At 35.6% G+C, this 62,908-nt stretch overlaps 3 protein-coding genes across 3 annotated transcripts; 2 read left to right on the plus strand and 1 right to left on the minus strand.

The window, feature by feature from the left end:
- Positions 1-26,508: 26,508 nt before the first annotated feature.
- On the minus strand, positions 26,509-29,271 carry LOC117328477 (TRAF3-interacting protein 1-like). Its single transcript, XM_033886011.1, has 3 exons — positions 29,224-29,271; positions 28,318-28,885; positions 26,509-26,591 (listed from the first exon to the last, which is right to left on the minus strand). Exons 1-3 carry the CDS (start codon positions 29,269-29,271, stop codon positions 26,509-26,511), a joined length of 699 nt encoding a protein of 232 aa, XP_033741902.1.
- Positions 29,272-32,488: 3,217 nt separating this feature from the next.
- On the plus strand, positions 32,489-47,861 carry LOC117328151. Its single transcript, XM_033885546.1, has 9 exons — positions 32,489-32,724; positions 33,251-33,372; positions 40,890-41,016; positions 41,403-41,524; positions 42,283-42,338; positions 43,646-43,759; positions 44,360-44,463; positions 44,954-45,193; positions 46,413-47,861. The coding sequence occupies exons 1-9, from the start codon at positions 32,683-32,685 to the stop codon at positions 46,659-46,661; spliced, it is 1,176 nt and encodes a 391-aa protein (XP_033741437.1). The 5' UTR covers positions 32,489-32,682; the 3' UTR covers positions 46,662-47,861.
- Positions 47,862-48,742: 881 nt separating this feature from the next.
- On the plus strand, positions 48,743-49,504 carry LOC117328478 (neurogenic differentiation factor 1-like). Its single transcript, XM_033886012.1, has one exon. It carries the CDS (start codon positions 48,743-48,745, stop codon positions 49,502-49,504), a length of 762 nt encoding a protein of 253 aa, XP_033741903.1.
- Positions 49,505-62,908: the final 13,404 nt, after the last annotated feature.

The following is a 62,908-nucleotide window of genomic DNA, read 5'->3' on the forward strand; positions in this document are numbered from 1 at the left end:
AATGTAATCCTGTATTTTATGAAAGACCAGATATGCTAAATACTTTTATTTTGACAAAGTAATACTGTTTTTCAATCGTAAAATAGCTGAATATTTTATTCGACCGACTAGACATGCACAATCCGGAACTCCTCGGGCTTTTCCGCATTTAGACTTGCACAAGCTACAAGATATTAATATCGAGACCGACTTTTTTATTCGAAAAAAAACCCAATTGAAATATAAGGATTGCATCTAGATTTGGTCGATTTCATGGGGTCATGAATTGAGTTGCTCTTGAGACAAATTCAATATGAACTGCTTCGCAGTTCATTAAATATGTCTAAAGAGCAACATGACCCCATGAAATCGACCAAATCAAGATTCAATCCTTAAATGTTACTATAACAGACAGCCAATATCTCATCTGTAATGTTACTATGACAGACAGACCAATATCCCCACACAGTATTGGGAAATATCATGTAAAATGACAGTTCATCTTTACGGCAAAGAAAGACAACATAGGACGGGGAAATATCAGTAAAATGACAGTTTATCATTATGGCCAAGGAAGACAACACAGTATTCAGGGAACATCAAGTAATATATCAAAAGTTCAGCATGAATCCCCGAGTAGACAACAAAGGCCACTGAAGCATAAAGTAACACAATAACAGTTCAACATGCTTACCCAAATAGACAACAAAATCCAGGATAATAAAAGTTCAGCAAGATGACATAGGGATACTTTAAAACGAGGATAAAGCAATACTGGATAACCAGAAAAAAATTCAAAATGAGATGATACGCGAAGAAAAAGGAACTACAGAATAGGGAACGAAATAAAAAGGTTGTAACCAGTAGTCTTTATTCACATCACAAGCGGCATCCCTCGTTATGTATCCTGTGAAAGAGGAAGGGGGGAGGCGAATGAAAAGTATAATACACAGGTACACTTAACAAATATCATATACAGACGAAGATAAAGGGTAACATTTCAGTTTATCTGGCATCAACACGTGCATGCTGGGCGTTTGTCATGGGGTTTTCACGAATGTAAATAGTTTCCATTGCATGGATTTCCCGTGAACATCTTTATGTTACCAAGCACAAAGCGTTGAAAATCAATACAGAGAAAATAAATTACACTTGCTGTATAGTTACGCCAGTCATCTTCCTTGATTCATGTGATCCTTTTAGGTACTAACTCAGTTGAAAATGTATGCATGTTTGCATTAAACTTGATGCAATAAAACTCTATATAACATTACAAAGGTTTATTATACATATAAATCTTTAAAACTATGAGATTCCTTTTACCGAGTCATTATATATGGAATTTGTAATTGGTTCTTTGGTTTTTTTCGATATATTTGAGGTAGAAATACTGAACATCACCAATCGTAATCGGTACCCAATGAGACGGTTCAGTAGTCAGAATCAGTACAGTAAGCTTTCATACAATATATTGCACTTAGTAACAGTACAGTAAGCTATCATACATTATAATGCACTTAGTATCTTAGTAACAGTACAGTAAGCTATCATACATTATAATACACTTAGTAACAGTACAGTAAGCTAGCATACATTATAATACACTTAGTATCTTAGTGTAAAAGGATCGGCTTTTCACCTCAAACCGACACCTTTAAAATATTTATACCCAGGTTCGGTGATCTTGGGTCCGTCAGGGTCTTACTTTCTGAGCCATAATTTGTATGTGAAGTCTGGCAAATAAACACAAACTCAAGATATATAAAGTTCAGGTAGTTTTATTAGGATACCACTAAACACTATGTAAAAATATACAGAGACACAGGGACAAATTATACAATTCTGTCACACACTCAACACACACATACTATAGGACAACATGACAGTAGTTTAGTAAACTAGCGGCTACATGGCCATACTATAACGATAGTACACAAAACTACTGACAGTGAGTGTTACCATAACAGTCTAACAAAGACTTTCATTCTGACTACGTGAGTCGGGGAGAGCTGAGCCAGGCAGTCCTACAAAGACTTTCCATCTGACTACGTGAGTCGGGGAGAGCTGACCCAGGCAGTCCTACAAAGACTTTCCATCTGACTGGCGAACTACACAGGTGTACCGGCTTATATAGACAGCCGCGGCAATCCGCACGTGCAATATTCGCGCCAAATTACCTGTACTCGGAACACTTCCGCTGTCAAATGACTAAGGAATTCCGAATAGTATAAACAGCCGGTATATCGAACAATACAGTCGTAACTTGTAAGTAGACAGTCACCATATAATCTATTCAATAAAGTTTATAAATTTTCTCAATTTTTACACTCCTCCCCCCTTAAGACAAAAGTTACAACTTTTTGTCAAAATGTACATAATTTGTAAACTTTGATGACAAAGAAATATATCTCAGCAGATCTTATAAAAACTACACAGGTCTGCACAACATCAGCTTTAACATACAATAGTAGTTTCAAAGTACAACGTCACTACAAACATACTTTCACAAAGTTTTGTACACAATTAATGCTACCTATAAACAATGAGCATACATATATGTTTGATTCAACACATGATACAATCTTCAAAAACATTTAACATAAATAGGAATACGTCCCTCTCACGAACTCTTCTAAAAACATGTAAACAAACATTATAGGTGCTACAAAAATAATCACATAATTTAGCATAGAATCCATTACTACCAAATAATTCATGAATTCATAGACACCATATCAACCAGAAATCAAACACCTACATTCCATACACTGCACATCACTCGTGTAAAGTACACACTAAACAATCACAAACATGACTTGAATCATTATATCCACTCCCCTAGAAACCTATATTGCAAAATGTAATGATAGTGTTACTACATGTATGTTACAACATCAATATAAAAATGGAACTTCAATCACAGAACTACACAGCACACTCCTCTCTGTGTTAATAGCTTCAAGAGCATAATTCAAAGTGCCCAGTAAACTTTTTTCCATGAATATGCTTACCATGCCAGGGTAACATGGCCAACCATTGCGTTTTACCAAAACTACCTACATGGTTGCTCACTCTTCAAAAGCATAAACACAATAAAAACAACTTCCTGTATAACAAAATAACAATACAATAAAATATAACACAAAATGCATAACAAAACAAGCACTTGATTATCTCGAGCTCTGCCACATCAGATTCATTTTGTACATAACCACAGACAATAATTACGGAATCACTACATAATGGCAAGATACACTAAGTATCCAGTTCCAGTAACTTTTAAGTATCCAAATCACAAAGTATTTTAAGCTGTACACACAATGAAAGCAACTCGCACAAAACAGTTTCCGGCAAAACACAAAGTCATTTACTACCCATTAGTTGCTACTCCAATAGTTGGTTCCACTATACCCACTGTACTTATGAGATAGACATACCTCTACAACCTCTAAGTGACGTTACTAGTCAGCTAGCACTGAGACAATCTCGCACACACATAGTTAGCTCTAGGTTGACCCGACTCCTTTCCTTCAGAGTCATATTCTAAAATGGATTCCTCTTCCATATTTAGACAGGAAATCTTATCACTCCAAGAATTCCACACTACTAACTACACAAGTAGTTCAACCAAGCAACAAAAGTATCCTTATCAAGTTTAATATAAACTAGAAACACTGCTAACCTGTCACCTGAGGCTGAGTACAGCATTATCACTTCTGCTTTTCAACTCTGGCCTCCTAGCCTTTGGTATAGATTTAAACTTAAACTAACACTCCACAAGATACCAGGAACCTTCACCATACCCTGTAGCATTAACAAAGGAAAACTCTGACTATATTATTCAACCAAGCCAATTATAACAACTTTTCCAACGACAGATTAAAGACGGGTCCCTGTGTTCGACATACTTCCGGTATACATCAGGATTTTTTCCGGAAATACCAAGTATATTTATAAAACTGCCACTCACTCCAAGTAAGCACACACAAATAAAGTCTATTTGCCATTACTTCACTTCAGTTTTACAAATCTTATCGCACCAACATTTCAAAAATGCCCAAAACGGGTTACCAAGATCCTGGTCACGGCACCAATGTAAAAGGATCGGCTTTTCACCTCAAACCGACACCTTTAAAATATTTATACCCAGGTTCGGTGATCTTGGGTCCGTCAGGGTCTTACTTTCTGAGCCATAATTTGTATGTGAAGTCTGGCAAATAAACACAAACTCAAGATATATAAAGTTCAGGTAGTTTTATTAGGATACCACTAAACACTATGTAAAAATATACAGAGACACAGGGACAAATTATACAATTCTGTCACACACTCAACACACACATACTATAGGACAACATGACAGTAGTTTAGTAAACTAGCGGCTACATGGCCATACTATAACGATAGTACACAAAACTACTGACAGTGAGTGTTACCATAACAGTCTAACAAAGACTTTCATTCTGACTACGTGAGTCGGGGAGAGCTGAGCCAGGCAGTCCTACAAAGACTTTCCATCTGACTACGTGAGTCGGGGAGAGCTGAGCCAGGCAGTCCTACAAAGACTTTCCATCTGACTGGCGAACTACACAGGTGTACCGGCTTATATAGACAACCGCGGCAATCCGCACGTGCAATATTCGCGCCAAATTACCTGTACTCGGAACACTTCCGCTGTCAAATGACTAAGGAATTCCGAATAGTATAAACAGCCGGTATATCGAACAATACAGTCGTAACTTGTAAGTAGACAGTCACCATATAATCTATTCAATAAAGTTTATAAATTTTCTCAACTTTTACATTAGTAACAGTACAGTAAGCTATCATACATTATAATGCACTTAGTATCTTAGTAACAGTACAGTAAGATATCATACATTATAATGCACTTAGTATCTTAGTAACAGTACAGTAAGCTATCATACATTATAATGCACTTAGTATCTTAGTAACAGTACAGTAAGCTATCATACATTATAATACACTTAGTATCTTAGTAACAGTACAGTAAGCTATCATACATTATAATACACTTAGTAACAGTACAGTAAGCTATCATACATTATAATACACTTAGTATCTTAGTAACAGTACAGTAAGCTTGCATACATTATAATACACTTAGTAACAGTACAGTAAGCTATCATACATTATAATACACTTAGTATCTTAGTAACAGTACAGTAAGCTATCATACATTATAATGCACTTAGTATCTTAGTAACAGTACAGTAAGCTATCATACATTATAATACACTTAGTAGCAGTACAGTAAGCTAGCATACGTTATAATACACTTAGTATCTTAGTAACAGTACAGTAAGCTATCATACAATATATTGCACTTAGTAACAGTACAGCAAGCTATCATACATTAAAATACACTTAGTAACAGTACAGTAAGCTATGATACAATATATTGCACTTAGTAACAGTACAGCAAGCTATCATACATTATAATACACTTAGTAACAGTACAGTAAGCTATCATACACTATATTGCACTTAGCAACAGTACAGTAAGCTATCATACATTATAATACACTACGTATCTTAGCAACAGTACATTAAGCTAACATACATCATAATGCACTTATTATCTTAGTAACAGTACAGTAAGTTATCATACATTATAATACACTTAGTATCTTAGTAACAGTACAGTAAGCTATCATACATTATAATACACTTAGTAACAGTACAGTAAGCTATCATACAATATATTGCACTTAGTAACAGTACTGTAAGCTATCATACATTATAATGCACTTAGTATCGTAGTAACAGTACAGTAAGCTATCATACATTATAATACACTTAGTATCTTAGTAACAGTACAGTAAGCTATCATACATTATAATGCACTTAGTATCTTAGTAACAGTACAGTAAGCTATCATACATTATAATGCACTTAGTATCTTAGTAACAGTACAGTAAGCTATCATACATTATAATACACTTAGTATCTTAGTAACAGTACAGTAAGCTATCATACATTATAATGCACTTAGATATTAATAGCAGAACAGTAAGCTATCATACAATATATTGTACTTAGTAACAGTACAGTAAGCTATCATACAATATATTGTACCTAGTAACAGTACAGTAAGCTATCATACAATATATTGTACTTAGTAACAGTACAGTAAGCTAGCATACAATAAATTGTACTTAGTAACAGTACAGTAAGCTAGCATACATTATAATACACTTAGTATCTTAGTAACAGTACAGTAAGCTATCATACATTATAATACACTTAGTATCTTAGTAACAGTACAGTAAGCTATCATACATTATAATGCACTTAATATCTTAATAACAGTACAGTAAGCTATCATACATTATAATACACTTAGTAACAGTACAGTAAGCTATCATACATTATAATACACTTAGTATCTTAGTAACAGTACAGTAAGCTATCATACATTATAATGCACTTAGTATCTTAGTAACAGTACAGTAAGCTATCATACATTATAATACACTTAGTAACAGTACAGTAAGCTATCATACATTATAATACACTAAGTATCTTAGTAACAGTACAGTAAGCTATCATACATTATAATACACTTAGTAACAGTACAGTAAGCTATCATACATTATAATACACTTAGTAACAGTACAGTAAGCTATCATACATTATAATACACTTAGTATCTTAGTAACAGTACATTAAGCTAGCATACATTATAATGCACTTAGTATCTTAGTAACAGTACAGTAAGCTATCATACATTATAATACACTTAGTAACAGTACTGTAAGCTATCATACATTATAATACACTTAGTATCTTAGTAACAGTACAGTAAGCTATCATACATTATAATACACTTAGTATCTTAGTAACAGTACATTAAGCTAGCATACATTATAATACACTTAATATCTTAGTAAGAGTACAGTAAGCTATCATACATTATAATACACTTAGTATCTTAGTTACAGTACAGTAAGTTAGCATACATTATAATGCACTTAGTATCTTAGTAACAGTACAGTAAGCTATCATACAATATATTGTACTTAGTAGCAGTACAGTAAGCTATCATACATTATAATACACTTAGTAACAGTACAGTAAGCTATCATACATTATAATACACTTAGTAACAGTACAGTAAGCTATCCTACATTATAATACACTTAGTAACAGTACAGTAAGCTATCATACATTATAATACACTTAGATATTAATAGCAGAACAGTAAGCTATCATACAATAAATTGTACTTAGTAACAGCACAGTAAGCTAGCATACATTATAATACACTTTATACTAAAATTTAATGACGGCGTGATTAATCTCTATACTAGAACGTTTACTGTATATGTCACAGGTAGGCAAACTTACAATATTGCTTTTATCTTAATATCATAAACGATATATATATATATTCTCTCGGTACAACTGCGACAGGAAATTCAAATCTATATCTTCGGATTACCAACACATAGTGTATATGATACATTGTGCTAATAAATAGATATATAGCTTAGAAACACAAATGACAAAGGAAGACAACTTTTTGACTCGTGCCCTGACCGGCGATTGGGTGCCGTAGATCGTGAGTTCGAGGCACGGTCAGGGCACGAGTCAAAAAGTTGTCTTCCTTCGTCATTTGTGTTTCTAAGCTATCTATATATATATAGAAACAAAATATACTAAAACTGTCAGATAAATCATTACGTATCACAAATTTAGTAGGATTTAGTACACTGCTCATTATGCCATTGCAATGATTTCCATATGGCTAAGTCAGGAGTGCTCGTTTCAATTATATCAGTTGGATTGCTCCCTGTTTCTCTGAGGATTTTGTAATAAATTACTTATCTTCATGTCTGATTTCGATATTTAGTCAGACTGAGCGATATTCGTATTGCTTATATTTTTTGCTTTCTTGAAAGACATGCTAGCAACGTTATCTAATACAGGTAGAACCTCAGCAGAACGTTTAATGTATACCCTCATTAGTCACCATAAAGGCCTCCTGGTGGATCGTGGGATATCACTGACTACAGTGTTATTTGAAAATATTTGCTTCTCAGTATGAAGATAGTATGGGAAGGAAGATTATGATCAATATATTTATCCTCGGACCACTGTTAAGTTGTCAGGGCTAGCTAATTGATATACCGATAAGTGTATCGTATATATCAACGTTATCTTCCAAAGGGGAAAATGGCGCTTACATCAGCATGGTATATTGCTAATGCCTTCATTATCGTAAGTAGAGACTTTGGGATAATATTTCATTTAATGTTCTATAGGTACTGTTTAAGAACATTTGACAAATACAAAATCGTCGTAATTTTGTTACATCATGAAAAGATGCTAGGATAATATTATTCACGTCTACTCTACAGTTGTGAATGCATGTTGTATTCATACGTCTGTACTGCTAACTTCTTAAGGAGTGCTTCAGTTGATGTTTTAACTATCTGTACTAAAGCCTATATTAATATTTGCTTTATTTCTATGAGCCTATTGAACACCCAAGCAGTGCTCTATTCTACTTGGCTAATGCTAATGATAAAATCATATACAGAAGATATATTTTCGTTTTGAAATGTATGTTTATGGGAAATGATAATATGGCAAACACCGACTCACGAAAATAGAAATTGGGATAAACATGTGTTCCGAAAAATAGAAATTGTTACAATCATATTGATTGATATATTTCCTCATAATAAAAATACCTTTTGCAATGATACATACACAATGTAAATAACTCTTATAATAATATGTTTACTTTTAATTGTATCATTACGAAGAAATGTTTCATTCAATATATATGTGGGATTAAATCAGTCGTATCGCTCACCAAATTAAGGATGTGTGACTTGATATACAGACATATCAATAGCTGACAGTATTCAACATGCATGCCACTGGTTACAGAATACAACTCATCTCATTTAATCATGAATAAAATATAGTGTTATTGATACCAGTGATCTAAGGGAGACAACCCTCTCAGAAATGTAATATATATGTAGTTCTAGGCCTATGCACTTTCTGTAAGGTATAATGTTTTGTTTACAAGTGTTTTTGACACATGGTTGTGTACAAGAAGTGTTAGAGAATTCCAGAACAGAGATGGTTGGATAATGTACTTTGAAGATTTGGAATTATAGTACAAATACCACGAGAGACAAATTGTTAATCTGAACTTGTTAAAATTGTCAAGGAGAGCTATATAAATTGTGTTGATTGCCTGGAATTGTGAAGTGTTGGATTTATAAACATTCTTAGCTAAAGAAACACATAGGAAAGGATTACTCAAGGACAGTTGTTTAAGAAATAATAAACGATGATTCGTGTATTATTGCAGGATATACAACGAGGACGAGGATATTTTGCAATTAAATTAATAACGAAGGCCGCAGGCCTGAGTTATTAATCAAAATTGCAAAATATCCGAGTCCGAGTTGTATATCCTGCAACAATACACGAGTCAAAGTTGATTATTTCAATTCTACCATGTACTGTTTAGCTCTGAGATCTACCTCTTCCTAATAGAAAAACGGCAACGGACCCCGGGAAATGTGTCGCTACATGGCCGTTACAATTCTCAAGAAACGATAAGACGCGGGTGCTAATTAATATTCAAAAGCTGACGACAATTCCAAGCCGTTTCGATAACTTTCGGGGAAGTCGGCAAGCAATTCATGTAGAAATGCTCTCCAAAGGTTACCTGTGGAAAAAGACCTTACAACATATTGTTAAGCAAAGTCTGCTCTGGGTGGATAGAAATTAACAATCTGCTGAATTTCTCCGTTGTTAAATACACGGTCTCCGACGTTCAAAATTTTTGGCGCCGCCATGTTTGTTTACACATGCACGATTTCGGTGGGGAAAGATTGTAACAGCCGTGACTCACGAGCATGTATTATTGACACGAGCGTGTATTATTGGAAAATAATACATGGTTTTAAACCAATCAAAACTGTCGTTGCATAGCAAACATGGTAGAATATAAAATAAGTAATTAACAGTGTTGATTTCATACACTACCTTCTACACCACTTTGGTTTTAATTCTGAATAATCTCTGTAACTTTTGTAAGTTTTATATATATATACATGCATAATTAAATTGTGTTTTGAACTTAGTTGCTGGGTTTCATCTTTCTGTACTTTCCCGTTACAATAGACACTAAACGAGCATAGATACAGTAGTTAAAACTCAGTTGTCATTCCAAATAAACTCGTATTGACGAAATATTACTGGATTTTTACTGATAAGTGTAGGTCCTTAAAAGCTCGGTATATAAAGATTTACGGTAAAAATGATTGTTCTTACAGATATATATACCAACTTATATAACCTAAGTAAATATGAACAAATCTGAAAAAAAAAGTTTTGTCTTTAAACATGATGAATAATTTTTTAAAAGCGGAAAAAACTAGCTTTCAGGCATTTACAAGACAAAAACAGCGTTATCTTACTTACTCAAAATATAGTGAAACAATTTAATAGCTTCTGCTCCTAAATTACCGTTTGCTAGCATTGAAGCCCATACCCCTACCGTCTAGCCCTAACACTGAAGGTAACATTACTTACTTAATGCAATATTGATAGCTCTCTGTAGTTAGTTTTATCTTTATTTTTTAACTGATGACTACTTCTATGGCTGCTTCACATGGAATGTCCGCAACCATTTCCAATGTAGACAACATATTGCCTTGAGTTTCTGCAATTTATTTTTTTATCTTTCTATTATCATGACATGAATGTCTTGCTGTTTATCTAATGACGTTACCAGTTTTATGTTACTATCGCTACAGCTGATGTCATCTTCGGTGGCTCTTTCACATCAAATGTCCGTAACCATATCCAATGTACAAAGCTCGGTACCTTGCCCTTTGATCGTTGTTGGCCACTTTACTTCCGGGTTTGTGTCGACATTCTACCAGATCTCGGGTAAGTTTTTCTCTCCTATCGTTGTCCATTTGAATTTAAGGATCAACCGAGCAGGTTTTTAGTTTACCCCTTAACGACCTAAACAATGCAGAATTTAAATATGATAGTACAGTTTTTAAAATACAAAATTTTCTTTGTCATTACAAAGTATCATTTTGATGTTTATGCTGGAAAAAATTTAGATAGCTGACCTAAAAACACTACCTTCTGCGCAACAGCCTATTTTTTCAAAATGTCTGTTACCATAACATAACAATCAAAATCGAATAATACGTTTTAGGCATATCTCTTATAAATATTAATGCCTTAACTCTTTACACATTTAAATATTTCATCAAATTAACCATCTATATTCTCAAAAAATATTTTCTAAATAGATGATAATACATGTATCTATATAACAGAGGTGTTTAAATCAAATCGCCTATTGAAGCCCAATAGGTAACCAGGTAGCCCTACTTCATTTATAAATCACTACGATATTTATTCGTATATTCGTATATTCGATGCTAAATAATTACGGGTGTTCGAAATTTTCGTGTTAAGACTTCTTGTGATAGTCAGGAACTTTTGCCGATTTATAGATACAGATAATTGATTAAACAAGTAACACGTTACATGTTAAGTGATATTTTGATACCTTAGAAATATTTCTTAAGAATGCAGGAAATTTGCAAAGATAGATACTTTGTCAAACAGGAAACGTAATCATAATGTCGTTTTTTTGGGGGGTTTTTTCAAACACGTTTATGCTGGACACCCTGAATGTACATCGGTATAATGTGTTACACCTTTAAAACAGCATACAATATTTAGTTACGAGGGCTGATTGATATGTTGTGAGCCTCGTATTGAAGGAGCAAGGATGTTCATTTTAAAGTCCTACTATTTTCTGACTACATAAGGCCGTGTACCCATGGACTGGTCTCATATAGTTAGTTTTTATCTACAAGGTACTACTTTAAAGTAGACAAGCTTTTGCAAAATAGACAAAATCGGTGAAAGATCAATGACCCAATATTAGCATAAAAAAGGTTTAACACCTAAAGATATCCATAACGATATGGTAGCAACACTAGGGAAAGATGCCCCTTCATATGCTTCAGTGAAAATGTGGGTGGTGAAATTTAAGCGCGGCCGACAAAGCCTTGAGGATAACACCCGTTCTGGAAGGCCTGTCAATTTTTCAACCCAAGAAATAGTACATAAAGTTCAAGATATCGTATGACTGACAGACAAGTAACAGAAAGATATATAGCCAGTAGAGTTGGCATTTCACAGGTAAGAGTACATACCGTTCTGACCGAGGATCTTGCAATGAGAAAGCTTTCGGCCCGATGGGTATCAAGACTTCCGACAGTTGATCAGAAGCACACCAGTCGCACATTATCGCGAGCTAATCTAACCTTTTTTAGGAAGAACCTGCCAAATTTCTTCGGAGATTTGTCACTATGGATGAAACATGGGTCCATCATTTTACAAGAGGCCAAACGACAATCGAAACAATGGAAGCACCCTGATCATCTGATCAGGTGTTACACCTAGTTACATACCCGTCATCTGATCAGTAGTTATAACTAGTTACATCACATATCATCTGATCTGTAATTACACCTAGTTACAGTATTTATCATCTGATCCATAGTTACACCTAGTTACATACCCATCATTTGATCAGTAGATACACCTAGTTTACATAATTTGTCATCTGATTTGTAGTTACACCTAGTTACATTATTTATCATCTGATCCATAGTTACACCTAGTTTTCATCAGCTGTCATCTGATTTGTAGTTACACCTAGTTACAATATTTATCATCTGATCAGTAGTTACACGTCTCGTATTTATTAATGTGTTTCAGACATTGCCAGGGAGCAACCAGTAACTGCAATTACAATTCCCACTGCTCAGACATGGCAATGCGTAATGAACATTATCGAAGCCTCGCTATCCCACCTCAGAATGTCTTCAACGAAACAGCTGTAAGCGCTGATCGAGTCTCAAGAAAACAAACTGTTCCTTTCACCGGTTTTCTTTCTCTTTTTTCAATCGCTTTAACTGTTTTGTTTAGAGAAATATCGAAGTGCGTGACAATGCATGCATACACAATGTTTGATTATTATGTTCTATGTGTTGTTGATCCGAAGGTTGTACTGTTTTCATGTATGTAATGTTATAGTAATAGTGGTTTTTTTTTTTAACATTCAGATGTTTTAGACTGATTTCAACGTTTGAAAATTCAGTATTTCTTTATTTATCAAATTATGGTTACCCGAAAGTCACTATCTGTCGATGCGCTCGGGGGAAATTACTACGTTTCATCTCCTCACATTTTAGTTTGGTTATAACTTACACTTAACAATATTCTATTTGGTTAACACTTAGTTATCTGTAAGTGAAGAATCTTATTGACCTCGATATTTTCTAGTTTTATACCATGTTTATCGGGTTTATTTTACAGCATTTGTCTTTGAGGCCGATGGGGCCGATTAGTTGTGTCTCAGAGTGCCAGGGGGCCGATGGGGCCGATTCTTTATTTAATTGGTTTGTCACAACGTGTTGAGTGTTTGTGATAAAACTGTTTGATTTATTGTTCTTCCTTGTATAGAGATATGACGCTGGTAATTTTGACGTTTTTATCTCTAAAACTGATGACGTAAATGTACGTATTTATGACGAAATTTGTAAAAAAAAAAAATACGTGACGTCATTAATTATTGCTCCAAAAACCATACGCAGCAATCGCTGTTCCACTGATAAGGGTATTTCCACCAGAACCTAACAGAGGCTTTGGATTTCACGATATTCCGCGCTTATTACATATGCCACCCGGAGATTCTCGGCCTTTTACCTACTCCATGCTTCTTTTTCCTGAGACACTTATGAAGGAAATTATTCGACATACAAACAGGTAATTAGCGTAGATCCATGTCGTTCTGTATTTCTTTGGCACTGTAGGCCTACTGTGAAACTATGTAAAATATTTTGCCAAATCTGGATATTTATCTCATCATTGAACATTGCAATACATTTTCCCATGATGTTGTATTTTTTGAACTACAGCTTTTGTCTATAAAAGTTACAATTATGTACTTGTAAGACAATGAAGGGCATTTTAACATTTTCAAATTTAGGTACGCACAGAATCATGTCTAGGGAAACCAGACCTCATCAGGCGTCATGCAAGGGCCCGGTCATGGAAGAAGATCAACTTGTTAGAGCTGTAAGCCTTTCTGTCAATATTTTTCAATATGAGCATTATTAGAAAACCGTCGATTCCGCACTACTGGAATTCAACACTTCCAAGTCAACGTTCTGATTGGTTCCATCACACGATGCCGAGGAACAGATTTCAAAACATAATGAAATTCATTCAGATCGCTGATTATCAGCGAATGGTTTTAAGAGAGGTAAATACATGTACCATGTTATATATAAGTAAATTATTATACACAAACATCTATTCCGACTGTTCTGAAGTACAGTATTACAATTTCTATAAAGACGTTCGTCATTATTTATAAAGGAAAACTAATTTATTTTGTAATATCGTAGGAGTAATGAAAAAAACTAGCGACTTTGGCAAGCATTCTGCCAGCAGGCTTAAAGAAAAATCGGATCTCCACTTGGACAATTTCAGCTCCTCAAACAATTTACTGTAAATAAAATAGATTCGGGAATCTTTTAATTCGCGAGCTCAACTCATCAGATATCTTTGCAAAATACATAATAAAATCCGAATGATGATCAACAATATATCTATATATAAGTGTCTACAACACTCTAATAAGTCAGGATCATATACATGTGTATGCATGTGTGCATATGTAAATTCGAACAAAATCATCCAAGCCGGGTTGAAATTCCAATGTCTTTATTATTCATATAAAATAAACCCTACAATATAAAAAGTAAAACAATATATATACATTATCACCATTATAGGTATTATGGACATGTCACACGGTGAAACTTATAAACTTTAATTATTTAACATTTCCCGCCATTTGGCGTGCATGTACTTACCCTTTAGAATAATTTACACAAACACAATATTCTCTTATATATCTATGGTAAGTATAATTCCATCGATGATACATATCTATAAATTTTACATAATATATGTACATACGTACCCGAACAATGGGTTTGGGGTGTCAGATGTTTCATGAAAAAACAAATAATAATGTCCTAAATTAATAATATATTAGATAATGAACACCAAAACGAAATCAACCGCGTCCAATAAATACCAAATAACAAAATATAAAATATGACTTCTAGAGTTTAAAAGAACTAACCTTTTAACGGACCAACTCAAACACACATCCTTTCACCTCGGCGGCTCTACGTCTGATAAAACTATACAAGACAAAGACACCAAATTGACCGCCAAAACCCAAAACGAGACGACACTGGACATCACCATATAAGGAAACATTCCAACACCACATTTACATAACAATTCACAACATACATGTAAGACAGGTAACGTACACAGGTAAACAGCACAGTCGTACACAAGTCCGCGCGCACCGCGAAAACGTTGACGAAAACAGCGAGCGGCGGGTACCAGGGGTAAAATATATCAAACATAATAAAACCAATAAATTGCCAAATTTTCACATTGCTACACATATTGTCGTAATTGTAATTGAGTACAAGCTCGACTACCGTAATAGAACGAGTTGTATAAAATGTAGTGTAGAAGTATAAATTTTGCCAACATTTCCAAACGTCAGAACGTCAAACTATATGTCGACTGTAACTACATTCACAGGTCCCTGTGTGTATAACAACCAGCTGCAGTACTTATTAGGCCAACATTGATGTTCGAATTTGCTATTACTCTCCTCGCGATTAAACGCGAAGATAGCTACCTCACGAAACGAAATATAAGTGATTTCGTTTAATAATATTTTATTCAATATTCATTCAAGTATACATACATTTGTATAATTTGGGATCAGAAAACAAGCTTAAAGCCTATATCAATTCCTTTCCCAATCAATGTGTTCGTTCTGGTATACATATTGGAGTGGCGTAAAAAGTGAGGCTGTACGTTATGCTATGGTGTTCCGTTAGGGCCAAATTTCCAATATCGCTCCTTTGCTCCTTCGACTTAAACGCGAAGGAACGAAGTAGCGAAAACACGATGGCTTATGAGCAAAGTTCCATCGCTCCTTCGTCAACATGTTTTCGCTCCTTCGCCTTTGTGTTTTCGCTCCTTCGCTTCTTCGCCGCTCCTTCGCGTTTAAGTCGAAGGAGTGAAGGAACGATATTGAAAATTTGGCCCTAACGGAACACCATATTAAGCTATGACTATCTTATCTAGACATATGATTATCAGAATAAAGATTCACCAGAATGATTCACAAGATATTTTTATTTTTATTCAGCATCCAGCATATGACCCGGCCGCAAGATTCTGGCCTCTTCTCAACTTTGGCAACAGACAGTTCTTGCAATTAATAGTTCCACGGAGGGAGCTTTGCGTTGATGAGTCATTGGTTAGCACCAAAGGTCACAGTGTAATGAGGCAATACATTCCCTCAAAGGCGGCAAAATACGGTGTGAAATTCTGGTTACTGTGTGAATCGGCTTCAGGGTACGTGCTCCAGCTGTCCGTATACAGAGGCAGACAGTTTGACCCTACTCCTCCTGGTCAACTACAGGGCACCAACGTAGTGCGCAACCTACTGCAAGAAGTATCCCTACTTGGCCGTGGTCACCATGTGTTCTGTGATAGTTTTTCACATCCATGCATCTTGGCCATGTGCTACTGCAACATCAAACTGTACATATATGACGGGTACGGGTCAATTCAACACTATTCTGCTATTGAACTAATGTATTGCTACGTATTTAATCGAATAAACCAAGTTACCTTATTAAACTTACTCTGCAGTATCACAGTAGTTTGTTATATACCTGGTATTCATTTGCTTTGTTTGTGAGTCGACTATTTTCTTTCTTTCTTTCTTTACCTTTTTTTTTTTTTTTTAAATAGACAGAACTCAAATAACGTGTATAGAATCATATATTTGCATGTGATTTCAATCTTATACGTTTTTGTTATTGATGAATATATATTTTCATTCAATGAAAGGTACACTTCGGAAAACAAGACCGATGCCCTTAACTATACGGAATGCTGACCCCCGGCCAGGGACTGCTGTGTACATGAGGCGGGGCAACGTCCTATGCGTAGCTTCTGGCGATGCCGACCACAAAAAAAGCCAGTGTGGCTTCTGTCTACAATTCTTCCTGCCCAAGACCTTCCAAACGGACGGCCAAAACTTGTTATGGAGTATAACTGTAACATTGGTGCGGTTGATATGGATGATGGGTTATTAAGTGCCTATGGAAAGCAGCGGAAAACCAAGAAAGTATGGAAAAAGGTGTTTCTAAAAATACTGCATAGAATTATGCTAAATGCTTATATTCTTTACAGGGAGACCACTACAGATCGACCCGTGCTGAGTCGACTACAGTTCATATTGCAGGTTGTCGAATCCCTGTTTGGTCGCCAGCCGACTGTCTTGTCCAGACGCGCACGTCGGCAACGCCAGATCCTGGTCCTACTACCTCCAGGACAGGAACGGGATTGCTGTGTGTGCTCTTCCCATGTGCGGCACGGAAGGGGAATACGCCGAAGGAGTAGAACTGCTTGTTCCCTGTGCAAATGGGGACTTCATAGACAATGTCAGGAAAGGCACAACGCATGTATAGAGATATAAAATTTGGGGTACATTTCGACAATTGGTGAAATGGCGAGAAAACTGTGCTGTATAATGTAAAGTACAATACATGTTTCAAAGTTATGAATTATGACTAGATTTAAGTGCCATTTAAATATGATTTTACTGACACCTTATTCCGATGATGTCGGTGAAATATTAGATTAACTTGGATTAAATAAACCAACAGAGAACATGTACATGCATTGTTATTGTCATTTACAAATGCCGAGTATTACTAACACATGGAACACGTGCTCGACAAACTGAACTACAACTTTTTATATTGTATTGATTTCCATCGATATTTTAATGGTATACGCAAATGCACGTCCCTGGAAAATGAACATAAATAAACATACACTGTACATTGCTATTTTCAACTTGGAATGGGATCAACAACGGTAAATTATGTATATCAAATCGGCTTATCATCAAAATTATAGTTATCAAATACATCTCGGAAATTGTCTTCATGTTGTTTGTTTGATGACGTCACAATCGGGAAAGAGTCATAATATGTTCGCTGCAAGTTTCTGGCGTGATTGGCAAATTCAAAATCTTGACACTCTAAGGGTTAATATTGTTCTCTGTTATTTTCAAGATCATTGAATACACTGAGAGAAAGCATTCATAGCGTTAACTTTTAGAATAACATGTTTTATATCTCATTTCAATTTAATCATTTCGTTTCAACGTTTAGTTCTCTGTCTTTGATATGTATCTTTTATTTAAGATCAAAGTCTATATTTTTGAAATAAGAGGGAGCTTTATCAGCTGCAGAAATCCTCTAACATCTGACTGCCGGTCAATTACAACATCGTATTCAGTCAACAGAACACAGTTCAGGTTTGTCGTCTTGGTCAATTTTCCTCTAACAATGATCGCCTGATTCAAGTCGTATGACTTTTAATCTAAAATAACAATCTTTACCAAGCTATGATAAGGACACACCTTAGTTCGCTGAAAATTAGTTTCCTAAAATAGAAAAACTAAAGTTTATATCAAAAAGAAAACTAAAATCTGTCAAATAAATCTATTCCAAAATGTGTAGTTATTAATTTTACACATAATCTAAGTTTTATAATTGATATAAAAAAAACACAACATGCCATTTTTATCAAGCATTGCCATTATCATCTATACTGTGTACCATCGAAACGTGTTCATTGTCACCAAACAAAGATGTTTGTAATTGCCATCAGATTTTGTAAATAATTGTCATTTAATAACATAGAACGTACCTATATCTGTCATTCAACAACATACAACGTAACTATTTCTGTCATTTTACAACACAGAGCGTACCTATTTCTGTCATTTTACAACATAGAACGTACCTATTTCTGTCATTTTACAACATAGAACGTACCTATTGCTGTCATTATACAACAAAGAACTATCTATTTCTGTCATTTTACAACACAGAACGTACCTATTGCTGTCATTTTACAACAAAGAACGTACCTATATATATATTGCTGTCATTATACAACAAAGAAGTATCTATTTCTGTCATTTTACAACATAGCACGTACCTATTTCTGTCATTTTACAACATAACACGTACCTATTTCTATCATTTTACAACACAGAACTTACCTATTTCTGTCATTTTACAACATAGAACGTACCTATTTCTGTCATTTTACAACATAAAACGTACCTATTTCTGTCATTTTACAACATAGAACGTACCTATGTCTGTCATTATACAACAAAGAAGTACCTATTTCTGTCATTTTTCAACATAGAACGTACCTATTTCTGTCATTTTACAACATAAAACGTACCTATTTCTGTCATTTTACAACATAGAACGTACCTATGTCTGTCATTATACTACATAGAACGTACCTATTTCTGTCATTTTACAACATAAAACGTTCCTATTTCTGTCATTTTACAACATAGAACGTACCTATGTCTGTCATTATACAACATAGAACGTACCTATTACTGTCATTTTACAACATAGAACGTACCTATTTCTGTCATTTTACAACATAGAACGTACCTATTTCTGTCATTTTACAACATACTGTAGCACTTACCTATTTCTGTCATTTTACAACATAAAACGTACCTATTTCTGTCATTTTACAACATAGAACGTACCTATTTCTGTCATTTTACAACATAGGACTTACCTATTTCTGTCATTTTACAACATATAACTTACCTATTTCTGCCATTATACAACATAGAACGTACCTATTTATGTCATTTTACAACATAGAACGTACCTATATCTGTCATTTTACAACATAGCACGTACCTATTGCTGTCATTTTACAACATAAAACGTACATATTTTTGTCATTTTACAACATAGCACGTACATATTTTTGTCATTTTACAACATAGAACGTACCTATTTCTGTCATTTTACAACATAAAACGTACCTATTTCTGTCATTTTACAACATAGAACGTACCTATGTCTGTCATTATACAACAAAGAAGTACCTATTTCTGTCATTTTACAACATAGAACGTACCTATTTCTGTCATTTTACAACATAAAACGTACCTATTTCTGTCATTTTACAACATAGAACGTACCTATGTCTGTCATTATACAACATAGAACGTACCTATTTCTGTCATTTTACAACATAAAACGTTCCTATTTCTGTCATTTTACAACATAGAACGTACCTATGTCTGTCATTATACAACATAGAACGTACCTATTACTGTCATTTTACAACATAGAACGTACCTATTTCTGTCATTTTACAACATAGAACGTAGTTATGTCTGTCATTTTACAACATAGCACTTCCCTATTTCTGTCATTTTATAACATATAACGTACCTATTTCTGTCATTTTACAACATAGCACTTACCTATTTCTTTCATTTTACAACATAAAACGTACCTATTTCTGTCATTTTACAACATAGAACGTACCTATTTCTGTCATTTTACAACATACTGTAGCACTTACCTATTTCTGTCATTTTACAACATAAAACGTACCTATTTCTGTCATTTTACAACATAGAACGTACCTATTTCTGTCATTTTACAACATAGGACTTACCTATTTCTGTCATTTTACAACATATAACTTACCTATTTCTGCCATTATACAACATAGAACGTACCTATTTATGTCATTTTACAACATAGAACGTACCTATATCTGTCATTTTACAACATAGCACGTACCTATTGCTGTCATTTTACAACATAAAACGTACATATTTTTGTCATTTTACAACATAGCACGTACATATTTTTGTCATTTTACAACATAGAACGTACCTATTTCTGTCATTTTACAACAAAGAAGTACCTATTTCTGTCATTTTGCAACATAAAACGTACCTATTTCTGTCATTTTACAACATAGAACGTATCTATTTCTGCCATTATACAACATAGAACTTACCTATTTCTGTCATTTTACAACATAGAACGTACCTATTTCTGTCATTTTACAACATAGCACGTACCTATTTCTGTCATTTTACAACATAGATCGTACCTATTTATGTCATTTTACAACATAGAACTTACCTATTTCTGTCATTTTACAACATAGCACGTACCTATTTCTGTCATTTTACAACATAGGACTTACCTATTTCTGTCATTTTACAACATAAAACGTACATATTTTTGTCATTTTACAACATAGAACATACCTATTTCTGTCATTTTACAACATATAACGTACCTATTGCTGTCATTTTACAACATAAAACGTACCTATTTCTGTCATTTTACAACATAGCACGTACATATTTTTGTCATTTTACAACATAGCACGTACATATTTTTGTCATTTTACAACATATAACGTACCTATTGCTGTCATTTTACAACATAGAACGCTAGTACCTATTTCTGTCATTTTACAACATAGAGCGTACCTATTTCTGTCATTTTACAACATAGAAATTACCTTTTTCTGTCATTTCACACTATACGTCATCAGATTGTTTGATACGTAAGAACCACGATTATGTAATTCAAATTAACAAGTACCTAACGATTCTTCGTATCTCAGTTTTCAGGTAACACTTTCAGATCTACTAGGCTTACCACGCTTTATCCCGAAGACTCATCAGACATTATCAACGACACCAGGTATACTCAATATTTCTAATCGAGTTTACGTGTCATAATCTATAGCTTGATACCTCACAAAGTATCTGATATATATTGTTTACATCGTCAGTAGTTGTACACATAATCAGTTATATATATAATGTATAAATTCTGTTTTATTTGCATGTGGCTATATATATATTGTATAACATCTGTTGTATTTTTATTTGGCTGTATATACCATTATTTATAAAGTTTTCCGTTGTAAATACCCTCTGTTGTTCATTGCATAAAGTATGTTGTATTAAGGATAAATTATTTAAGTAATGAACAGCGGTTTTAATGTTGTTATTGTCGATATGGCAGCAAGATGTATGGTGGGCAAATGGCATGGGAACCCGTTCAATACTTATATTTACATTATCTAACCATTTCCGTCAACTTTGAAAAAAAGCTGAACCAACAAACAAAAAATCCCGCCTTTTTTAATGTCACATGACCCACAGGGTGTTATAGCCTGAGGCACTGGGTGTTATAGGCGTATGGTGGCAACTGCCTCTTAGCATTGTGTCAATGGGGAAATGCGGAGCAAATGTAAATATATATCTGTTGGTTATATCATACACCGCATTCAATATTAGTTTATATGTTGAGAAGTTTACATCATTAGTTGTTTTCCCTTGTGTGATGTGAACATCTCGTGTCGTATCCAACATAAGATATATGTACATGTTATTGACATCATCCTTAGCTAATATCGTAGTAGTTTATGTTACGCGAAGTCACCAACATGTCCTTTGAATGATACTGGTGTAGTATGTTGGGCAGTGAGTCGCGTACTCATTGTATTGTTCGTTATCCGGTATATCTGTCGCGGCCCCTCACTCCACACCTGAGCGACACCAATCAGAGACAGGTAAGTGTGACATAATTATCTAATGATCGAATTTTAATCATTATTGTCAAAATGACTAATGCACATGGGATACGTGTAACTGGGTCATATGCAATACGTTTGGTAGGGAGAATTTAGATAGAATACATCAATTAGGTTTTGATACTGTCCTTATTGCAATGTTGGTGCACTGATTATAGGCATACAACTTTTACCAAATTCGGTAAACACAAGGCTTGATTCTGTTTTATATTTGGCTTGGGACTTGTTATTTGATATTTGTCATTTTATTTCTATTACTCAGAGTTCACAGTAGTAATGTTCTAAATAGCTGTACCAATTACCCACAGTTCATAGTAATAACGTTCTTAATATATATACCAATCACCAACAGTTCACAGTGAGCCCTCAGTTCACATAAAGGATGTCATGATATCATGTACCAATTACCAACAGTTCATAGAATGAATGTTCTAAATAAATGTACCAATTACCAAGAGTTCATAGAAATAATGATAGAAATATATGTATCAATAGATCGACGCCTGTATGAATTTCTTCTGTCCATTAATGTGGCTGATCTTTCTGAAAATTCTTACATACTCTTTCCAGTTAAATACATGTAATGAGTTAAATGTCATACCACTTTTAATCGCACTCTACGAATTTTACATTATTTCTAGGTAACAATGTATGACAGGACGTACTTCATCCACATTACCTGTTGATTCTCTTGTTCTGTAATAGTTTGTATTATTTTCCTGTACTAATATTTTCATTCATTTTCCAGTCTCTAAAATAAGGCGGTAATATTACAACTATTGAGAAATGCCTCCAGACATCAAGTGCTTTAGGTAAATACCATATTGAGCCCTCTTAAAATAACCTCCGCTAAACCCTCCAACGAGCGTTGGAATAGTTCAAATGGGAAACTAAAAAAAATCATAAGTAAAGAAACCTTTTTAAAAAAATGCTACCAACAAAAACAAACAAAATCAAAAACAAAGATGAAAAAAAAAAAATCTACACAAGAAAAATTCAAAACTGTCTAAAAAGCTGAGTGGGGATTGTGAGATTCAAAGGAAGATGCTTTTGACTGTATAAAGACTCAACTGTATCAGCTACTGCTGATGACACTCAACCTTTCACACTGAATGATCGTTAAGCATAGGGCGTTATGTCTGTATTGTTGGACTGTTGTTCCATTCAATCTATTGAACCCAAAATGTCAACTGTTTGTAGGCAGTAAGTAGCAATATAAGTAAAACATTCAATGACAACTCTTTCTTAAAAGGAGTAATCAGCAACGCCCGACTGACAAATCGTCCTGGCAGTACAACCATTGGCAAATAATCGAGATGGACCATTTGCATTGTCATGAATCTTTCCACCTCGGTACTTCACAGAGAAGTTATAATTGATCAAATTAGTTACCCACCTCTGATTGCTGGCATTCGGTTTAGCTTTGTAAAGTAGATATTCAAGGTCAATGTTGTCTACATTGACAGTCACACGCGTTTTACCATACAGGTAATCATGAAGTTTGCCCGTCGCTGCCCTATGTTCTTTCATCTTGAGGGGGTAGAGCAGAGCACGGCAGAACTGTTTACTAGACACTACTACCGAACTGTTTCCCTTGACGAAGGAAGAACACAATCTTGTTCTGCCAAAATAGTACCATGCCATAACAAGGGAGTTAATGGTGACTAGTTTCCATTCATAGCACCAGACCGTTTCAAATAGTCTGTAAAGATTACTTAGTCTGGAGGTTGATTGTGGATACGAAAGTAAGTAATAACTCACGATTTCAGTACATCTACTCTGGCTGTGTCCTGCTGTTACATTGCCAAGTGCTGGACAGCCAAACTCTTACACAAGGGTTGGGATGTCCTTGTTCGCGGAACAGACCCATGTTTGATTGATGTACCAGATGCCATGAGTGACACCTTAGACTTTATGTGAGCATTACAAAGCATTTCACAGCTTTCTTCTAAACATCCTATAGGAAAGGGTCTGGTAAAACGATTTAACAGTACTCTACTCGGGTGCTTGGTACTCTTGCAAAAGACCAGAAAATTATGTGTCGCCACTCTTTCCCCGACGAGTATTCCACATATTATGTATTGATTCGATGGCACCTCTCTCGTCATTTGACGCTTTCTTTGAAACAATTTGCCTGACAAATGAGAGAAAAAAGTATATTTCCTTGCATTGGGGTTACGTCAATATTAGATACATAAGAGGATAAATAGGGTAAGAGAAAAATAATCATTCACCCCACTGGAAGTGAGACAGGGGAATCTCAACCCTCGGGGTAAGATAATTAAGCTGCCAAACACTCAGCAAGCCTCGTGTTTGGCAACTTAAGAATCTCCCCATCGGGTTGAGATACCCCTGTATCACCCCCACGGGGTGAAAGATTCTATTAATCTCAATCCGTGGTCGACGATTCTTAAGCTGCCAAACACGAGGCTTGCTGAGTGTTTGGCAGCTTAATTATCGATATCTATATTCTATTTATTTATATCTATATTCTATAAATTTATATTTAAAATCTATATCTATATCAATCTGTTGATATCAGTATTCTATCTATCTATATCTATATTCTATCTATTTATATCTATATTCTATATATTTATATTATATTTATTTATAGATATATTGTATCTATTGATATCTATATTATATATCTTCATATATGTTCTACCTTTGGCCTGTTAGCACATCTATAGCTGATATTGTACTGTTTTGAATATTACGTATGAGTTATATCCCTTGAATCGTCAGGTCCGGGTAGTGTGTTTGGTACCAGTATGAGATGACTTGTAATTAGGAGTCTATGTCGTGTTTTCGACAACACCTTTGTAACATCGCACATTCGGAAAGCATAACAATTTAGTATTTGACCATTTTTTGTGGTTTTTTTTAGGATTATTGGATTGGATTGTTGGCGGAGTTCATCAAGTGAAAGTAGAGGGGAGAAAGCAAATGAGGAAGAAAAGGAAGGGGAAGAATTTCATTCGAGAAGGATACCATCGCAGGGGTAAGAAAGATATAGCAAAGGCCTTCAATTATATAGTGAAGGTTGCTACATCACTTGGAATCAATTACGAACAAGTTTTCAGCCGCACACATCGATCTTCTTACAAGGTAACAGGCAGGGTAATCTAAGGAGTAAAATTTGCCTGATGATTTAATGATCCTATTGTAAATATTCTAGATCAGTAACATTCCTGTTTCCCCAACTCATGGTGAATTTATGGCCCAATTAAGTTGATATCAACAGGATATTTGTTTTCAGTACCATGATTCTGAAAGATATCAATTGATTAACATAAACTCCTTCTTATTTCAATCAACCCATGACTATTTAATACTCTCCACGACCCTTGAAATTGTAGTTCCGACATTTCATACCCAAATGCAAAAATGTGATAGAAACTCTGATGTATGGATATGTCTCATTGACGTATATTTACATGTATATTTTACATATTTTCTTAATCGGAGATCAAATGCACACACACATGATGGTAATGAAAACTTACAGCGTAAAATGGCTTTCGTTTTCAATTATTATGGGTATATTGTAGTTCGGTGTGTAAAACAAGAAACGTTTTGCAATATAATGTATGTTACACTTTTGTGACTGTATCATACCATTTTTGATAATTGTATTGAAACTTTTGCAATGATAGCGTTATGACGTTTTGCGAGAATAAATATATAGAACCGTCTTTAACCATGCTATATCGAACAGACCAGGGCTGCTCCGAGAGTGGAGGCAGCCATCTTCAATCCCATTACTTCAACATTTAACTAATACTAAACACAATTCTCACGAATTAGTTCACTTTCATTATGATATATGCATATCTCTTAAGCGAACAGACGAGGCGTGAATCCATACTCTTGCAAGAGATGAGCAACAACAGCATCGCAGAATCGTACTGATAGGGCAGCTAGAAAAAGGAAGACGAGGAAACTAAAGCGAGACTCAGACGGAGGAGTCTTAGGTTTATATTGATGAAAAGGAATCAGTATAGATTCATAGAACTTTTCCTTTTAAATTTTCCGTATATTGGCCACATGTATATATTCTTTTACGTATATCATGCAATGGCATTCAGAGTAATAATATTCGGAGTGGACGTGTTAATAATAACGTCATATTGAATTGAATGAAACCTGCTAGGCTAACTGTATGTCGTTATACATAGCGTTGATGGTTAATGTCACACTGTAATATACAGTATCCCCCGTCTTTACTATCGTGATGTATTTATTTGAGTGACATGCTTTACGTTTTTATTGATTTATTCAATAAAGGTATTTTACACCTATTTTCCGCAATAAAAATAATAAAATGAAATATTGTTAAAGCGCAATGCAACGTAAACATATGTCATTTGTTTAAATGAAGTAAAGTTCAATGGCTTGATCATTACACTTAAATATTGTGTTTGGTATCTGATTATGTTATTGAAATCATTCAACTGATTGCGTAAACATATTATCTCAAAAATATTGGTATATATATTAGAGAGCTTGTAACGCAGCACAGAACAGCTGGTACAGTATCATTACAGTACAATCTCACTGGAATGTTAGGGCTAATCTACAAAGATTAAATCAGTCACAGTATCAAAGTATCGTACAGAAGACACACAAGATACCATCACCCTTCAAAACAAACGATACAGTAGAGTCAATATCATATTAACTACAGCAAACAGCGGTTGGTTGTCTCCCCTTTCTATGACTCGTCAGTGAGCTAAGACAACCAAATAACATGAAACATGTTGAAAGTAATGTCAAAATTTAGATGTGAAAGTAAGACCCATAATTCAATAAATATCACGATTTTCAATTTTTGTTTCCAAAAGAACGTTACGTATATGTACGGAAGCCGAATAGGACCAATGAAAATAATAAACTTAGTTGGTATATTAAAAAATAGATAAAACATCTCGTATATACGAGATTTTTATTTATTTTTTAATGATACCAACTTAGTTTATTATTCTCATTGGTCCTATTCGGCTACCGTAAGCTTCCGTATGTGTATGTCCTGAACAATTTCACTGTTCAAATGAATTGAACCAGGAATTTACGATAAACCTTGTGAACTGAAAAGTCCGCCAGTAGTGTCCACTATATACAACATAAAGGGATTGTACATATGTAAAAATATATATACATATAACATTACATGCAACATCATACAGCTGTTATGTCTTTCTTATGACTTATCAGTGATGATAGGGACACCATACATCTAGTTCGTCGTCCGTCTAGGACTCGTCAGTGATGTTAGGGACATCTAGCAGCTGGTTTCTTCGTCCGTAGACCACACAAGGAAATAGATTTAAAGATATGATAAAAAGAAAGAAAATGATTGTTTCTATGTATCATCACAGGCACGTGAGAAAGGTCACCTGCTTGACAAGGTCGTGGTCATAGATATATATAATTAGCGGTATTGATATGGATGTGGAGCTAGTGTGGTTTATTCAAACCACAAGAATGTCCTAAGAAAGTGTTATACGCGATAAGCATATAACTGACCATATGCCAGAGGGGTAGTTATCTAACCTCTATCAATAAGGGAGAAAATTATCGAACAAAATCGGGAAGATAATGTGGTATGATAAGATAAAACATCAAGTGTTAATACGGTAGACATACCAATATCACTTTTATACGGACAAAACGGGACACGTCTCTCCTCAGTGTCACGTCTGTTGACACGTCTCTCCTCAGTCTTGCGTCTGTTGACACGTCTCTCCTCAGTCTTGCGTCTGTTGACACGTCTCTCCTCAGTGTCGCGTCTATTGACGCGTCTCTCCTCAGTGTCGCGTCTGTTGACACGTCTCTCCTCAGTGTCGCGTCTATTGACACGTCTCTCCTCAGTGTCGCGTCTATTGACACGTCTCTCCTCAGTGTCGCGTCTGTTGACACGTCTCTCCTCAGTCTTGCGTCTGTTGACACGTCTCTCCTCAGTGTCACGTCTGTTGACACGTCTCTCCTCAGCATCGCGTCTGTTGACACGTCTCTCATCAGAGTCGCGTCTGTTGACACGTCTGTCCTCAGAGTCGCGTCTATTGACACGTCTCTCCTCAGAGTCGCGTCTGTTAACACGTCTCTCCTCAGTGTCGCGTATGTTGACACGTCTCTCCTCAGTGTCGCGTCTGTTAACACGTCTCTCCTCAGTGTCGCGTCTGTTGACACGTCTCTCCTTTGCGGTGTGTGTATTCTTGGTGAAAGGTCATTGGTGATACACATTTTTATGGTGATACGTCTCTACACAGTGACATGTGTATCCTTGGTGACCCGTCTGTCCTTGTTGACACGTCTGTCCTTGGTGACATGTCTCTACACAGTGACATGTGTATCCTTGGTGACACGTCTGTCCTTGGTGACACTTCTCTCCTATGCCATTACTTGATATACGTCTATTTTATATCTCCATTTAGGCTCAGCCCCCAAGGTGTTACAGAATGGCGTTGTACCTGCTGCTCGAGCGGATTAATTTTCCATCAACCTAAATGTACTAAGCTTTGTCGGTGGCTTTCCTTTGTGGCATGAGCTAACTTGGTACATTTCCTTTCGGTAAGCCTTTATTCCACGATCCTTTCCCATGTTCACTAAGTCATTCACAAAATCGAGTCTGTCCCATGTCCGACGCGAGACATTTCGGAATCTGACGTTTTTATACGTGCAAAACCTTATCTTAAAAGAGCTTAATTAAATTTTGGGGTTTTAGGTAACTATAAAACTTTGCAATCGAGTTTATTTGCACGACAAGGTGTACCAGAACAGAAAGCAAAATAAAAGCACTAAGTAATTTCATACGTTAAGGTATACATATAGACATGATACATATATTTAGGTGCTGGTGCGGTTGCCTGAGCATTCAATGGTGAAAAGGTATTTCTGAATTCACAGTATGGAGAACAACAACAAAAAAAGCAAAAAACAGGTAAGTATTACTCTGAAAAAACTAGGTAATCAATTAACAATCGCATGGTAAGTTATTAATTAGCGTACAACAGAATCAACCGCGCCAGATAATGTCAGGATTAACGTGGTTTCAAAATAAGACTTCCATTAGTATACGTGGGATAACTATTGTTTTTATACGACATGTGTCGCGCTGATATTCTTTAAGTTCAGTGGGTGACACGTTTAACTAAGGCGGGTAATTCGTGTTTACCATCACAGACATGGTACCACTGACAATATCTACCTGACAGCAGGTATTGATTCAGTCATTTTACTACGGTACGAGGTGTACCAACACTGTAAGTCATATATTAGAGAATTAATTATCCTGATCATCCTAATACATATTTATATAAACGAAATCTATTTTAAATGCCATTCTATATGAAATCGATTATGAGGAAACATTTTCACGTCACTAAGAGTGGCATCCGCTTACAAATACTTCCAATACCGGTGTAAGAGATAAGGGCGCTGAACTTAACATACAACCACACATAATATGGTTCACTAACTACACCTACACCAAATAATCAGGATCCAATACTTATAGTAACAATATATACAACCGCACATACGACATATCGTCGAATACGAAACAAATAGAAACATGGTAAAACATTACCCAGGCCATCATACACATGGAATTTCGAGGTAATAATTGATCAGATATATCCCGTACACTAAAACTAAGATAATCTGTATATTTAATGCCTATTTGCTGTATGTTTTAGCTGACACGATATCGATACAATATTTGGTCATTACATGTAACGTTAGCAGCGTCTCATCCTGATGTTGTCCCATACCCGTTGTATTGTGAATAGTTTTAAGATGGTTTAAGTTGTGGTGGACATCGGTTCTATGATCGAGATTCTAGCGTGTTATAATAAAGAGAATAAAGACCTGGATATCCATGTATGTAAAATAGAAATTAAGACCAGGTGTTCTTGGATGACGACCGTCTTTTGTTTTATCTACATAAATCGCCATGTTAGTTGAGGTCTAGTAGTGGAAATGTCATGTTTTCCTAATAAGAACCGTGTTGAAGTAAAAAAAAAAAAAACATTGAACACATCAAAACTCATCTCATGCAACTAAATATAGGTAGGGAGTTACTACTAATATATTCGTTAAGGAAGCCCTCGCCCTTTTGATAGAGTAAAGTGATAATTAGCCAGTCTGCATTTGCTAAGTTGTAAGTAACCTGGCATTTGACTCGCTGGAACTATCGCAAAGCAGAACTTTGTACTGGGACGGTAACACGCCGGTATCACATAGCTAAGAACGTACGGACATCGTCATCAGAACATCGGCAAAAAATAGCAGTGGCAGGCGTCGGAGTAATTTTTAAACATGCTCAAAGATTTCTGCCGATGCAACGGCCGTACAAAGACATCATTCCGGTAGGGTTTCGTTAGTGTTGACCACCGATAGCTCCCCGTAATGAATCAGTGGCCTCAATGTGTACCATATTGGATACTTTCGATGCACCACTATCGCACTACGTACCGTTGTGAATAGCTAGGGCAACAAGAACGCCATGCTTATTGTGATTTTATTTGTTTGATATATATCTTTCTATTGTGACAGGCCTTTAGCAACTAATGTGGAATGTGCTTCTATCAAAACATTATCACTATACTTAAATATGAACTTGAACGCATGTGTCCCACTATCTGAGAGGTACTTAGTGTTCTTGTGTTATAGTCTCTAGTATATTAAAATTTTACCCGTCCTGTGATATGGTCTCCAGTGAATTAGAATTTTACCCCGTTCTGTGTTATAGTCTCTAGTATATTAACATTTTACCCCGTCCTGTGATGTGGTCTCTAGTGTATTAAACTTTTACCCCGTCCTGTGATGTGGTCTCTAGTGTATTAAAATGTTACCCCGTCCTGTGATATGGTCTCTAGTGTATTAAAATGTTACCCCGTCCTGTGATATGGTCTCTAGTGTATTAAAATGTTACCCCGTCCTGTGATATGGTCTCTAGTGTATTAAAATGTTACCCCGTCCTGTGATATGGTCTCTAGTTTATTAAAATGTTACCCCGTCCTGTGATGTGGTCTCTAGTTTATTAAAATGTTACCCCGTCCTGTGATATGGTCTCTAGTGTATTAAAATCTAGTATATTAAAATTCAACATCAGTCCTGTGATGTAGTCATATTAAAATGTGACCCCGGTACTCGGAATTCTTTCTGGTCAATGACATCACCGAATGAGAGGCAGCCATTTTCCGCGTGGGAATGATAACAACGGAAACATTTTGACAGTTTAAATCTCCCTATCAAGTTATCAGCTTTGAAATTTTGTATATTTATTTTGAAATTACTTGAACGTATACATCCTAATTCAATGCGATAGTTTAAGTATATATTTAACGCAACACGTCAAGTCTTCACAAACAACACTGGCCTTCGTACGTCTGGGTCGGGGATCGGCCGACAGTGCTTAACCATACTTCATAAAATCACGACCATATCAATACACACTTATTTCTTTTCTGAGATTCTTTTAAGATTTTATTTTCATACTGGTTCCATAATGATTAAGTAAAAGTTTCATTCGAAACTATGTTTACCAATTACAATGTAAATACGTATCCTAGCCATTTCAATACTTTTTGTGCAAAGTATGTTGAAATCTCATCAGAACATTTCATTTGCTCTAGGTTGGATTTTTAGAATGGTGCACGCATTTTAGGTTAAAAAAAAAGGTCATCTTAATTACTCCGAGAGGAAGAATTAAATTTTTCAGATTACAGTTATTAAAATGTTAATTCAAATTATTCTGATTGGATGATTATTTCTTCGAACGAAGACGTAACCAGTCTTTACTAGAAAGTCACTAGACTCTTCATCACTCGTCGGTATCTGCTAGTTTGCCCAGTACCCACGTTATTGGGGATATCGTCGGTAGGGCGGTTGCTAATGTCAACATAGATAACAGAATTCATAAACAGGACATAACTGCCATATCATATACTCAGGTACAGTCTACTATAAAGTAGGGTAAAGTATGGAATCGGGTTTTAATCCGTTATAATGCTGGAACATACGGGATGGCGAATTCTACTCCTACTTGTGGTAAGTACCATATATCACTTCTTAACTTTTGATTTTTTTTTTTATTTACTTTAAAAATTGTGTGTGCAATTTTTTTATCAAACTTGATTTTCTGGAACTGCAGAGTGTTTTTTTCGTGTCCATATCACACTGCATACAGTAATTAATTGTCGTTAACATTATGTTTTTGACATACAGTTGTAGGACAGTCGTTGGACAGTTGTAGAGATTTAACCACGTTAATGTGTTATATGTCTCCTCTACTAACACCGGGAATAATAAGCGTTACAATGTTCATACAGTTGACCTGAGCTATACGAGTAACATTCAAACTGCTAATTAATTATATATTTTGGATCCATCCTAGTATTGTACTGGAACAAGTTGATTATTTTACGGTTTTGTTATAATTCTTTCCCTGACAAATAATGACAAAACTTACACGGAGATATCCATATATATGTTTGTATTGATGCAAATATTTCATTCCGCTGTCTACGCGTATTGGTAACGTGTGTGGGGGTAACAAGGGTATTATATGTTACAGATAGGTGTTGTCCACGAGGTAGACGGTCAGAATAGACAGGTGGTGATATCACAGATCCAGTACTCATGCCCTTCCTATCCCTGTTCTCTACGTATATGTGGTTACGTTTTACCTAGCCTCAGGTACGTGACGTTTTAACCCCGCCTTACCCAGACAAGGTATGTATAGACCACGCCTTTATACGGGACGGGTGATCTAATCCATTAAATCCGGAGTTAACTAACCCATCAAACAGGTCCTCATCATTGAGCTCCTCATAATGATTGAATTATATCATGATTGTTCGATCCTGATTTCTTTAACTGTATTTATACATGCATTTTGTTTCATATAATGATTTCAGCCTCAAACCACGTACACGTAACTGATACTAGACTCTATAACTAATAAAGATATTCTCTCTATAGTCACAGCATTGTAAAGGAGAATTAGAAAAACAAATGACATTCAGAGTTAGAGTTCTAATGCTTCCTCTTTCACCATAAAGCATATAGTATCATAATTCAGGTCACATAACACATGCTATACCAATAATATATTATATAAAAATAGCACGAAGACACTGGTCACCCAAACCGAACAAACAAAACCTTATAACATCTACCTACAGTATGACAATAATGGTCACCTCACTACCACACAATATAACATTTACCTACAGTGTGACAATAATGGTCACCTCACTACAACACTATATAACATCTACCTACAGTATGACAATGCTGGTCACCTCACTACCACACTATATAACATCTACCTACAGTATGACAATAATGGTCACCTCACTACAACACTATATAACATCTACCTGAAGTATGACAATAATGGTCACCTCACTACCACACTATATAACATCTACCTACAGCATGACAATAATGGTCACCTCACTACAACACTATATAACATCTACCTAAAGTATGACAATAATGGTCACCTCACTACAACACTATATAACATTTACCTACAGTATGACAATAATGGTCACCTCACTACCACACTATATAACATCTACCTACAGTATGACAATAATGGTCATCTCACTACCAAACTATATAACATCTACCTACAGTATGACAATAATGGTCACCTCACTACCACACTATATAACATCTACCTACGGTATGACAATAATGGTCGCCTCACTACCACACAATATAACATTTACCTACAGTATGACAATAATGGTCACCTCACTACCACACTATATAACATCTACCCACATTATGACAATAATGGTCACCTCACTACCAAACTATATAACATCTACCTACAGTATGACAATAATGGTCACCTCACTACCACACTATATAACATCTACCTACGGTATGACAATAATGGTCACCTCACTACCACACAATATAACATTTACCTACAGTATGACAATAATGGTCACCTCACTACCACACAATATAACATTTACCTACACTATGACAATAATGGTCACCTCACTACCACACTATATAACATCTACCCATAGTATGACAATAATGGTCACCTCACTACCACACTATATAACATCTACCCACATTATGACAATAATGGTCACCTCACTACAACACTATATAACATCTACCTACAGTATGACAATAATGGTCACCTCACTACACTATATAACATCTACCTACGGTATGACAATAATGGTCACCTCACTACCACACAATATAACAGTTACCTACAGTATGACAATAATGGTCACCTCACTACAACACTATATAACATTTACCTACAGTATGACAATAATGGTCACCTCACTACCACACTATATAACATCTACCTACAGTATGACAATAACGGTCACCTCACTACCAAACTCTGTAACATTTACCTACAGTATGACAATGATGGTCACCTCACTACCAAACTCTGTAACATCTACCTACAGTATGACAATAATGGTCACCTCACTACCACACTATATAAAATCTACCTACGGTATGACAATAATGGTCACTACCACACTATATAACATCTACCTACGGTATGACAATAATGGTCACCTCACTACCACACTATATAACATCTACCTACAGTATGACAATAATGGTCACCTCACTACCACACTATATAACATCTACCTACAGTATGACAATAATGGTCACCTCACTACAACACTATATAACATCTACCTACGGTATGACAATAATGGTCACCTCACTACCACACTATATAACATCTACCTACGGTATGACAATAATGGTCACCTCACTACACACTATATAACATCTACCTACAGTATGACAATAATGGTCACCTCACTACCACACTATATAAAATCTACCTACAGTATGACAATAATGGTCACCTCACTACCAAACTATATAACATCTACCTACAGTATGACAATAATGGTCACCTCACTACCACACAATATAACAGTTACCTACAGTATGACAATAATGGTCACCTCACTACAACACTATATAACATTTACCTACAGTATGACAATAATGGTCACCTCACTACCACACTATATAACATCTACCTACAGTATGACAATAACGGTCACCTCATTACCAAACTCTGTAACATTTACCTACAGTATGACAATGATGGTCACCTCACTACCAAACTCTGTAACATCTACCTACAGTATGACAATAATGGTCACCTCACTACCACACTATATAACATCTACCTACAGTATGACAATAATGGTCACCTCACTACAACACTATATAACATCTACCTACAGTATGACAATAATGGTCACCTCACTACCACACTATATAACATCTACCTACGGTATGACAATAATGGTCACCTCACTACACACTATATAACATCTACCTACAGTATGACAATAATGGTCACCTCACTACCAAACTATATAACATCTACCTACAGTATGACAATAATGGTCACCTCACTACCACACTATATAACATCTACCTACGGTATGACAATAATGGTCACCTCACTACCACACAATATAACATTTACCTACAGTATGACAATAATGGTCACCTCACTACCACACTATATAACATCTACCCACATTATGACAATAATGGTCACCTCACTACCAAACTATATAACATCTACCTACAGTATGACAATAATGGTCACCTCACTACCACACTATATAACATCTACCTACGGTATGACAATAATGGTCACCTCACTACCACACAATATAACATTTACCTACAGTATGACAATAATGGTCACCTCACTACCACACAATATAACATTTACCTACACTATGACAATAATGGTCACCTCACTACCACACTATATAACATCTACCCATAGTATGACAATAATGGTCACCTCACTACCACACTATATAACATCTACCCACATTATGACAATAATGGTCACCTCACTACAACACTATATAACATCTACCTACAGTATGACAATAATGGTCACCTCACTACACTATATAACATCTACCTACGGTATGACAATAATGGTCACCTCACTACCACACAATATAACAGTTACCTACAGTATGACAATAATGGTCACCTCACTACAACACTATATAACATTTACCTACAGTATGACAATAATGGTCACCTCACTACCACACTATATAACATCTACCTACAGTATGACAATAACGGTCACCTCACTACCAAACTCTGTAACATTTACCTACAGTATGACAATGATGGTCACCTCACTACCAAACTCTGTAACATCTACCTACAGTATGACAATAATGGTCACCTCACTACCACACTATATAACATCTACCTACAGTATGACAATAATGGTCACCTCACTACAACACTATATAACATCTACCTACGGTATGACAATAATGGTCACCTCACTACCACACTATATAACATCTACCTACGGTATGACAATAATGGTCACCTCACTACACACAATATAATATCTACCTACAGTATGACAATAATGGTCACCTCACTACCACACTATATAAAATCTACCTACAGTATGACAATAATGGTCACCTCACTACCAAACTATATAACATCTACCTACAGTATGACAATAATGGTCACCTCACTACCACACAATATAACAGTTACCTACAGTATGACAATAATGGTCACCTCACTACAACACTATATAACATTTACCTACAGTATGACAATAATGGTCACCTCACTACCACACTATATAACATCTACCTACAGTATGACAATAACGGTCACCTCACTACCAAACTCTGTAACATTTACCTACAGTATGACAATGATGGTCACCTCACTACCAAACTCTGTAACATCTACCTACAGTATGACAATAATGGTCACCTCACTACCACACTATATAACATCTACCTACGGTATGACAATAATGGTCACCTCACTACCACACTATATAACATCTACCTACGGTATGACAATAATGGTCACCTCACTACCACACTATATAACATCTACCTACGGTATGACAATAATGGTCACCTCACTACCACACTATATAACATCTACCTACAGTATGACAATAATGGTCACCTCACTACAACACTATATAACATCTACCTACGGTATGACAATAATGGTAACCTCACTACCACACTATATAACATCTACCTACAGTATGACAATAATGGTCACCTCACTACCAAACTATATAACATCTACCTACAGTATGACAATAATGGTCACCTCACTACCACACTATATAACATCTACCTACGGTATGACAATAATGGTCACCTCACTACCACACAATATAACATTTACCTACTGTATGACAATAATGGTCACCTCACTACCACACTATATAACATCTACCTACAGTATGACAATAATGGTCACCTCACTACAACACTATATAACATCTACCTACAGTATGACAATAATGGTCACCTCACTACCACACTATATAACACCTACCTACAGTATGACAATAATGGTCACCTCATTACCACACTATATAACATCTACCTACGGTATGACAATAATGGTCACCTCACTACAACACAATATAACATCTACCTACGGTATGACAATAATGGTCACCTCATTACCACACTATATAACATCTACCTACGGTATGACAATAATGGTCACCTCTTTACCACACTATATAACATCTACCTACAGTATGACAATAATGGTCACCTCATTACCACACTATATAACATCTACCTACGGTATGACAATAATGGTCACCTCACTACCACACAATATAACATCTACCTACAGTACGACAATAATGGTCACCTCACTACCACACAATATAACATCTACCTACAGTATGACAATAATGGTCACCTCACTACCACACTATATAACATCTACCTACAGTATGACAATAATGGTCACCTCACTACAACACTAAATAACATCTACCTACAGTATGACAATAACGGTCACCTCACTACCAAACTTTATAACATCTACCTACAGTATGACAATAATGGTCAACTCACTACCACATTTTATAACATCTACCTACAGTATGACAATAATGGTCACCTCACTACCACACTATATAACATCTACCTACAGTATGACAATAATGGTCACCTCACTACCACACTATATAACATCTACCTACAGTATGACAATAATGGTCACCTCACTACCACACTATATAACATCTACCTACAGTATGACAATAATGGTCACCTCACTACCACACTATATAACATCTACCTACAGTATGACAATAATGGTCACCTCACTACAACACTATATAACATCTACCTACAGTATGACAATAATGGTCACCTCACTACCACACTATATAACACCTACCTACAGTATGACAATAATGGTCACCTCATTACCACACTATATAACATCTACCTACGGTATGACAATAATGGTCACCTCACTACAACACAATATAACATCTACCTACGGTATGACAATAATGGTCACCTCATTACCACACTATATAACATCTACCTACGGTATGACAATAATGGTCACCTCTTTACCACACTATATAACATCTACCTACAGTATGACAATAATGGTCACCTCATTACCACACTATATAACATCTACCTACGGTATGACAATAATGGTCACCTCACTACCACACAATATAACATCTACCTACAGTACGACAATAATGGTCACCTCACTACCACACAATATAACATCTACCTACAGTATGACAATAATGGTCACCTCACTACCACACTATATAACATCTACCTACAGTATGACAATAATGGTCACCTCACTACAACACTAAATAACATCTACCTACAGTATGACAATAACGGTCACCTCACTACCAAACTTTATAACATCTACCTACAGTATGACAATAATGGTCAACTCACTACCACATTTTATAACATCTACCTACAGTATGACAATAATGGTCACCTCACTACCACACTATATAACATCTACCTACAGTATGACAATAATGGTCACCTCACTACCACACTATATAACATCTACCTACAGTATGACAATAATGGTCACCTCACTACCACACTATATAACATCTACCTACAGTATGACAATAATGGTCACCTCACTACAACACTAAATAACATCTACCTACAGTATGACAATAATGGTCACCTCACTACCACACCATATAGCATCTACCTACAGTATGACAATAATGGTCACCTCACTACCACACTATATAACATCTACCTACAGTATGACAATAATGGTCACCTCACTACCACACTATATAGCATCTACCTACAGTATGACAATAATGGTCACCTCTTTACCACACTATATAACATCTACCTACAGTATGACAATAATGGTCACCTCATTACCACACTATATAACATCTACCTACGGTATGACAATAATGGTCACCTCACTACCACACAATATAACATCTACCTACAGTACGACAATAATGGTCACCTCACTACCACACAATATAACATCTACCTACAGTATGACAATAATGGTCACCTCACTACCACACTATATAACATCTACCTACAGTATGACAATAATGGTCACCTCACTACAACACTAAATAACATCTACCTACAGTATGACAATAACGGTCACCTCACTACCAAACTTTATAACATCTACCTACAGTATGACAATAATGGTCAACTCACTACCACATTTTATAACATCTACCTACAGTATGACAATAATGGTCACCTCACTACCACACTATATAACATCTACCTACAGTATGACAATAATGGTCACCTCACTACCACACTATATAACATCTACCTACAGTATGACAATAATGGTCACCTCACTACCACACTATATAACATCTACCTACAGTATGACAATAATGGTCACCTCACTACAACACTAAATAACATCTACCTACAGTATGACAATAATGGTCACCTCACTACCACACTATATAGCATCTACCTACAGTATGACAATAATGGTCACCTCACTACCACACTATATAACATCTACCTACAGTATGACAATAATGGTCACCTCACTACCACACTATATAGCATCTACCTACAGTATGACAATAATGGTCACCTCACTACCACACTATATAACATCTACCTACGGTATGACAATAATGGTCACCTCACTACCACACTTTATAGCATCTACCTACAATTTATGTTTCCTTATGCATGCATCTTATGAGTCTTTTGTACAAACCATGATAGACCCATTGATGGCATGATGATTTCCAATATTCTAGCCATTATATATACGTTTATGATATATAATCAATCACAACAATCAAGTTATCCTTTATTACGCTTATCTAGGCAGTGTCCCATCGCCACTACAACATGCCCTGACACAAACTGCGACAATGTCACGTTCCTCAGTACCTCTATCGCAAGTAGGAGTGTGACACTGAGTCTGGACTACCCAACACAGCTGAAATCCATCGTACGTTCCCGTTATAGTATTTACTAAGGATTAAAATAAAAAAAATAACATTATCTTGGAAACAATAATGATTTGTGTGGATAATGAATATTTAACTTTGTAAAATTTCATCATTATCATCTAGTAATATACTTATCCATTTTAACAAATATTTATTAGTCATATATGCACAAGTTCGCTATACATAATCAGTTACTAACGGACATTATTGTTTTGTATGAGGATGATAATTCTACACTAAGGGTAACAAAATAAGCAACAGGAACTTTCATTTTCGAGCCAGATCTGTACTTGGATACAATGATTTTCTCCATTACATTGAACATCATTTAAATCGTAGGACTGTATCTTTATATTATCTTATCGTCATATGCTTTTTTATATAGTTGAACATCAAAGTGTACTTTCGACAGTCCGGATCCTCGGGAACGTGTGGATACTCGCTCAGAAACAGCTGCTGGGATTTCACATACACGAACACAAATCTCATCACCGGAAGTTCGTTAAGGTATAAATACGTCACTTCCGTATTAAATGAAGCACCGTTTAAATGGTCAAGAGTTCGTATCCTCGTAAGAGTATCATATAGCACGTGAAAATACATTTGGAAATAGTGCCTGACAATTCGTAATATTGAATTTATTGTCCATGTAGACATAACTGCTTGTCTGTTGTCTGTTTTACAAAGCAACGTTGATAAAGCTGTTATCAATGATGAACAACTTCATACAAAACACCAAATTCAAACACATATTAATATTATCAATTGAACTTGATTTTTTTGCATGCTTAGTATATATTTAAGTAGATTTTTAAATTATTGGCAACACGGATTGATTACCATACTGTAGGATGACGACAGTCAAAATGGACTAGAAGTAAGTCCGATATGTTGGTATATTTTGGGGTATTCATCGTACTATATTTAAGATTCGTAAAGCAATAGCTATTGTTTGTTGATTTTTTTTTTTTTTTTTTGGTTTTTTTGGTTTTTTGTCATGATATTTGTATAAATTGAAATCACCAAAATATTTCAGAGATGAATCTGATAGCTATGGATTGTATTTTATTTGAGATTTAGGTATTAATGAAGTACGACTTAGTCTACAAAACGATAAGCATGTTTATTTCAGGGAAAAGAATACAAAAAATATCATTTCAGTGAAACATATATCGGAGATAGTCGTTATTTCAATATATGAAGTAAAAAAAGCAACTAATAAAATAATGTTTGATGTAGACTATACTAAACATACTTCTTCACAGCTTCCAAGTGCAGTTATCAAAATCAGGACCAGTCACCACTTCTTCAACCAGCAGCTGTGAGTCTAATCAATACTATATAAATCGTTACATTTATAGATACCTATTGTCATTCTTAATATAGATTGAGTGCATATTTAATTTTAAAGGATACTACACGCATCTACCACATACAAAAATTGACACATATCTTTCAAATATTAGTTTTAAATACAGTTCTAGTTTTATTAGGTGAAATAATCATCATGGTTTAACGAATGACCTTTACTTATAGCTTTCGCATTAGTGTTGTAATGTGGTCCTCGATTGCTAAGCATTTGATCTGGGTTGGTAAATGTTGGTCATGATATGATGTGCCGAAGTGATGCCATTTATATATTTGAACACGTGAACACACATTTGTAATAAATATTCTTAGATATTGAACATGATATCAATATTGGGCATCGCGATGCCTTATCTGATTAACAAATCATATTTTACCTATCCAGCTTTATTTATGTAATTCCTTTAATCATTGCGAATACATTTCACAACATAAACAAGAGCGTTATAGATACAGAAAGTTTCACTCATACAGAAAACATACAATTATATATGAGAGGATGATTAAGGAATTATACATTAAACTTGAACAGCACCCTTCATATCACTGTCTACTAACGAGCCGACACGATATGAACAGTACAAGAAGGATGAAAATAAGAGTTGGAATTCGCGGTCCGATTATGTTAAGCACCAAATATATTTATATTTATGTTGTGGTTATTGAATGACAAGTCAACCATTCCTACTGATGGTACAGACAGAGATCATTTTATTAAATTCAGGAGCTTTGATATTATCTGTATTTGTGTACAGAAAGGGACATTTTAAGCAGTTGTGATGAGATTATCGTGTCAAAAATGTCATGCATAAAGTAAACATTTCCTTATATCAGTATAATATTTTCAAACGTGAGGACTTTTCAACTGACAACGCTGATAATATTATTATAAAGTCTAGTATCTTTCTATTTGTCGGGTTCGTTAAGCACCGATAGTGTGTGTTTTTTTTTTTTTTTTTTTTTTGTTTTTTGAAAACAGTAATAACTAGTAACCATAGTTAATACAGAATCGCGATTAACGTCTACCGCTCTGTTTCTCGAGTTGTCCAAAACGACCAATATTTAAACCACTTAATTACTAAAATTACACCGCACCCAATAATTACACGTATTTTAGATATATATGTATTACGTTTTTGTAGTCAATCCTTAAAATCAACAACAAATAGCATACAAGTTAATATATGATGTAAAATAACCTCTATGTATTCGATAAAAATATGAAGTAGGATTGATGTTAGAACGTTATATGTTTAACAGCCACAGCCAGTACCAGTCCAATGGTCAGTGCTGTACTGTCCACTCTACGTCCAGTCCCTGGCACTAAACCCCTACCAACGCCGTTCATAGGAAAATCAACAGCCGACGATAAGGGTAGGTATAGTAATTTGATACTCCACTGACCATGGTACGTACACTAACACTAGGTAGGAACGTTAGTGGAACCTACTGGCACTCATGACAAGGGTAAGGATGTTATCAGAACTCTCACAAACTCATGACAAGGGTAAGGATGTTATCAGAAACTTCTCCCGAACCAATGATAAGGGTAGGTATAGTAATCGTACACTAACACTCTCACAGGTAGGAATGTTAGTGGAACCTACTCGCACTCATGACAATGGTAGGAATGTTATCATAACCTTCTCACAAACCGATGATAAGGATAGGAATGTTATGAGAACTCTCATAAACGATAACAAGGACAGGAATGTTATGAGAACTCTCATAAACGATAACAAGGATAGGAATGGCAATATCAGGGGTAGCAGTGCTAATGGAACGTTCTCAGAAGATTATTGTTTAACGGTATTACTAACGAACGTTTGATAGGAATTCTTAGAAGTGTTTCAATGTTGATATATGCTCTTTAAAACGTTTTAGCACGTTTTATTGGTAAACTCATGTATGATACGCTCTATAAACGGATCTAGTTGTGGATGTTATTTCTCCTGGATGTTATTCTCGTATTAGGTGGATTTCCAGCTGCTGCAGCCTTCGGTATCGCACTAGGAATCGCCTTACTTATCCTCATCCTAGCCATTATTATCTGCCTGTGCTGTAAAAAGAAGAAAAAGGTAGATTGATTGAAGCACCATCCGTTTGTATGTTTATAATACCTTAATAGCTATATACTGTATGTATTATGTCACTAGTTCTATCTAAGAGATTGAGTGGTATTCGTTGTTGTGATAACATGTAGCGTTATTGTGATGTAAATTACAAAATCAAGCAATATTTCATTAATTGTACATGTGATTTGAAATAATGTTGATATTCATATTGAATTTTTTTTTAATAAATCTTACAATCTGTAATTCGGTAAGAACGCGTTTACTGTCAATGGAAAATTTAAATTTCTCATGCAGTTTTCTGCCGAACAGGTGAGAGAATATACGCGTACCACAAATCACTGAGTTCTTTAAGAAGCAGTTCCACAGTCATTTTTATTTCACGATAAGAAATCAAACGCAAGTAATTTCAAATATATCACACACGCAAATTCTTGTGTAGAGATATGTAAGTGATAAAAAGGAAGAAGGAGAAAAACTATGGTTGTTTTGGCAGGAGACTGTTGTTGCCGTGGTCAGTTCGCCGCGAACTAACGAGAAGCCAGTGTATCCAGCACCTCTCCGATATGAAGAATACATGAAGTCCGGTCCGCTTCCTGTCGTCCAGGACGGTATTGATGGCGACGGCGGGAGTGATACCAGCTGTTATCAAATAGAGATGGTGGCGGACGCAAACACGTCCACAAGTAAAAAGAAACGGAAGAAGAAGCGGAAGTCTGGAAAACATAGCAGAAGGGTAAACAACTGATAAATATGGAAATCATAGAGGAAGGATAAACAATAGATAAATATGGGAAACACAGCACAAGGGTAAACAATCGATAAATATGGACAATACAGCAGAGGGTAAACAATAGATAAATGTGGGAAACAACAGAAAGGTAAACAATAGATAAATATGGGGAACAGCAGAAGGATAAACAATAGATAAATATGGGAAACACATCACAAGGGTTAACAATCGATAAATATGGACAATACAGCAGAAAGGTAAACAACAGATAAATGTGGAAAACATAGAGGAAGGGTAAACAATCGATAAATATGGGAAACATAGAGGAAGGGTAAACAATAGATAAATATGGGAAACAGCAGAAAGTTAAACATTCGATAAATATGGCTAACATAGCAGACGGGCAAACAATAGATAAATATGTGAAACACAGCAGACAGGTTAGCAATCGATAAATATGGGAACCATAAAGGAAAGATAAATAATAGATAAATATCATAAAGACAGCAGACGGGTATACAATTGATAAACATTGGAAACAGAAGACGGGTAAACAGTAGATAAATATGGGAAACATAGCAAAAAGGTAAACAGTACATACATATGGGAAATATAGCAGAAAGGTAAACAGGAGATTAATATGGGAAACATAGAGGAAAGGTAAACAATAGATAAATATTGTAAAGACAGCAGACGGGTATACAATTGATGAAAATGGGAAACACATCAGAAGGATAAACAAGAGATAAATACGGGAAATTATATATATAATATTTACCTGTCGTCACAATAAAGCATAATATATATATCTGTTCATTATGATTGTCCTCGTACATTCAATGACTGAAACTACGAACTTTAGCATAAAACAGAATCACACAGACGAAAAGTTTAATGTACACATGTTTGTCTATTACAAATATTTAGATATCATGAAACAAATTGGCAGACCATTAGATTTGAAAATATACAGCTACCTTACGAAACCGAAAATAAAATGATCACCAATTTATCTCGTTATTAACCATGTCATCACCATTAAAACGTAAATGAAGACAAAATAACAGCTGGAAGAATTGGTTCTATAACATTTATCTTGTTAACTGAATTTGTACAAGGAAACTCGTGGAAATCAAATAAATGCCGAATGTAAGTAGCGTCACTTTTATCATGGTATCATACAATGTTTAGGTATAAACATACACAATTTAAACGTTTGCAGGAAAGAGAAAGGAACACTGAATCGGATTTCAGTCGGACGACAGGAGAGAATTATCACATCGCTTCAGACACATTCTTCATTAATGCTGCTACTCTACCACAGAGCGAGAACACTGCCACGCCCCTCACACTCCCACCAGTAACGCCTACCAAACGTACACATTCTAGAAAGTACAAAAAGAAAAGGAAAATGGCTTCATACGATTTTACCGAATTTGACCGACATGATGACCCTTATGTACATATGTAGACTTTAGTGCGAGCAGTCTGCTGTTAAATGTAAAGAGTGTGTAAATTGTAAATGTTTTAATGTAATCACATATAAGTCATCTATATGCTATATAAGGTGCAACTTTATATGATCCGCTATATATGTAAATAAGGCGTAACTATATAAAGTCCGCTATATTGTATATAAAGTGTAACTGTATATAGTCAGCTATATTGTTTATAAGCTGTAACTTTATATAGTCCGATATAGTAATGTTTATAAGGTGTAGCTACATGTATATATAAACCGCTCTATGTTATATAAGGTTTAACTATATATATTCAACTATATTGTATATACAGTTTAACTTTATAAAGTCGGCTATATTGTATTTAAAGTTTAATTATGTAAAGTCCGTTATATTGTTTATAAGGTGTAACTATATATAGTCCGTTATATTGTTGATAAGTTTTAACTATATATAGTCCGCTGTTTTATGTAAGGTGTAACTATATATAGCTCGCAATATTGTATATAAGGTGTAACTATATATAGCTCGCAATATTGTATATAAGGTGTAACTATATAAAGTCCGCTATATTGAATATAAGATGTAACTATATATAGTCCGCTTTATAGTATATAAGGTGTAACTATATATAGCTCGCTATATTGTATATAAGATGTAACTATATATAGTCCGCTATATTGTATATAAGGTGTATTGTATATACATGTATTAGCTGTAACTTTATTATATATTATGTCTGGTCTATTGCAGGTTATTTCTATATGATAATTAAACGTTATGTTTTATTATGAAACTAAAATTAACATGTATCATACTTATGGTAAGTATTATACCGCAATGTATTATTCTGCCTTTACTATAAAAGCACATCTATAATTACTTTACTGTACAGTATGTTTACTACCATAATTATTGTGTTTTGGAGGGAATAAAGATAAATAAGAATGCATCATTACTATAATGTAATGTTCAATGACATAATTATTGTACGGTGATGTATAGTGACTGTGAGTATTGTGGATTTCTATCATCACCAAAACGTGGGAATTACTGTTTCATATAAAGTTTGTACATCTTCAGTTATGTTAATGTAATTTTAAATCGGTTCTATATAGGATATACCATGGGAATATATTCAGTGACACATACATGATATTGTGTAAGAATATTATTAAGAATGGAATAAAAAACAACTTAACATTTGAATGTTTCAGTGTTGAAGAGTGTTAATTAATCACTTGTTATCTCAAATTGACTTCAGTTTCCAAGTACATATCCTAATGATTTCGTTACGTGAGGGTCATTTCCTTAATCCTATACAAAACATGTGCGGTTGTTTTAAATTCATTAACGTACCTATAAAAAATGTGAAATTTATTGAAGTTTGGGGCTTTACATTTCGTCAGTCGCCTGCTACAATTGTAAATATCAACACTTTAGATTCTTAGCATCACTGACGGGTCTTAGAAGTGCGAAATAACTGAATAATGTTCCTAACATCACTGCCGAGTCCAAGAGTACGGAACAGTTGAATGATGTTCCTAACATCACTGCCAGGTCCTATAGTACGAAACAGCTGGATAATGTTCTTAACATCACTTACGAGTCTTGGAAATACGAAATAGCTGAATATGTTCTTAACATCACTTACGAGTCTTGGAATTACGAAATAGCTGAATATGTTCCTAACATCACTTACGAGTACTTATAGTACCAGCGCTGTAAGATGTCCCTAACATCACTGACGGGTCCTAGAAGTACGAAACATGCAGTTTGATTAATTTATTCGCCTCTGTATCAATATTGAAAAGAGCTACTATCCCGTGTGTTTGTACAGTCCCTTCGACAGGTAAAGCCAGAGATACGTCCCAGCTGGCTGTCCATCATGTTCGTACCATTTGTCCGTCTTTGATTGACAGTTACACCAGCAGCGATCCCGTGTGTCTATTGTTGGTGATAACGCCATGGAAATTCACTGGTCAGTTACTTCTCTGTACACGACTGCTAGACGACGTGACCAGTGTAACATACCTTTGTTACATTATCAATCCCCTGGTACGTACTTGGTTAGGCGTGTAACTCAGACATTATGGCATGTCCTAGCCCAACCCGATGTCCTGAAAAAAACAGAAACGAAAGGAATTTCAGCGACGGTGATCACGATTCATCAGAAAATGAAGGGATGGGTCAGACCAAAACCACTTTTGCCAGCATCATGGTAGCAAATAATGATGAGGAAATGAGTGTTACAGATAATTTTGGAGACAAAGAAAGTGGAAAAACTAACGGCAGCATCACACAAATTGGCAATGGTGACAGGAAGTGCCGCTCAATAAGGTGTCCTCCTATTGGGACGGTGAAGGAGACTCGGAATACTATCAACAGGAGAGAACGGCAAAGGATGCTCCAGCTTAACAAAGCCCTGGACGGTCTCCGAGCTGTGATGCCCTCGATACATTCGTCGTCTTCTCGCAAACTCTCAAAAATAGCCACACTGTTGTCCGCCAAAAATTACATTCAGATGCTGAATAAATCCATCCAGGATATGAGTGTTTTATTGAGGGATCTCCGTAGATCGACCGCTTGTATCAGCACAAACATTCCTTGTATACCTCATTGTGTTCCAACGTTTTCCCCGTCAGCCGATGGTCTCGGGAGCTCTCTGTCAAAGCCAACGGGTTTCGTTTCGCGTAGTAACTCCTACCGTGGTGAGGTCCCAACAGCGTCGGCGCTGTATGTGTCACCATTACCCTACCAAGAGTATGGTCAACAAGTGTATTTTACAAACAGATCGTCAAAGATATTGGAACATCACCCACACAGCGTCAACCAATTACATTACTATTACTGACATATGGACTATTGGACATGGCATATCGTGTCGGCTTCACCGAGTTATCTACCCGAGAATGACTCTTTCTACCGGTATAATATAGGAACACATGGAATTAGTGGAATACAATTCTATCTGTTGAAATCTATCATTATGTATTGATATGATCTTTGATTTAAATAAACACGTAAATGAGACACTTCGTCCGGTGTTGTTTATGAAAGAGTACTGATAGATATTGATATACTGATGAATCCTAGATACACGTTCGTAGAAAGAACCTAGGTGATATCAGTATACCTGTTATTTCTATACTTTGTTGTTGATTAGAATAACAAAGGAATGTGACGTCTTAAATGGTACAATATCTGTTTTTCTTACTCAATACCTGATGTTCAAAATTGTACAATGTACCGTAATACGCGGTAAACATGTTTGTTAGTAGACTATTGTCTACCTATGTGTTTATCTACAATTCACGGTTTTGTTCTTATGGTATATTTCAGTTGCACCTAACCATATATAACTTTAACTTTATAAATTTTATTGCATGAATTTGAAGAAAATGATATATTTCAATATCAGGTTTTCAATGTATCATGCATGATGATGATCACCGAGAACGATAAATGTCGATAATTCGATACCACTCAAGGATTGATTGTTTTAATTTTTATTGCTTCATCGAAGTGTATTAAAATGGAGTAGGTACATATTGCTTGTTGCACGAAAGCGAAAGTATAAGTTAAATATGTATTAACCAAACTGCATATACACTTTGAAGTAGCTGCAAAAATTAACAATCAATCCTTATATTTACACTTGGGAGAGAGGGGGAGGGGATGTCACATCGTACACATCGTTAGAACATCGGCAGGCGCGGATCCAGGAATTTGAAAGGGGAGGGGGGGGGGGGGGGGGGGGGGGTTCCAGGAATTTAGTGGCAATGCGAGGGTCGTAGGCGCGAGCCGAATTTTCGGAAAATGTACTGATTATAGCAAATTTGCAATCTTTCGGGATGAAGATTTCGATAAGTGTGTGTGGGGGGTGGGGGGTGTTTGGCATAGGCGGTTTTTTAAGGATATAAAAAAATTTCCTCATCCGATAAAGGGGGGGGGGGGGGGGCTGGGGGTCAGGACCCCCCCTGGATCCGCTAGTGATCGGTCAGATTCATAGAACAGCCAAATTAATCGGAAAACATAGACAGTAAACAAATCATGTGACATTACCTGTTTGATAAATAAGTGATATTAAACTTTGACATTACCTTTATGTTAAATAAGTGATATTTAACTGTGACATTACATCTCTGATAAAAAAGTGATATTAAACTGTGACATTACAGCTTTGATAAATAAGTGATATCAAAATGTGACATTACCTGTTTGATAAATAAGTGATATTAAATTGTGACATTACCTATATGATAAATAAGTGATATTAAATTGTGACATTACCTATAAAATAAATAAGTGATATTAAACTGAGACATTACCTGTTTGATAAAAAAGTGATATTAAACTGTGACATTACCTATATAATATAACATTACTTCTATGATCAATAAATGAACTACGATTTTCTCTGACACATTGGCGAGAGGGACTGGCTTTGTAAACAAGTTATATCGACTTATATCATACGTGGCCCCATACCATTTGACAGGGAATGATGCCTCTACGACACAAATTTTGCGTCAATGGATAACACAATAAACATAACCCTGAATTACGACATTACATTATCAACATTAGGGTGTATATCTATAACCCTGAGTTACGACAGTACATTGTCAACATTAAGATATATCTGTAACCCTGAATTACGACAGTACATTGTCAACATTAAGATACATCTGTAACCTTGAATTACGACAGTACATTATCATCATTAAGATATATCTGTAACCCTGAATTACGACAGTACATTGTCAACATTAAGATACATCTGTAACCTTGAATTACGACAGTACATTATCATCATTAAGATATATCTGTAACCTTGAATTACGACAGTACATTATCATCATTAAGATATATCTGTAACACCGAATTAGGACAGTACATTATCAACATTAAGATATATCTGTAACCCTGAATTACGACAGTGTATCATCAGCATTAAGATATATCTGTAACCTTGAATTACGACAGTACATTGTCAACATTAAGATATATCTGTAACCCTGAATTACGGCAGTACCAACATTAAGATATATCTGTAACACCGAATTACGACAGTACATTTTCAACATTATGATATATCTGTAACCCTGAATTACGACAGTGTATCATCGGCATTAAGATATATCTGTAACCTTGAATTACGACAGTACATTATCAACATTAAGATATATCTGTAACCCTAAATTACGACAGTACATTATCAACATTAAGATACATCTGTAACCCTGAATTACGACAGTGTATCATCGGCATTAAGATATATCTGTAACCTTGAATTACGACAGTACATTATCAACATTAAGATATATCTGTAACCCTAAATTACGACAGTACATTATCAACATTAAGATACATCTGTAACCCTAAATTACGACAGTACATTTTCAACATTATGATATATCTGTAACCCTGAATTACGACAGTGTATCATCAGCATTAAGATATATCTGTAACCTTGAATTACGACAGTACATTATCATCATTAAGATATATCTGTAACCCTGAATTACGGCAGTACCAACATTAAGAAATATCTGTAACACCGAATTAGGACAGTACATTATCAAAATTAAGATATATCTGTAACCCTGAATTACGACAGTACATTATCAACATTAAGATATATATGTAACACCGAATTACGACAGTACATTATCAAAATTAAGATATATCTGTAACCCTAAATTACGACAGTACATTATCAACATTAAGATATATCTGTAACCCTAAATTACGACAGTACATTATCAACATTAAGATATGTCGGTAACCCTAAATTACGACAGTACATTATCAACATTAAGATTAAACTGTAACCTTGAATTACGACAGTACATTATCAACATTAGGGTGTATATCTGTAACCCTGAATTACGACAGTACATTATCAACATTAAGATATATCTGTAACCCTGAGTTACGACAGTACATTATCATCATTAAGATATATCTGAATTGCGACAGTACAATATCATCATTAAGATATATCTGAATTACGACAGTACATTATCAACATTAAGATATATCTGTAACCCTGAGTTACGACAGTACATTGTCATCATTAAGATATATCTGAATTGCGACAGTACAATATCATCATTAAGATATAGTATATCTGTAACCCTTGAACTACGACAGTACATTATCATCATTAAGATATATATGAATTACGACAGTACATTATCAACATTAAGATATATCTGAATTACGACAGTACACATCCATTTGCTTTTGTCCACTAATCTTATTCCCCGATTTCGATTTCGTTGACACCTCTTATAGAAAGTAACCGCCCGGAAATGAGTGAGAATAAGTTGTCAGAGTGACAATGACCAACGGTCAATCTAGCGAAAAGACGTGTTGAGTGGTTAGTAATTGGTTAAACACTTGATACATGGCGTTGCATGACCGTAATAGCGGCTGCAGGTGTGGATATTATGCTAGCTATAAGTGTTCTGTTTAGTCAGTAATAAACATTGGAGGGGAGGGGACTCGGGAGCCAGCCACAATAACGACAGACTGGACACTGAGGGGTGTCCACTATCTCACACAATGTACCGCGAGTTAATTGATACGAGTCGCCGGAGACTTATAACAGTCTACTGTAGCTGGGGTTGGTGGCACGCTGACCTTCGTCACGCCCATCACCACGCCCTATCCTGCCTCAACAATACTCAATCTGTCCTTCCTCCTCATCACCACAACTCACGAACCCAACCCGACACAGTGCTTGTTTTTATCAAATTAGCCAGCAACACTCAGTACTGTTCCAGGTTATACAGCTACAATCAATGGAATAGATAATCCCTACAGATGTTTGAGGAGACAATATCGAAAGTATATATTACATATTTCTTGTCAAGACTATGGACATATATACCAGGCGCTGAGAGCCTTACAGTCTAGATGTCTTTATAATTATCTATCCTAGTCGTCCATTGTTTTACACAAATTGACAACCCTCTGTACTAGTATTTGGTTTTCAAAATGTATAATCTAACACCCAAACACATGTGTGACTGGTATGAGTTAGCATCCCCCAAAACAATGTGCAGTACCCGTGTCCAATCCTCACCCACTCATGTAGCTAATATACATGATGCTTTAAATAATAAAAAAAATAGCCCGGCGCCATGCTTCGACTAATTAAGGCTTCAACCTAGCTGAGCAGTTAAAATAAATTCCTCTAAACTCCTATAAAATGTTCAAACCCTTGAGACGTGATACTTTTGATTATGAGTGGCTAATATAATGTATCCCCGCTACCGCGTGCTGATCTTGTAACATAGACTTACATTTTAATATGTGTGTTTTCGTCACAGACTTCGAAACATAGCACGAGCTCACAACCTTTGCCCGTAACTTTTTAACATATTGATATTTAGCCTAAAATTACATTTTACAACATATCTAGGATTCTATTTCAACTCATACCAAAAACTCATTAAGCCTGAGACCTTGTGGCGAGGTTACTTTTTCCATGAAATTTGTCAGAGATTTCCAGCATGTTGCAATCCTTACGGCATTGCATCAATATATTTTATCACATCAGCTACATGTGGTGTTTGGTCTTGCATAGGTAGTAGTCACCTATCAACATTAATCACCTAGACGCACTTTAATTGTTTGAGGTTTTTAATGAAATAATATAACACAGTAGATGCTATCGGACGCAGATGTTTTAGGTTTTTATGAAATTTAATCTAAAACAGTAGAGGCTATATTAAACGCAGATGTTTATCGGTTTTGCTATCAGAACTAAGTGTTTCGGAGGTTTTATTGAAATAATAGAACACATCACCTGTTGTTATATATGTAAGACGTAAATGCTTTACATGTTTAGTTAAATGAAATCTTAGAAAAAATACATTAAGTGTTATAAGCTGCAGACAACAATTGTCCTTGGTGAATTAATGTAATACTTGATGCATACATTTTTCCTGCAAAATAACGTATTAGATATGATATCAGAGGTTGATTTTATTATGTATAACATTTGTATTATATAAATGATTAATTTGTTTTGTAAAGAAATGTATTTATATTTATGACCTACATTACTATTGAATACTGCTTACATGTACATTCAATAGTTTTTCATTTGTATTGTATAATTGTTTATTGTCGACGGGACGATTGTACGCCGTTACTTAATTTTGAGTAAACTTCGCGTTTATCTAATGACCGAATCCTCTGTAATCCTTTTCAATATCATGATTTTCGACGTATCGATGAGTCGAGGAACGTCGCGTTTACGCCTCTGTAGTCCAGCTCATCTCAGTTTTATTGTCCGCTTCGATATCTGACTCCTTATCTGTTTCCGTACCAGCATAAACTGGTCGGACATTGTCAAGTGTATTTTGTCATTCAGAAGAATTACCTAGTGGCGGAAACATTTGCTTTCATCCTCTACCTACTTCCTCATCGGAGAATTCAGCCATTATTATAGTATGGGTAAATGGAGTTCAGGTATTTTGAAAGAGTCCGGATAAGGCAGAATTAAACTACTATTCACAAATATCCGGACAATACAGGTTCCAGTTTAGACAGGGTCACTTGTATAATATAAAATTTTCTCGCTCTTTGTGTGTGTGTTTGTTTTTTTGTTGTTGTTTTTTTCAGTGTAAAAATGGGTTTATGATATGATGGTATTAATATTAGCAGGTATGCCTCGTGTTTATGTTAGAAACTGCAAATTATACTAAACGGAATCGCATGTCTTTATTTTAATCATCATTAAATGACTGATTATCCCCGAGTCTGTTGTTGTAATTTTCTGCCAAAATAATAGACATTTTCAAAACGAACAATAGTGTCACCTTTGCCGGTTATTTTCTTTTTTCAATATTTCTTGTTATTCAATAACACTAAGTTGCTGTGCAATATTTTAAATGATGATGCACAGTTGTTCATTGAATCTAGCCTTCGTGTTTCTCTCTTTTTCATGTATACATTTATTTATTTATTTATTTCACCATTTTTTGTTATTATTAAGTAATCATTAATTGTTAGCTACAGTATATGCATGGCATATGAAAAAAAGTCCTGTTTAATTTTATAGAGAAACAAATATTCTACCCGATAGATGGACTTTAGAATCCTGGTAAAGTCAACAGTGTGGTGAGCATGGTACATCATTACCTAGGACACAACGGACATGGAGAGACTGACAATGTGACAAAGGAGTAAACAGTGTGGTCAGCGTGGTACATCATTACCTAGAACACTATGGACATGGAGAGACTGACAATGTGACAAAGGAGTAAACAGTGTGGTGAGCGTAGTACATCATTACCTAGAACACTATGGACATGGAGAGACTGACAATGTGACAAAGGAGTAAACAGTGTGGTGGGCGTGGTACATCATTACCTAGGACACTATGGACATGGAGAGACTGACAATGTGACAAAGGAGTAAACAGTGTGGTGGGCGTGGTACATCATTACCTAGGACACTATGGACATGGAGAGACTGACAATGTGACAAAGGAGTAAACAGTGTGGTGGGCGTGGTACATCATTACCTAGAACACTACGGACATGGAGAGACTGACAATGTGACAAAGGAGTAAACAGTGTGGTCAGCGTAGTACATGTACATCATTACCTAGAACACTACGGACATGGAGAGACTGACTACGGACATGGAGAGACTGACAATGTGACAATTACAGTGGACAAAACAAAATAATGTTTTGTGGAATGTGATACGTAGAGTACTCACAGGTAAAAAACACATTTGCTAAATGATTTATTGTGTTAAAACCCTTTTAATGTATTGAGGTAAGTGAATATACTGAAATATATCTCCGTATTAATTTGATTCTTTAGACTGAAGTTTGTTTTCTTTCCTTTCTTTGTTTCATGTGTGTATATATCATAATCTTTAATACTGACGTGGAAGTTGGTTTTTCAACATAGTATTTGCCTATTTGGCTTATGATTAGAATTCTATTTTTTAAAATCATTTAATGTTTTTCTCGCACATGTACATCTCGACAAATAGTAAGTGTTAGGGTTCTGTATCGTGGAGAGAAATATAATGTAATGTCAGTGTCGATTACATGTTAGTTCATGCCATGCGGGCTAAAAGCTGTATATCTATATCTTCATTAAAAATCTGTTTTCAGGATTACACAGAGGGAAATAATATTCTATGATGATAATTGGACATAACAAATGTGAACCAGGCTGACATTGGGCAATATGGAAGATGATATGGAGGAGTCCCACTGCTGAGACAATAACACAGGTAAGATATCTTTCTATGTTTTCATTCATTGTGATTTAAAAAGCTGTATGACACTCTTTTTGTTTACAAACATTGTCTTAATCCAACTTTTTAGAGATATAATCCTTTGATGCATGCTCACAGATACTCACTATACATTTATAATTATCATGTAATGATATATGATTTGTATGTTTCATTAGGTTAACAATATTACCAAACTAAGTTATAGGCCAGATATGCACATAATACATTGAACAAAACGCCTGAAACAAATAGATTATTATTGAGATTTAGTCAAGTAAATACTCGTAGTACTTTAATCGGAAAATATGTATTACAGATACTAGTAGCTGATACAGTTTTGTAATCCAGCAAACATGGGCTCCTTCTACTACAGCTGGTGGGTAATGCTGTAAAACCTGTTGTATTTAGGGAGTAGGAAACACACCTGAAGGCATGTTACAGACCTGTGATATCTATCAACAAATATCACCTTTGTTATCAATGTCAGTAAACCGGGAGTTGTCTCTTGTAAGGAATTTAAAGCATTTCGTCTCCTGAAGTTGAAGTGAACCTGCTGCGATACAAACATATTCAACCTGTGGCAGCAGTACTTCCTGAACCCAAGAACGGAAAGAAATTGATATTGCACAGTGGTGGTATTTATTTAAATAAATCAGGGAGCTCTGTACATCTCTTGCTTAAGAGACCGTTTGTCAAAAACCATGTGAACATAGCCTTAAACAGTTCTTAAAATAAGTGGAAACAACAATGGAGGGTCCAAGGGAGGAGAAGGAAGCCGTTGACTGATTTGAAACTCAATATTAATTTGATCATGCTTAGTGATGAAAACAATTTGATCCTTCGACTGAAATCATCTATTTTATAATGTTGTTGATATTAAGTACACGCCGCTGATATATTCTATCTTGGTTACATTTTTGTAACGAAGTTGGCGGGGATATACAAATTGGTCTTTCCGTCCGTCCGGATTCGCTTTCCGCACGATATCTTTTGATTCTGAGGATTGATCGGATTTTCATGAAACTTTCTTGGTAGACTTATGACCTATACCCCTTCGCTCAAGTTTGATTATCGTCAGGTCAGATTCCATGCATATTAAATGATGTTGCTGTGATCCGATTGGTTGATTGCTTTCCGCACGATATCTTTTGAAAGATTGATCGGATTTTGATGAAACCTGCTTTGTAGACTTGTAACTAATTCTGTTGATTACTTTCACAGGGGCTTGATGACTGAACTACAATGTACGTGATCGCAATATATAGGACAATGAATTTGTTTATATCATATAGGGGGTACGTTTTGGGGTAACGGTTCTAAACTCAAATCTGAAGTGAACCTTTGCCGACACCGACAAGGGAAAAGTAACGCCATAGTCTTTCCTTTGTGACATTTTGATTTCGTTACAGGTAAGACAACATATCTTGCAGTTCATCTGTTTATCGATCTATTTAAAGCTATCTGTAAGCTTCTCGATCCCTTTGATTTCTTTTCCTTGTTTAGATATCGGTGGGATTCATATGGTCCCCATTGATATGTGTATTATATCCATAAAGCACACTCTAATGTGCCTATCAAATCGGTACTTATAAAATGTATGTTCAATTACAATAAAACAGTTTCTGTGTCACACAGTATACTATTATATTTGCTAATGGAACTCCCGGGCATGGTGGCAGTTTTGATTAAATTTGGTTGGAATGTTTTTGCAGTAACAGTTCAAGCGAGTTTCAAACATATTGAGAGCATTGGAATTTACTGCATCGCCTCGTTTCAATGTTTATTAACCTTAAGCATTTCGGCTCGTAAGTATTACACTCATAACACATATATACAACATACAATAATGTACAGATCGTTACAGCGATGGAAAATCAAATATAATGTATACATTATTAAGCAATTGAAGGATAGTTGATTGCTACAAATCTGACTAACGGCAAAATGCACCAGAACTGTAATAAAATAAAACAAAAAACCAACATGAACCATTAGTGCTTAGCACGTTTATACAGCAAGTCCAAGACCGATTTATAGGCAGATTTGGGGACTTTAATTCATGTATCAATATTGAATATACTGGAGAATATGAAGAAATATCCCTCACCCCTCCAAAGTGACGCAACCTAATGCACCTGAATGTCTATAATCGGTCTTGGACTTATAAACATGCTAAGCAACTATACATGGACATATGTAATTGAATTGAAAAATTACGTGACAAAGAGAAGTCGGTTATACTTTTGTTGTGCCCTCTTGTTCCGTATGTCTATGATATCATCAGTGATTCCAGTGAATCAGAAAATTCAACTGATGAACCCAATCAAAACACCCGAGAGCACTTATCATGGGCTGCTTATCATGCGAACAATCAACGTGAGACCACAAGTAAAACAGCTATAAGTGCATTGCTGCCGTTATTCCAAGATGACTCAAAGTCGGTTGCTATGATAAAACATTCTATGGATGTGGTGAGGCAAGCTGTAAATATCCTTAATCCAGGACAAGTCCCTGTCATAGCATGTGATCAACCGCTGTACAAAATCGCAAAGGACATTCAATGGACATGGCCGGAAACTCATGGGGAGGACTCCTACGTGGTAATGTTAGGAGGCTTGCATGTCAAGATGGCATTGTTAAAATGTTTGGGTGACCTACTAGATGGGACCGGATGGACATCGGCTATATCACAGGCAGAAATAGCTACTTCAGGAACTGCAGAGAGTTTTCTCAAAGCTTCCCATGTGAAGAAAACTGCTAGAGCCCATCAGGTGACTGCATGTGCACTCTTCAAACTTCGACAAGATGCCTACTACTCCAATGTTGGTACCGATGTATCTCGTGAGGATTGGTCCAATGTGCGAAGAGCAGTCAGTACTCAGTTCAGGTTCTGGGAACTAATCTTGCACACAGAACTTACCATTATGGCATGGGACAGAGCCATTCATGAAGGAAACTTTCATTTATATGTTGAGAACCTGTCTGCACTTCAATGGATCTTTCATGCTTTAGACCATTTCCATTATGCAAAAGCAGTAGCAGTTCATCTACGGGATATGCTGACACTACAGGATAGGCACCCTGCTATCTACACAGAGTTTTGCAAGGGTAATTTCACAGTGAATAGATCCTGTCGCCCTTTCTCCACAATGTCTCTAGATGAGAGTCATGAGCAGACAACGCTTGTGTGAAAGAGGAAGGTGGAGCCATCGGTCTCACGGAAAAACCAGCTGCTCTTCTAAGGTGGATGGTAGCAGGTCCTGAGATGGCTCGTGTTGTGACGGAGTTCGTTGATACATTGGACAGCACCTGTGCAGATGTACAGAATCGACATCATGAAGATAATCCAGGTACATGTACGCATGTTATTGTTTGATGCCATCATATTGTAGTAATATTCATTTTTCAAACACTAAATTGTAATTTGAATTATTGAAAATAATATGTGAAATCATGAGTATACCCTCTAAATAAAATTTTAATACATGTATACACACAATGTTATAACATCAACCAAAGTAAGGAAATCTGCACTATATTGATCATTTTCCATTTTTCTATTCCAGGAGCACAGAAAACTTTTCTTCGTCATGTGGGCTCTCTGGTGAACACAATTTCAGACATGGGTAACCCTTTTTTGGATACTAGTGGAGATCTTCTTGTCCTTGACACTAGAGTGGTAGCCGATTGTACTATTGTCGATTCCATCAAGACGATGAAGTTTATAGGACAAGAAAGATGTGACAGTTTCTTTGTAGATCGACTCATAACCAGAACGACACCCATCCATGCCACCATTACAAAGGCAAAACTACCTTTGGATGGATTTGGGAAACCTCTACTGAACAATGGAAAATCAGATGGATGACTATTCCACCTGCGGGTGAAGCATGCCGCGTTGTCATCAAATGTGGGTGCAGCAAAGGCTGCAAGAGGCAGTGCAAATGCAGAAACGCAGACTTGCCTTGTACCACACTTTGCAAGTGTGGTTGTCTGTTGTGAATTTTACAAACCATGTAAAAAGGAACATGTTTACTTTTAGCCTATAGTGATCCATATTAAGTGCACAGGAACTTTCGTTTTTCGTTTCGTTTTACGTCTTACATTTTGTGTTTTCGCCTTCAAATAAGCACATAGTTTGTAACGGACACATAAACAATGTCTTTTGTAACATATGGACTTAACAACATGTATAACTTGCATTTGATGGAAAATATTGATCCTGAAAATAAAAAGTTTCGATCATTATTTGGTACTAATTTATTACGGAAATTGAACATTTAACCAAAAATGGCGGCCATATTGGAAAAAAAATGGCTGGCTCAAAATATCTTGCAACTGTTATCATATTTGTATTCCCTGACCCTGAATATATGGGTATAGACACAAAAACCATGTTCCTATCTCAATTATAATCTATGATATAGAACATAAAACATTTCCATGTCGGCCATTGTCGACCATTTTGGAAAATGGCCGCCACCACCGCCATAGGCAAAATCTGGATGGGGTCCCGGTTGGAAATAAATTGGATTAGGCTATAGTAACCATGTACCAAATTTCATACTTGTATCAAAATGTGCACGATTTTTCCCTAAGCCTCTGGACTACCGGTCTCATTGGACAGTTTGAGTATTTTTCGGCCGTTTTTGGCTAAGTTTATCATTGCCGTCCATTATACTGAACATGTGTATGACGTCGCTCCTTTTTCTCATGAATTCCAATGATGCCAACTTAAAATCAAAAGCCTGTCCTTGTATGTTTTTCCTTGAGCCCGTACACCAGTTAAGTCGTTGCACTCATTCTATTGCCTGTATAACTCTTGTGAGTGACATGGACTCCATACAGCGCCTGCAGAGTCCAGAGGAGGTCTCATTAGGCCTTTCTACAAGGGAAGGCACATTTGTTTATTTTAGGTGGTGAACGTCCTTTTGATAAGCCCGGTCATCCTGCTGATACATAAGTTAATTCCTTGACTAATTTCCTGGTTACCTGTTCCTAAATGTAAGGTTTTGCATTTGTCGGCATTGAATTTTAACTGCCATTGTTCTGACCAGTCACAGGTTTTTTTTTTTAATCTTGTGGATATTGTTAGTGTAACTCGATGAATGGTTTCTACCTTAAATATTAGTGTCGTTATACTTACCTGATGAAGCTATTGTTCCCGGTAAATCGTTAATGCAGATAAACAGCACTGGTCCGAGGACACTTCCTTGAGGGACTCCGCTTTTGACCTTGACCCACTTTGAGGCTGATCCATTTAGCACCACTGTTTGTTTTTTATCCATCGGAAATGCCCGAATCCAATACAACAGTTTCCATTTGATTCCAATACTTTCCATCTTTTCGACAAGTCTGATGTGAGGCATATTGTCAAAGGCTTTTTGGAAATCTAAGTAAATCATTTCCTCAGTAAGGTCATCGAGAACTTCTAGTAGTTTGGGGGGAGGCGGTAAATTGTCAGGGTTTTTTTTTTCCAAGTACACCATACTGTATATTAACGCCAACATGACCCGCACGTTTAGGTAAACATTTTTTTCCTGTCGCCAATATCAAATGAATCGCTTTTTTCAAACAAATATATCTGCAATAATGCATTACGTAATGTCGGAGCTCTATACTGAGTACGGCCATTCCATAGACTGAAAGTTATTTAAAACTACCAATATTTTAGAAAAAAGACATATAATGTGCAGTGATTTCCTCAAGTTAATTGACCATTATTTCTATGCTTACTATTCCTCGTGTCCATGTTAATTTGAGATTTTATATAATTTATTCAATATTTCCCATAAACAGTTTCAGAAGGTTTGGTTTAGTTTGTTTAAAGTCCTATTAACAGCTAAGGTAATTTAAGGACGGCCTACCGTGTGTGCGACATGCATACGTGTGGCGAGTGCTTATGTGTGTTTGGGAGGCTGTGGTATGTTCGTGTTAAGTCTCCTTGTGATAGGCCGGAACTTTTGCCGATTTATAG

Source organism: Pecten maximus, chromosome 5, assembly GCF_902652985.1.
Source record: "Pecten maximus chromosome 5, xPecMax1.1, whole genome shotgun sequence".
NCBI lineage: Eukaryota > Metazoa > Mollusca > Bivalvia > Pectinida > Pectinidae > Pecten > Pecten maximus.

Bases quoted from the DNA above. Each gene is read 5' to 3' on its own strand.
- LOC117328477 (XM_033886011.1), bottom strand. From the start codon at position 29,271: ATGGGAAAGGATCGTGGAATAAAGGCTTACCGAAAGGAAATGTACCAA. The intron at 28,886-29,223 runs GTTAGCTCATGC...CCTTTCACCAAG, and splicing joins ACCGAAAGGAAATGTACCAA to AATACACACACCGCAAAGGA. The intron at 26,592-28,317 runs GTATGTCTACCG...TCCTTTTTCTAG, and splicing joins TCCGTATAAAAGTGATATTG to CTGCCCTATCAGTACGATTC.
- LOC117328151 (XM_033885546.1), top strand. From the start codon at position 32,683: ATGCTGGAACATACGGGATGGCGAATTCTACTCCTACTTGTG. The intron at 41,525-42,282 runs GTATAAATACGT...ACTTCTTCACAG, and splicing joins ATCACCGGAAGTTCGTTAAG to CTTCCAAGTGCAGTTATCAA. The intron at 45,194-46,412 runs GTAAACAACTGA...AAACGTTTGCAG, and splicing joins CTGGAAAACATAGCAGAAGG to GAAAGAGAAAGGAACACTGA.
- LOC117328478 (XM_033886012.1), top strand. From the start codon at position 48,743: ATGGCATGTCCTAGCCCAACCCGATGTCCTGAAAAAAACAGAAACGAA.